Consider the following 71,632-nt stretch of genomic DNA (forward strand, 5'->3'; position numbering starts at 1 on the left):
GTGGTCAGATGTTCTGTTCCGCAAGCATGTGGGTTTGAGTGTGTCCACCTGAATGTGGGGAACCGTGATAGCGTGGGGTTTCTGCTGGTGTACCGCCCACCCCGCGACCCAGTAGTATCCCTGACTGAGCTAGCAGAGGTGGTCTCTGTACAGAAGTTGATTATAAATTGTATGACTTTAACTGTATTTGTGTTTAGATTGGCTGCACTAATGCTGGAGCGGCCTAACTGAGAGGAGTGCGTTGCCATGGAGACGATGTAGGCTAGAGAGAGAGAAGTGGGAGGAGCTTAGAGGGGAGAGTTTGAAAAACGACAGTTTATGTTCAGTTAGGGTTTAGCAGTGAGGAGTTAGAGTGAGGCGTTGAGAGAGAAGGAGAGGAAAAGGTGGCTGAGTGACTTGTGAAGCAAAGTTTTGAGGCTTTGGAAAGCCGGGTCTGGCTATTGAAAGTTTCTCTGGCTAGGGTAGCCGAAAGGGGGAAACATAGCCGGAATTCTTTAGTCCAAGGAGAGGCTAAAGAATATCTTATTTAGAATTTGTTCTAGGAAGGATCAAATAAGGGAAATATCCCTGTATTGATACTTTGTCTGAAGCAAGCGCTCTACATCAGGAAGATACTGTGTTACTTTAAAGAATGAACTGTTAAACTTACAAGCATTGTTCTAAGTTCTATAAGAAAAGTTACAACTTGCAACCACACGCTTTGTGCTCAATAAACTTGTTAACTTTTGTTTGAAGACTGCCTCACCTCCATCAATTCTGCATCCAGTGTGCCATTTCTCACAATATTATAACTTACCTCACGTGGTGGCAGAAACGCAGGGGAAAGTGACCAAATAGATATACATTCTTATCTCCAGTCACGTTACAATACATACCGTTTAATTACTACTAAGTTATTACTATCTTAATAAAGGAAGAGGTGCGATTGAACAGCCTCCCTTCTAACTTGATTGTAAATTTGGTTCCTTTTCAAATTGGGAACAACAATAATCATCCCTAGGCTCCCTTGCTCCTGCACAAATTGGTGGCAGACGACGGGATCCATTTAACAACTGATCAAGTGCCTTAAGACTACTTTGAGAATAAATTGTGAGGTAAAAGTTATTGAAATATGGCTACCAGATGACAGAAAAAGCTTGTTGAGGAAACAGAGTGAGACCAAGAAGGAAGTTCAGGCTCTGAAGCAGAAACGGAGCCAGTGCCTGTGTCAGAAATGGCTTTTAAGTACAAACTAGAGATGAAACGACTGGAGATAGAGGCAAGACAAAGAGAAAGAGAGTTTGAGGAAAGACAAAAAGAGAGAGAACAGGAGATAGAATTGAGGAGAATGGAAATTGAACTGCAAAAGCAAAAATTAGCATTGTCTCAAACATCCAGTAACATCCAAGAAGGGAGCTCTAGAGTAGATACCCCAGATATGATAAAGAGATTTCCTAAATTTACTAAGGATGACAATATAGAGAAATTTTTAATCTCATTTGAGCGAAGTTGTAAAGATTTTGGGGTTGCTAAGGAAAAATGGATGACATACCTAAGGCCTCAGATAAATGGAAAGCTCTTACAAATATATGGAGAAATGCCTGAGGAGTCCTATGGGGATTATGATTTATTTAAGAAACAGGTTCAACAGGAATTTCAATTAACTCCTGAATTTTACAGATTCAAGTTCAGGACTCTAAAAAGAGATAAGAACCAAAGTTTCACTCAAGTGGCCTCTAGATTGTCTCAACTGTTTGATAGTTGGCAAAGGACGTCTGAGGTGGAAAATTACCAACAGCTGAGAGAACTTTTAAAATTGGAACAATTCTTCCAATTGGTACCTTCCGATTTTCGCTGGCTGATACAGGATCGAAAACCATCCACTATAGTAGAGGCAGCGGTTATGGTAGATCAAATAATTACCCTAAAAGAAGGATTCAAAAGGGAAGATCTGCCAAGTGATAAAAGAACAAACAGGCAGCCATTTTACCAACATCAAACGCGCCACAGCAAGAAAAAGGTTCTGCAATAGAAAACCCCTCCTGGAGGAGGCAGAGTGTAACAAGTCAAACTGCTCCTGAGGGAAAAATGAGGTGTTTTCAGTGTGGAAAGTGGGATCATATAAGGTATCAATGTCCCCTTTTAAGAAAAGAGAAAACAACCCTCTTTGTTAATAAAGTAAAAGAAACAAAGAAGACAGAACCAAATAATGTGTCAAAGGAGAGTTCGGAAACAGAGCCTCAAGAGAAACAGTGTTTGTTCATTTTGTCAAACACCCCAATGGAGTATTACTTAGAATCAATTTCCATTGACAACAAAGACATGAGAAGATTACGGGACACAGGGTCCGAAGTGTGTATTATACGTCCAGATATAATACCTCAGAAATTTCAGCATCCTACCTCTGAAATAAAATTAAAAGGCTTGGGACCTGCAATACCAACAGCAGTAGTGTCTTTGCCAATAGAATATGGAGGTTGGAAGGGTATGTGGGATTTTGCAGTCAGTCCAGACATACCATACAGATGTTTAATTGGAAATGATCTGGCTAAAAAGATTGAAAACTGGAGAATGACGTGTGAGGAGGAAGAATATAACAACAAAAGCCCTGATCAAAAAGCCATGTGTTTCGCCATACAACAGGATGGGGATGAGAATCCAGAATCCAGCGCTACGGTTGCTGAGCTTATTAAGAAGAGGAGGAGGAGTTAGAGAAATTCAACAGGAACAAAGAGCAGATGAATTTCTAAAACCTTTGTTCGCTTTGGCTCAAAACCCCACAGTATCAGCAAAAGGACAGCCCTCCAAGTTTGTGTTAAAGAATGGTGTCTTATATAGAGAAACCAGAAACATGAAGTCAACAGAAGGATCAGTGACATATAATCAGATTGTAGTGCCTCAAAGTTTTAGAGAACAGCTGATGAGGGTGGCACACGAGAACCCTCATGGTGGACATCTGGGTGTGAAGAAAACCACGAAAGAGGAAGCTAAAGGAAAACAAACTCTGGGTGTGACAGTAGAAGCTGATGCGAGTTCAGAATATCCAGGGGTCTTCTGTGAAACAAAGATCCATACACCTGAAGGGCTAATTGAAGTTAAGATGACTTCTAGACATGATTCATCCACTATAAAAGTTCCAGATGATCATACAAAAGAAGTTCTAAAGAATGGAACATTCTTATGAAGATAAGAGTTTAAGTGAAACTTATCAAAGAGCTGGCATCAACAAAATGATAACTACAAGATTTAACCATATATCGGAAGAGAAATCTCCTTTATCCTTGAACAAAGAAGAAAGAGAGAATAAAAGTCAAGCTGATAGACTGACAAGAAAACTAATATACACAGACTATATTGGTGGTGATAAAAAGAAAAAGCTACAATTTCTAGCTATAGAGGTTCATCCAGACTACAGTGGAAAAATTGCAATGAAGAAGGACAGTATTCGTGTTCGTTCTTCCAAGGACAGTGAATTCTCTTCAGTGCCAAGAGAAGATGTTCGAGGAATTCCAGATTATTCAAGCCCTGAAACTCGATGGAAGCAGAACTGTTCCTGATAATTGGAAGATCAGATTAAAAGAAGAAACCCCAGCAGCAAAAAAAGAGAGCAGAAAAGACTTGCAGACGTCGTATCGAAAAGACATCAAGGGACAAAAGAGGAAACCTGAAAAGAAGAAATGAAGAAGTGGAAGAAAGAAGCTAAAAGATCATCATAAAGAGACATTGCTGTGGACAGTTGGTCCAGTACAACTGAGGTTGTGTTTGAACCATGGGACATTGGACACTAAGACATCTATGTCAATGATCAAATGTGGAAGTTTAACTATTGTGTGGGCTATTAACAAATTGGAACCATATATATAGGAAAAAGTTGTGGTATGGTATATAGATAAATGTCTTGTAAATTGACCAAACTAGGTAGAAGGTCAATTGTATATGTTAATGGGATAGAAACACATTTGGACAAGGATATTTGATGTTGGTATGGAGAATTCAATAGATAGAGGATGATTACAGATAGATCTAAGTTATATAGAGGTTATAAGAAAATACAAAAGTCAATTTGAAGATTTATTGGCACAATACCAGGATACTTTTAAAAATAGCAGTGGACTAGACATTTGGTCCAACAGAAGCCAAACTGAGTTTATACAAGTGACAAACCAAATAACACATTGAGTAATAAAAGTGTTAATGTATAAAGGTAATGTATGTGTAATATAATATATAGTGTAATATTTAAAAAAATGGGTATGCTGTTTTATTGCAGACTTATAAAATATATGATGTCATTACAGTGGTGAATTATGGGTTGCTTACCTGTAACCGTAGTTTCCTGAGTAGTCACCTGCGAAATAGCACTTATGGTATTCCTGCGCCCGGGCAGGCCCAGCTTTCGGAACCTTCTAGACTTAAAAAGAAACATTTTGCTCCCCAGTCCCGCCCCCCCTCCCCCCGAGTATATAAGGTCCGTGGGCGGGACCAACCGTCAATTCTCTTCCGCCGCACAGCAGCCAGAAGGAAAGCGGCATGACACTCGAGGGGAGGAAGGGAGGGAATGTGCTATTTCGCAGGTGACTACTCAGGAAACTACGGTTACAGGTAAGCAACCCATAATTTCCTGTCGTAGTCAACTGCGAAATCGCACTTATGGTAGACTAGCAAGCTACAATCAGGATGGAGGGAGTCATGCCACAGCAGAAAAAAGTACATTCCTGCCAAAGCACGCGTCCCTCCTTGATCTCACATCAAGCTTGTAATGGGATACAAAGGTGCTTGGGGAAGCCCATGTGGCTGCCCGACACACCTCTTCCAAGGGAACCCCTCTCAAAAAGGCCATGGATGTGGCCATTGCCCTTGTTGAGTGAGCATGCACCTGTTGCGGTAATTCCTTGCCCGCTAAACGATAGCAGGTGCGAATGGTAGACACAATCCAAGCGGAAAACCGCTGCGACATGACCGGTAAACCCTTAGTATCTTTCCTATACTTAAGGAACAACCTAGGAGATTTCCGAAATTCCTTGGTCCTTTGAATGTAAAAGGCCAGAGCCCTTCTGACATCTAACAAGTGTAAGTTCTTTTCCAGTGCTGTTTCCGGATTTTGAAAGAATGCCGGAAGGATGATTTCCTGTGAGTTATGAAAACGCGTAGATACCTTGGGCAAAAACGCCAGGTCTGTCCGTAGGACCACCTTGTCCTTATGAAACTTCAAGTAGGGCTCATCCACTCTAAGAGCACACAACTCACTCGATCTCCTGGCCGAAGTAATGGCCACTAGGAAGGCCACCTTCCAAGTGAGTGAGGCTAGGTCCGTTGACGCTAATGGCTCGAATGGAGCCTTCGTCAACGACGAAAGGACCAATTCCAGACTCCAAGAGGGAGTAATCGGAGCCGTGGGTGGCTTGATATTTGCTAAACCCTTTAGGAAAGCCTTGACAGACAGGTCAACAAAACAGGACGACAGTCCCACCTTTCTCCTAGCCCAAGAAATGGCTGCCAAATAACATTTTATCGAAGAATTAGACATGCCCGCTTCTGAAAGAGACAGTAAAAAGTCCAGAATCATTGAAATAGGCGCAGATTCTGGCTGCACTCCATTCGCTGTTGCAAATCTGCTAAAACGTGCCCACTTGTATGTATATGAACGTTTAGTCGATGGCCTGTGAGCCGCATCAATAATGGCTAACACAGGGTCTGAAAAGGGTACCTCGTGAGTTACTCTGGGGGATGAATCAGCCATGCTGTTAATCTCAGAGTTTGAACGTCCGGGTAGAGAACCCGTCCCTGCTGGGAGGTTAAGAGGTTCGGTTTGTCCCTGAATCTGTGAAAGACCCTGCCTGACAACTGCAGGAGTGGTGCGAACCACGGTTGACGTGGCCACCACGGGGTTACTAGGATGCAACGCGCGCTGTCCGCTTGAATTTTCGCTATCACCCTCAACAGAAGAGGGAAGGGTGGGAAGGCGTAGACAAGGGGACCCCCCCAATTCCTGAGGAATGCGTCCCCCAGACAGTCTTCCTGCAGGGACGGTTGAGTCCACGCACAGAACATTCTGCATTTCCTGTTCTCCTTGGATGCAAACAAGTCTATGTTCGGGTAACCCCACACCTGGAAGACTTTCCCTAATTCCTCCAGGTCCAGCGACCACTCGTGGTGACCCATCGGGCTCCTGCTCAGAGTGTCCGCTAGGGAATTTTGTTCCCCCGGGACGTGTGAGGCCCGTAGGAAGACTCCCCTCTGGATGCACCACTCCCAAATCTCGATCGTGAGTTGCAGGAGCTGTGGAGAATGTGTGCCGCCCTGCTTGTTTAGATAGTACATGACGGTCATGTTGTCCGTCAGAATTTGCACTACCGCGCCTCTTACCATGCCCTCGAAGGATTTTAGAGCCTTTTGTACTGCCATGAGCTCTAACACGTTTATGTGCAGTATGTTTTCGTCTGGAGACCACCTTCCCTGAGCAACAACTCCCTGTGCATGGGCACCCCAGCCCGAGAGGGAGGAGTCTGTTGTGATGGTTAATGTAGGAACCGGGGGTTGAAAGGGAAGCCCCATACAAACCCATTTGGGTTGTGTCCACCAACCCAGGGAGCTCCTGACATATTCCGGAGGGGACAACCTGGTATTCTGGTTGTCCTCGAGGGGGTTGAAAACTGAACCAAACCATGCTTGTAGAGGACGCATCCGGAGTCTCGAGAACGGAATTACTGCCGTGGTAGAGGCCATGTGGCCCAACAGGATTTGGACTTGCCTGGCTGATACTGTGGGGGACCCCAGAAATAACCTGATGAGTTCTCGTAGGTTGGAAGCCCGGTCGCCAGGTAGGTAAGCCCTCTGCGTATGAGAATCCAGCAGGGCTCCAATAAATTGGATTTGACGCGACGGCGTTAGGGACGACTTCTCCATGTTGACAATCAATCCTAAAGACTGTAAAAGATAGAGAATAACAGAGATATGGTGACGCAGTTGGCTGTGTGATTGGGAAACAATCAACCAATCGTCTATATAGGGGTACACTATAATGCCCTGAGTGCGTAGATGAGCTACTACCACTGCTATGCATTTGGTGAAAACCCTTGGGGCAGTACTCAATCCGAATGGGAGTACGTTGTAATGGAAGGCCCTCGTGCCCACCATGAACGTCAAAAACCTTCTGTGGTGCGGTGCTATTGAGAAATGGAAGTATGCGTCCCTGAGATCGATGGTGGCGAACCACACATCTTTCGTTAGCAGAGGCAAGATAGAAGCCAAAGTGACCATTCGAAATTTCTTTGAAATGATACATTTATTCAGATTTCTTAAGTCCATAATAGCCCGAAAACCTCCTCCGCGCTTTTCAACTACAAAATAATTTGAGAAAAAACAGTGCGGGAACATAGATGGCGCAACAGGCGAAATGGCCCCTTTCTGTAGGAGCGTGTCTATCTCTTGCAGGAGTGCTGGGGATGGTAGCGTACTCGTAATCCTGCCTGTACTCGGGGTCTCATTAAACTCAATGACGTAGCCTCGTCTAACAATAGCTAACACCCAACTGTCAGAAGTAATACATTCCCAGTTATTGTAGAACATAACCAACCTATCCCCAAAAGCTGGGGGAGGGTTAGAAAGAGAACTTGGGGTGTAAGCATCAACAACTGGGGCAATTGGACCCCCAATAGATTCAACATTAACGGAAGCGGAGGGGTCGGTCGTGGGGTTATCAGGGGTAGTTCCCATGCCATCAAAGGCGCTTCCTAGAGGCACCCTGTTTGGGCTTGTTTTGGTAGGGTTGGAATCGTGGTTTAGGGTTATAGGAGGACCTCCTATTTCCCTGGTATCTAGGTGATGACGATGAGTTCCTTCCCCTGAATGGTCCCGAGTAAGAGTTATTAAAATTCTTACGGAAATTGCCAGCAGGAGGTTGCCATCTCGTACTTTGTTGGTAGGGCTGCCAGGTATATCCGAATTTATTTGCGGCCTGGCGTACTTCCTGTTTTTCTTTTAATGTTCCATCCGTTTCCGGATTGAACAAGCCTTCCTCGTGCAGGGGAAGGTCTTCAGCTAAGGCCTTCCCCTCCTCCGACAGATTAGCTGCCCTGAGCCAGGCGTGCCTCCTGATAGAGGTGGCTGTAGCAAACAGGTGGCCCGCCGTCTCGGCCAGGTGCTTGGCGAAATCCTTTTGGATTTTCGCCAAAAGCACCGCTTCCGTGTGGATTGCTTTGGGGAAGCGTTGTTCCTCTTGGGGCAGTTTATCAAGATACGGGAGTATTTTATTCCAGAGGAAGCTCTGGTACCCGCTCATATAAGTCGCATAGTGCGACATTCTGGTCAGTAGACCGGCCGTGATATGAGCCTTCTTTCCCAGGTCATCAACTTTTTTGCCCTCCTTGTCCGGGGGAGCAGATAGGATTCCCTTTGGGCGTTTTGACTTAACCACTTCGGCTACCACCGTATTTGGTTTGGGTGGGTTCGTTACCCACTTTGCCTTGGCCAGATCGATTCTGTACATGTTATCCACCCTCTTGGGGACAGCTGGTACAGCAGCTGGTGATATATCCAGTATCTTAGCCAGTTTCAATAGGTAGGGGAGCATGGGTAAGGCTGTTGAAGTGACCACATTTTGCTCCTCACTAGGAAACATTGGGTCCTCGACATGCTCCGGGGCCTTAGGGGCCGGGATGTCGAGGGCCTTAATCATTCTGTCTACAAGACAGGCAAACTTGTTGAAGTCAGGTGGTAAGGGGCCCGGCTCGGATGCGCTGGGGGCCACCGATCGGTCAGGAGCATCTGAATCGGAGTTCGATTCCTCCGGTTCCGTGGCCCTCTGCTCCGCATGGGGGCCCGAGTGTTCGGGGTCCCCTATGGGTGCCATTGGTTGACAAGAGGCAGTTGGTATGGGCGTGGTAACACCATTAGCAATATCATTAGAACCAGAAGGGTCAACATACAATGATTGATTCATGCAAACAGGCCGCTCAGTCCCCACATTTTGTCCAACACATAGTTCTTGATTTGTCGTGAGGGCTCTTTTGGGGCATGAAACAGTTTCTTGTGCCCTGGCAGCTAGAGTCGGTGTTGGTGGTGGCATCAATGCTGGGGCAGCAAACACAGTCGTTGATGTGCCCAAGCCCCTTTGAGGAATGCCCGGAATGGCCTCCATGTGTGGCATGGGGGCAAAGGGAGGTGTATGTTGAAATAACATTTGTCCCGATGGAGCCAACTGCCAGAAGCCCGGATAAGGGTAAGGGCTCGGCGCAAACTGCGGCCGCTGGGATGATATGGAGCAGGACCTGCGGGCCCGATGTGCCCTCCTAGCTGATCTGGATGAGGGGGAGGGCAAAGATGATGAGGAAGACGAAGAAGATGAAGAGGATCGTCTGGATCTGCCCCTCGATCCCCGTCGGTACCGGCGGCTGGAAGCTCTGCTCCGCCTGGAGGGCGATCTGCTCCGTCTTGAGGGAGACCGAGACCTACGAGGTCTGCGGGGACGCTCCTCCCTCCTGGGCGAGGTCGGTGGAGGAGTCGGGTTTGGGAGGGGCAGGAGGCCCGTCCTCGGGCTCGCCGAGCTCAGGGGCCTAGCGGTATCGAGCAGCCTGCCCCATTCATCGGCATCGGGGGCCGTTCCTCGCTGCGCGTCCGCGGCTCCTCCTTCCCCAGGCGCCCTTCTTCCTGATTCAGGCGGAGTCAGTTCGGCGGGGGCGGGGCCCGCAGAGGCGTCCACTCCCGCCCCTCTCTCTGTAGCCCCGATCTCGGGCGCCGCTTGGATGGCTGGGGGCGGAGCAGGCAGGCTCGACGCCGACGGCGCCCCGAGAGCCTCAGCCGAGGCCGGGGAGGCTCGAAGTTGCGCGCCCTTCGTACCCGCTTCGCGGGGAGGCGCCAATCTTGCCGGCGGGAACAGAAGGCTGGCCGTAGGTTGCGCCTGTGTGGGGCGCTGTTGGGCCTCTACGGGGACTTTCCCGCCTTCTTGGAGGCGCTGCGGCCCTGGGGCTCGGCGCGGCTCTCCAGCGCCTTCTCTTTAGGCTTCTTGGCCTTCTTCTTCGCGGCCACTTCAGCAGGTAAGGATGCCTCCGTCCCTGTTGGTGGTCTCGGGGACGGAAGGGGCATCAAAGCCCTCTCGTAAAGGGCCGCCTTCAGCCTCGTTTCACGGTTCCTTCGCGTTTGTGGGGTGAAGGCCGCGCAGATAGCACAGGCTTGGGAGAGATGGGCTTCTCCCAAGCAAGCGAGACATAAATCATGCCCGTCAGTGTCTGGCAGGACGTTAGGGCATTTGCTGCACTTCTTAAAAGAAGTGGTCGCCATCTCAGCCGAAACGCGAGCCAGTTTAGCCAAAAGTCGTTGAACAGTCCGAGTTGGGGAGCCAGAGATTGTAAGCAATGTCAAAAAACCAGTCCGAGTCAAATATAGCCAAAAGATCAAGGTTCACTATGCTGATGCCTACTCTATCGGCGGAAAAAAGAGAATTGACGGTTGGTCCCGCCCACGGACCTTATATACTCGGGGGGAGGGGGGGCGGGACTGGGGAGCAAAATGTTTCTTTTTAAGTCTAGAAGGTTCCGAAAGCTGGGCCTGCACGGGCGCAGGAATACCATAAGTGCGATTTCGCAGTTGACTACAACAGGAAACTGTATATGTTTCATACCATAGGTATAAGATATAAACTAGGGCTGGGCGGTTTCATTTCGTTAATTCGTAATTCGTTAATAATTCGTTAATTTTTTCAATTACAAAACGATAACGAACCATTCTGGAGCAATTATTAAAAAAAAGAATTTTCAAAAACGTTTTGTAAATGCTTCGTATTTCGATATTGTATTCGTTTCGTTATTGTTTTGAGGTCGTTTCGTTATTATTTCCGCATGTCTGGGCCAGTTTTATGGTTTAATTAGTGAAAAAAAAATTATAATATCACACCAACAGTCAACAACAGAGGGAGAGGGAAGCTTCAGGAGGTTTTGGAGGTTTTTTAGCGTATTTCGCGGTCGCGTCCGCCATTAACGAATCGATTCGTTATTGTTTCGGAAATCGATTCGTTATTTTTTTTACCATTTACGCAATTTCGTAAATATCGAACTTTTTAAAAGGAAAATTTTGTAATTATTTTAAATATCAAAACAAAAAAAAACCCCAAATACAAATCTATTTTAGAAACAATTTTTTCCGTTGTTACCCAGGCCTAATATAAACCCATTATATTAAAGTGTGGTAGGTATATACGTTTTGCAATAGGCAATGAATATTTACGAATCTATATATATAAATCTGTTAGGTTGGTTCAACGGGACAGCAAAACTCCACAACCCCCCAACGAAACTGCACCAAAATTGCCATGCCCATAACACAACCCACAAGGTACAAACATATCTACTCAAAATGAAAAACAACACACTCACAAAACAGCAAAACAACAAAACTCAAAAAAAACCCCAACGAAACTTAACCAAAATTCCCATGCCCGTAACACAACCCACAAGGTACAAACATATCTACTCAAAATGAAAAACAACACAACACACTCACAAAACGGCAAAACAACAAAACTCAAAAAAACCCCAACGAAACTTAACCAAAATTCCCATGCCCATAACACAACCCACAAGGTACAAACATATCTACTCAAAATGAAAAACAACACAACACACTCACAAAATGGCAAAACAACAAAACTCCACAACCCCCCAACGAAACTGCACCAAAATTGCCATGCCCATAACACAACCCACAAGGTACAAACATATCTACTCAAAATGAAAAATGCCACAACAACACACTCACAAAACGGCAAAACAACAAAACTAAAAAAACCCCAACGAAACTTCACCAAAATTGCCATGCCCATAACACAACCCACAAGGTACAAACATATTTACTCAAAATGAAAAACAACACAACAACACACTCACAAAACGGCAAAACAACAAAATTCAAAAAAAAACCCAACGAAACTTAACCAAAATTCCCATGCCCATAACACAACCCACAAGGTACAAACATATTTACTCAAAATGAAAAACAACACAACAACACACTCACAAAATGGCAAAACAACAAAATTAAAAAAAAACCCAACAAAACTTAACCAAAATTCCCATTCCCATAACACAACCCACAAGGTACAAACATATCTACTCAAAATGAAAAACAATACAATAACACACTCACAAAGTGGCAAAACAAAAGTAAAAAAAACAATGAAACTTAACCAAAATTCCCATGCCCATAACACAACCCACAAGGTACAAACATATCTACTCAAAATGAAAAACAACACAACAACACACTCACAAAACGGCAAAACAACAAAACTCAAAAAAACCCCAACGAAACTTAACCACACACACACACACACAAAACCCACGCTCTATCACTCCCCCCGCCGCCGTGCACACACACACACAACCCCACGCTCCATCACTCCCCCCGCCGCCGCACACACACACGCAACCCCACGCTCCATCACTCCCCCCGCTGCCGCACACACACACAACACCCCACGCTCCATCACTCCCCCCGCTGCCGCACACACACACGCAACCCCACTCCCCTCGCTGCCGCACACACACGCAACCCCACGCTCCATCACTCCCCCCACCGCCACACACACACACACACAACCCCACACTCCATCACTCCCTCGCCCCAATCTTACCTCCTTTTACTTCACGCCACCTCCAAACCCCACCCCGCCCCTTCCCGCCCTGTCAAAATCCAGGAAAGACAGGAAGGAAGGAAAGAAGGAAGAAAGAGAAAGGGAGGTAAAGAAAAAGGGGGAAGGAAGGAAAGTTAGAGAAAGAAGGAAGAAGAAAAGGAAAGAAAAGGAAAGATAGAAGGAAAGAAAAGAGAGACAGCAGAAGAGAAAGAAAAAGGGGAAGGAAGGAAAGAGGTAGAGAAGGAAGAAATGAGAGACAGAGGGAGGGAAAGAAAAGGGGGGAAGGAAGGAAGGAGAGAAGGAAAGAAAAAAGGGAATGAATGAAGGAAAGAGGGAGTGAAGGAAGGGGGAAGATGTAGAGAAAGAGGGAGGGAAGGAAAGAAGGAAAGAGAGAAGGAAGAAAAGAGACCAGAAGAGAAAGAAAAAGGGGGAAGGAAGGAAAGAGATAGAGAAGGAAGAGGAGAAGGAAAGATGGGAGGGAAGGAGGGAAAAAAGGAGAGAAAGAGAGAAGGTTGGCCACAGCAACACGTGGCGGGTAAAGGTTGTTATTTCTATTATTATTATTATGCTATTATTCCTATTAGACCCTGGGGGAATGGGAGAGGTGTCAGGTCCCGGAGGCAATGCATTGCATTATTGTTATTGTTATGATGGTGGTGAAATAAAAGGAAATAAAAAGAGAAAGAAGGAAGCAAACAGGGAGGGAAGAAAGGCAAAGGAAGAAAGGGGGAGGGAATGAAGGAAAGAGAGAAGGATGGAACCAAGTAGTGAAAGAAGGAAAGAAAGAAAGAGGTAGAGAGGGAAGAAAGGAGAGAAAGGGGGAGGAAAAGGGGGAAGGAATAGGTAGGTACCCCTCTTTCATAATAGTCCAGATATCTACCTCAACTTTGATAAGTTTTACTATAGGCCACAGCAACGCGTGGCAGGGCACAGCTAGTATATATATAAATATAGAAATGTTTAGATAGATTGTTTATATGAAAAAATGTTAGAAATGTGAGACTTTGATACCACATCCATAGATGATACTAGATAACTGATCAATATAAGGTTTGTATGTATGAATTATAATGTATTTAACCATAATATGTTTGCATTTCAGAAATATTGTATATTTAGATATTGTTGGATAATTTGTGGAATTATTTTTGCCCATTCCGGGACTGAGAATGGTCCAAAAATAATTTTTTCTGGGGGGGAAGGTGTACAGAAGTTGATTATAAATTGTATGACTTTAACTGTATTTGTGTTTAGATTGGCTGCACTAATGCTGGAGCGGCCTAACTGAGAGGAGTGCGTTGCCATGGAGACAATGTAGGCTAGAGAGAGAGAAGTGGGAGGAGCTTAGAGGGAAGAGTTTGAAAAACGACAGTTTATGTTCAGTTAGGGTTTAGCAGTGAGGAGTAAGAGTGAGGAGTTGAGAGAGAAGGAGAGGAAAAGGTGGCTGAGTGACTTGTGAAGCAAAGTTTCGAGGCTTTGGAAAGCCGGGTCTGGCTATTGAAAGTTTCTCTGGCTAGGGTAGCCGAAAGGGGGAAACATAGCCGGAATTCTTTAGTCCAAGGAGAGGCTAAAGAATAGCTTATTTAGAATTTGTTCTAGGAAGGATCAAATAAGGGAAATATCCCTGTATTGATACTTTGTCTGAAGCAAGCGCTCTACATCAGGAAGATACTGTGTTACTTTAAAGAATGAACTGTTAAACTTACAAGCATTGTTCTAAGTTCTATAAGAAAAGTTACAATTTGCAACCACACGCTTTGTGCTCAATAAACTTAACTTTTGTTTGAAGACTGCCTCACCTCCATCAATTCTGCATCCAGTGTGCCATTTCCCACAATATTATAACTTACCTCACGTGGTGGCAGAAACGCAGGGGAAAGTGACCAAATAGATATACATTCTTATCTCCAGTCACGCTACAATACATACCGTTTAATTACTACTAAGTTATTACTATCTTAATAAAAGAAGAGGTGCGATTGAACAGCCTCCCTTCTAACTTGATGGTAAATTTGGTTCCTTTTCAAATTGGGAACAACAATCATCCCTAGGCTCCCCTGCTCCTGCGCAGTCTCCAATTTGGCCTTGGTTTCCCAGCGCCTGATTGTGCTGGGAGACTTCAACATTCATGCTGAGACCCCCCCCCCCCTTGACTGGTGCAGCTCAGGATTTCATGGCCACCATGATGATCATGGGGCTATCACAAATTATATCTGGCCCCACCCATCAGGCTGGACACACACCCAACCTAGTTTTTGTGGCGGACAGTGCAATGATCAGAGTGGAAGAACAAAACATCCTTCCTGTGTCATGGTCTGATCACTATCTGGTCAGTTTTAGACTCTTTGCGACCCTAAACCTCCGCAGGGGTGGAGGACAAATTAAGATGGTCCGCCCCAGGAGACTGATGGATCCAGAGGGATTCCTGAGGAATCTTGGGGTTTTCCCTGTCATGGAGCCTGGCGATCCTGTCAACGCCTTGGTCGATCTCTATAATAGGGAAATGACCAGAGCGATAGATACGATCACCCCCAAACGCCCCATTATGTTGTGTCATGACAAGCCGTCTCCTTGGTTCACCGGGGAGCTGGCTGTGATGAAGCATGCGAGGAGGGGGCTAGAGCGCACCTGGAGGAGATCTTGGGACGTGTCTGATCGAGCACGGGCTACAGCCTCTCTTAGGGCGTATACCGTGGCTATACGGGTAGCCAAGGAGTCCTATACAACTACCCGTATAGCGTCTGCAGCAAATAGATCATCGGAGTTGTTCCGGGTCGTTGGGGAGCTCCTTCAACCACCTGTGGCGGAGGAGGTTTTTGACGACCCAGAAACTTGGTGTCGCGATTTCGCACACTATTTTGCAGACAAAGTCGCTCAGATACGCCTTGAGCTTGACTCCAATTTCACCGCAGTGCCAGATGAGGTGATTGAGGCATCTGCTTGTCCAACTTTGTGGGATTCTTTTAGGCTTGTTCCTCCTGAGACTGTGGAGGAGGTCCTTGGGGCTGTGAGGGCAACCACTTCGGCTCTGGACCCTTGCCCGTCTTGGCTAATTAAATCGGCCAGGGAGGGGTTGGTTGACTGGTTTGGGTTGATTATCAATGCATCATTGGAGCAGGGGGTTTTTCCATCTCTCCTAAAACAAGCTGTGGTTCGTCCACTCCTTAAAAAGGTCTCCCTTGACTCCATGGTGCTGAACAATTTCAGACTGATCTCCAACCTACCTTTGTTGAGTAAGGTGCTGGAGCGGGTGGTTGCCTCCCAGCTCCAGGGATTTTTAGATGACATCAACTTCCTAGATCTGACACAGTCTGGTTTCAGGCCTGGTCACGGTACCGAGACAGCCTTGGTCGCCTTGGTGGATGACCTCCGTAGAAAGTTGGACAGGGGGGAGTGTGACTCTGTTGGTTCTCTTGGACATCTCAGCGGCTTTCGATACCATCGATCATGGTATCCTTCTGGGACGACTCTCTGGGATGGGTCTCAGGGGCACGGTCATGTCGTGGCTCCGATCCTTCTTGGAGGGTCGATCCCAGATGGTGAAGCTGGGAGACACCTGCTTGGATCCCTGGCTGTTGACCTGTGGGGTCCCGCAAGGCCCTATTCTGTCACCCATGCTTTTTAACATCTACATGAAACCGCTGGGAGAGGTCATCCGGAGTTTTGGTGCTAGGTGCCACCTCTATGCAGATGATACACAGCTCTACTACTCCTTTCCACCTAATTCCAAGGAGTCCTCTCGGGTGCTGGACGAGTGCCTGGCCGCTGTGTCTATCTGGATGAGGAGGAACAAGCTGAAGATCAATCCCGACAAGACAGAGGTCATTCTGATCGATCGTAAACCTGACCGGGGTATAGGTTGGCAACCTGTGCTGGACGGGGTTACACTCCCCCTGAAGTCACAGGTCCACAGTTTGGGAGTCCTCTTGGATTCAATGCTTACGCTTGAGGCTCAGGCATTGGCGGTGTCTGGGAGGGTGTTCGCACAACTGAGACTCGTCGCCAACTGTGACCGTACTTCGCAAAGGCGGATCTGGCCGGAGTGGTCCATGCCTTGATCACCTCCAGATTAGATTACTGAAATGTGCTCTACGTGGGGCAGCCCTTGAAGACGGCTCGGAAGCTCCAACTGGTCCAACGATCAGCAGCCAGGATGCTAACTGGGGCCCTTTACAGAGAGAGGTCAACCCTCCTGTTCAAGGAGCTCCACTGGCTGCCGTTTATATTCCGAGCCCAATTTAAGGTGCAGGTGCTTACCTACAAAGCCCTGAACGGTTTGGGACCAGCCTACCTGCGTGACCGCACCTCCATCTACGAACCCACACGTTCACTTCGGTCATCTGGAGAGGCCCTGCTCGTGATCCCACAGGCGTCGCAAGCGCACTTGGTGGGGACGCGGGACAGGGCCTTTTCCGTGGTGGCCCCCCAACTCTGGAACACCCTCCTCAAACACCTTAGACAGGCCCCTACATTGGCTGTCTTCAGAAAGAACGTGAAGACCTGGCTTTTCCGATGTGCCTTCCCAGACTAGGAAATCTCCATTACCAAGTCCCATAAGCACTTTATCAAAACCAATGATTGCTGCACATCGCACATCGCACTTGCCCTAGAAGCCCTATACACACCTCCTGTCACATCAGCACTTTTAATCTTTGTACCCATTTTCTGGCCCGGCCCAGTTTTATTGTGTTTTAATGTATTGTGCCTGTGGTTTACTTTGCTTTATTCTGTTTTTAATGGTTTGATTTGCTTAGATTGTATTGTTGTGTTGTGTGTTGAGGCCTCGGCCTGTGTAAGCCGCATCGAATCCTTCGGGAGATGCTAGCGTGGTACAAATAAAGTTTAATAATAATAATACTTTATAATGCAGTACCTGTCATGTGTTGCAATGGATGTACTACTAATATATATGTCCATCTGACTGACGATGTTAACTGGGGCTTATAGAATCATAGAATTATAGAGTTGGAAGAGACCTCATGGGCTATCCAGTCCAACCCCCTGCCAAGAAGCAGGAAAATCGCATTCAAATCACCCCCAACAGATGGCCATCCTGCCTCTGTTTAAAAACTTCCAGAGAAGAAGCCTTTACCACACTCTGGGGCAGAAAGTTCCACTGCTGAATGGCTCTCACAGTCAGGAAGTTCTTCCTCATGTTCAGATGGAATCTCCTTTCTTGTAGTTTGAAGCCATTGTTCCGTGTCCTAGTCTCCAGGGCAGCAAAAAACAAGCCTGCTCCCTCCTCCCTATGATTTCCTCTCACGAATTTATACATGGCTATCATGTCCCCTCTCAGCCTTCTTTTCTTCAGGCTAAACATGCCCAGCTCCTTAAGCCGCTCTTCATAGGGCTTGTTCTCCAGACCTTTGATCATTTTAGTCGCCCTCCTCTAGACACATTCCAGCTTGTCAATATCTCTCTTCAGTTGTGGTGCCCAGAATTGTACACAATATATTAGGTATGAGACACAATATTCCAGGTTATTATTTTTGGGTAGGCCTTCAATCAGAAGCATCCTGAAAAAAACAAATCATGCTAGGGCTTATTTCCTGGTTAGGTCTTATTTTGGGGGAAACAGGGTGTGCATATTTGCAAAATGTTAATATTCTTGGTTTGTTTGAGGACTGAACCTGTCTTGTTGTTCCTCCTAGGTGCATCACAAGGTCTTTTTACTGGAATGCAGTGGGTGTGCTTTTCATTTTTGACATGACCAACCAAAGGTCCTTTGAGAACATTTTTGAATGGTACAACGGAGTGACCAATGTGATGGACAAAGTCATCTTCCTCCTGGTGGGCCACAAGTGTGACCTTCAGTCGATGAACAGGATCACCGCGGAGGAAGCCCAGGGATTGGCCATTTCTCTGGGAACGCACTTCATTGAGACTTCCGCCAAAGATATCAATGCAAATTTAGCTTTTGAGACGATCGCCAACACCATCTACGAGGCTCTGAGAACCAAGGAGATTGATTTGCAGGAAAGATGGGACGGTGTGAAAGTCATTCATAAGAGGAAAGCTAGCAGTATACAGAGAAAGAAGCAACCATCCAAAGGAAAATGCCAGTGTTGATTCAAGTGGAACATTCAAGCATGGTTCCCAAGAGAAAAATGGACAAGACTCTTCTATTGCGGTTCTTCTATAGACAGAAGCTACAGAAGCCTTATCCAACTGCTCCACTCTAACAGCATCATTTCCTCACTCATCACCAGCCTACTAGAGGGTTACTTTTACAGTTAACTGGTTAGTGGCTTTGTGGAGAAGAAATCAAAGGCCTCATCTATCTTGTCATATCATGCAGTTTGAACTGGAATACTGTATATGGTCAGTTTTCTTTTTTGTGTCAGGAGCACGTCGCTTCTGGTGTGAGAGAATTGTCCTTCTGCAAGGACGTTGCCCAGATATTTGATGTTTTTACCATTCCTTTTTAAAATATATATTTTATTGGTTTTCTTAGAATACTTCAATAACTTCAATACTCTTATATTCTATCCTCAATTCATTACATCAATTATAAGTGTATATATATCTTGTATACTTTTTTTTCATCTCTGTGCCCGCCAGCCCCCCGCAGTCCCGTCCCCCCCCCCCCCCGCCCGTTCCGAGCCACTTCAATTTACATTCTCTTTCCAAAATACCACTTCTTCTTGTGGAGGCAATTTCCCATCTACTTCTTTTAAGCTATTTTCAATCAATTTCCCCCAAACTTCAACTATCATGGTTTGGAAGGATAGCGCTAGTTAAAATGAAAATTCTTCCAAACATAAATTTTATATTTAGAATGGTACCACTACAGATATCAGAGGAGGAATTAAACAAATGGTAACAATTAATTAATAAATATTGCAATGGCAATAACAAAAACAGGTTAAAAAAACAATTTTGGTGTAAGTCACAAAAGGTTGTAAGTTTAGCACTCCCCAACATTAAAAAATACTATGAAGCAAACAGGATGTGACTAGTCATGGAAGGGATGATAAATAAGGAGGATTTGGAATGGTTGGAGGAAGATTAGGAAGAAGTAGAGGAAAACATTTGGAATATATATTTTTAAGGATATAAAAAGAAAAGAAATTAAGAGAATAAAAAACCCAATGTTGAGAAATGTGCCAGGAATTTGGAATAGACACAAGGAAATATTATTATCAGAAAGTTTAACACTTAACACTAATAATAATGGGCAGAAAATTCCCCCAAAAATTAAAAAACATATTAGATAAAAAATTAGGAGAGAAGAATATAGATAAAATGGGAGATTGGATAAAAGCAAACATGAGGAAAAACTATATAGAGAATTTAGAGGTATTAAACTCTCATGGTTCCATTGCTTACAGTTAGAGCAATGGTTCAAGAATTGGATAAAAAATAATGGGGAAGGAGACAAACTTATGCAAGTTGAACACATGATACAAAAAGAAAGAGCTATGGGAGGATACCACAAGCTGAAAGGAATAATCAGCAAATTGTATAAGATAATAATTGATATTAAGGGGGGGGGGGGGAGGACGCAGCATTAAGAGAAATATGGCAGGAAGACCTAGGGATTAGAATAAAAGAAGCGGATTGGGTACAATTATGGGATCAAAGATATTTAAAGAATTTATCAATTCGTGTTAAAAAGAAAATTATAAATTGGTTTGGAAATGGTACTTAACACTAGTAAAAATTGCAAATATTAATAGGAATGCCACAAAAAATTGTTGAAGAAGTTGCCATGAGGTGGGTGTATATATTCATATGTGGTGACAATGTAAATATGTAAATGATTTTTAAGGGAAGGTATTTGGAGAGATGGAAGCTATAATGGATATGAAGATAGGGAAAAGTGCAAGCATTGCACTATTGTCACTATATAATGTTAAGAAAATTTTTAAAAAAGAGAAAGATGCAATAGATAACACGTTAACTGCAGCAAGATTACTGATAGCAAAGAATTGGAAAGGTAAAATAAATCTATCGATTGAAGAATGGTATAAAGAACTATGGAAAATAGCAGTAAACAATAAATTGACATGTAGCTTAAGAGTCAGGAAAGGGATACGGAAGGAAAATGACTTGGATGTTTTTACCATTCCTGTGGGAGGCTTCTCTCCTATCCCCGCATGGGAAGCTGGAGCTGACAGAGGGAGCTCAATCTTGCTGTCCTCAGATTCCAACCTTTCAGTCTTTAGTCCTGCTGACATGGGGGTTTAACCCAGTGTCACCGGGGGGGGGGGGGGGGGTGTCCATATGGTCAGTGTAGATTCATATAATCCAGACTGATTTGATGGTGTGTTAGAACCATGCACATATACTCAATGGCATGAAAAGGCTTGGAGCAGGCCTGGCCCAAAATATATGTACTTTTGGGAAGAGGGGAACGTAAAACAATTGTGTTGTTTTTAAACATACTCTGTATCAGGCATGGGCAAACTTCGGCCCTCCTGGTATTTTGGACTTCAACTCCCACAATTCCTGGTCTTAGACCCCTTCCTTTCCCCCCTAAGCTGTTTAAACAGCTGAGGCAGAAAAGGAAGGGGCCTGAGGCCAGGAATTGTGGGAGTTGAAGTCCAAAACACCTGGGGGGTCAAAGTTTGCCCAACCCTGCTCTACATACTCATGTATAATCTATACATTTTAGTCAAGGAATAGAACCCAAACCTAAGGCTGACTTATCCACGGGTCAATGTAAGTGTTGTAGCTTAACTCATACCCAGAAAGGCAGAAGCTTAGTCAATTCCAGGAGAGCCTAAAATCAGCACTGACTATGCCGTATATATGGTCATCTGAAACATTTTGGCATATTTTCTGAATTTTTTTCTTACAGAATGGTCTTTGAAGTTTTAAATTTCTCCTTATCTGTGTAATTAAATAAAATAGTAGTATTAAGTAAAGCGTGCTGGAACGTCAAACTTGTTGAAGGCTTTCAGGGCAGGAATCACTGGATTCCTGTGATGCTTCTGGAACATGGTTCTCTGGCCATGTTCCAGAAGCATTTTCTCCTGATATTTCATCCACATCTTTGGCAGACATCCTCAGAGGTTGTGAAATCTTCAGGAGAGAATGCTTCCAGAACGTGGCCGGAAGCCCGGAAGACACAGCAACCCGTACCATATTTGCTTGAGTCTAAGGCTCACCTTTGTGTGTGTGTGTGGGATTGGGGGGGGGGGGGATATTGCATTTCCAAAATTGATGTGCGCATTAGATTTGATGGTGTGTTACAACCATGCACATATACTCAATGACATGAAAAGGCTTGAAGCAGGTCTGGGCCAACTTTGGCCTTCTCTCCAAGTGTTTTGGATTTCAACTCCCACAACTCCTAACAACCTGGAGGAACCTTGAAAACTCTGGAGGCTGGACGGAAACTTCTTAATCAGCTGAGTCCCTTTTGGGGGAGATAAAGTAGGTTATAAATGGAAATCATAATTAATAATAGGAGGGCCTTGTGAATGACTGTTGGAAATTGTGTGAGGCTGGTGAGTTGAGAAATGGAAACAATGGTGAGTTGGGAGTTGGGAAATGAAAGCCATTTCTAATTCTGTTCCCAAAATATTCTGTCCTTTGGACAATCACAACATAAATCACTTTGAAGACAGAAAATAAAGTATGTGTTTCAAGATATATTGTGTTCTTTTGGAGAAATACAGAGGAGAGGGAGAACCAAATGACTCTGGGCAGCTCTCCTTCCAAGCTCAGATACTGCTGCACTCTTAAAGGATAGGCTTCTCTGCAAAGCACGGAGAAACAAAATGGAGGATGTCACAGACACTTGTCAGCTTGAAAGGCAGATTCCTACTCCCCAGCAAAACCATTTTCATTTTAGCCATTTTGGCTTTCCTGTTACTCTCAGGCATTATTTTTTGGTTGTTTTGCGGATCAGTGCCATCCTCTGGAAGAGAGAGAGAGAGAGAGAGAGAGTCAGGAACATGGTCTTTCAGGGAGCAAGCTTTTTCAAGAGAGAAAAACAATATTAATAAGGCCATGATCTGTGCTGAAACAAGGTGCAAGCAGAGTTTAATCCTCTTTCCTATACAGCCCGAAAAAAATATTACTGTTTTTCATAGTCACCATGTAATCCCCCCCCCTTTTTTTTCTGGGCAGCAAAATTGTTATTTTCCTCACATAATAGTCGCAGGGCACTTTGGGGCTGATTTCCCCTTCCTTTCTTCTCCGAAGGCAAGGCAGTTTAAAAACTGTGAAATGGAGGTCTCTGGGACTTGGATATTCCCCACCTCCTTTCTCCAAAGAGATTTTGTACATTGCCTTCCTAAGCAAGGCAATTTGAAAAAGCAAATAAACAGAAACTGAGCTATTGGTTTGAGGCTGGATCATCCCTCCTCCTCCTCCAGTCTCAGAGGCAAGGCAGTTAATTCTTTTAAAAAAAACAGACCAGAGACTCAAAGGCAGATTTTTTAAAATTGCGTAATAGTCGCACTCCCATCCTTTTAATAAAAAGGGAATAAAATGTGTACTTATCATGAAATGAAATACAGTGTGTTACTGACGCAAAACTGCTATGTGCCCTAGGATCTAGGTACAAGTGTTTGTTTCCTTCCAGAACTGGTAGCAACTCTAGGGAAGGGGAATCCATATATGGAGTGGGAAATGGTATGGGGGAAGGGTCTTAGCTTGTTAGCTGAGCATCTGCCCGACCTTTCCTTCAAGGAACACAAAGCAATACACATGACTCCCCTGTATTATCACAAGCCTAGCAAAATGATAAGAGGACTGGCACAAGATTACATGGTAAGTTCTATGTGTGGATCTCATGGTTTAGTTCAATATTCAAACTATGACATTTCACTATTTTTAATTAATTACTGCAATAGTCATTGAAAGTCATTTGAAGAATTTGGATCCCCTGTCTTGGCCTCCAAGACTCACACATGAGTTCTATTTCCTTTCGTTTGGCACAGACAAGTACGTTGTCTCCAGGTCAGTCATACTGTGCGAGTCAGTGACCACGAAGCAGAATCACTTGCTTACCTGTAACTACGGTTCTTTCGATGGCCCTCTCTAAACTTCACACAACCCACCTACCTTCCCACTATGGCTGCCTTTGCTCCATCTATGTTGTCAATTCCTCCTGGGTGTTGCAGTGTATGGTATCTGAGGGAAAGTGCTGGAGTGCCAAAGGGCCACGTTCTAGAGCAGGGCTTCTTAAAATTTTTCACTCGGGATCCCTTTTGGCCCAAGAAATTTTTACATGACCCCATGTATACAGGTATATAAAAGAGGCATAAAAACCCAACATTTACTGATAACAAATCAATTTGCCAGGCTTGCTAAACAAGCTGATTTCCCTTTTTACCAAGTACAGCTTTGTGTCTTCTCCAGAGTCCACTATAAACACTGTGCAACAGATTTGTGCAAATGTCTAAAACGGGTTCAGAAAATTTTTCAGTGCTGCCAGTTGTTTGGGCACCCAACATTGAGCTAAGGAGACCCAATTTGGGGTTGGACCCATAGTTTACGAGAGAATGCTGGAATGGGGCAGAGAGTGAGAGTTCCACTGCTGAATATCTCTCTCTCACAGTCAGGAAGTTCTTCCTCATGTTCCGGTGGAATCTCCTTTCCCTATCCTGAAACTAGTGCACAAACTCTTAGCTCTCTGTTCGGCCTAGGGATTGCTTTTATGATGTTGTGTTGTGATATTGTCATATGTTTTATTTTATATCTGATATTTTGACTTTTTTATAAAATTTTACTCACTGCACTGTGTTTTTTCAGGCTTGTCCTTTTTTTATTGTTTTTTTTCCCATACAGATAACAAAACAATACAATATGAACCTTAGCCATCTAAAAGATAATATCAAAAACTGATTACAATTTTTAGGGATAGGATACAGGTTCCAATTGTGCTTCCCTTTACCGTATATCTTGATTAATTACACCTTTAAACCTCCCCACCCACCCTTACCACCCTCTTCCCACCTCCCTCCCACCCCCATGTGGGTTTACTTAAATCAGCTCATTGATTTAATTGTCTGGAAGGCCTGATTTAAAGTTCTGTATCTATCTTTTCCTTCCTTTTTGTCGATTCAACAAGACCATTTCCTAAACCAATCTTGTCGACTGAATATTCAAATATTTATTTTTCTTTTCATAGATGAAACCATTAATTAAATATTTAGAGAGATAAGACCACCAGGTTTTCAGGTCCCACCTTGTTTTATCTTTCCAACCTCTGGCAATTGTGGCATGTATAGCAGCTATCATAAATTTCAATATAACTGACCATTTGTTGTTTCCCTCCTTTACCTCTATGGTGAGGGACAGAAATTGAGCTTTATTCCAATGTAGTTTTGCTCTATTATTTCCTCTATTACTACTCTAACAGTATTGTAATATTTTTGGATTTCAGAGCAGTCCCACTACATGTGTGAAAAAGTACCAGCCTTCCTGCATTTATGCCAGCAATTGTTAGAAGTGTTTTTCATAATATGAGCCAATTGAGAGGGGGTCCTATACCATTTTGAAATTATTTTCTTTTGTGTTTCTTTGATTCTTAGATGTTTAATTTTTTTAGTTTTATCAATCCAGGAGTTTATTAAGTTTTTATTAAAGTTTATATCCCATTTCCAGGTCTCTACTAAAGTATGTTTTGTATTACAGTATAAGGCTATAATGCCATTTTCTTTTTCTATTTTCCAGCCTATTGTTCTATCCAATGAGGCATCTGATTTTTTTTCTTTTTTATTTCTTGTGCTCTTTGCGACAAGCCTAACCAAGCTATCCAATACTTTGAGCCACATTTGTCCTTTATCTTATCCCATTTTTCAATATTTCAATTGGATTCCAAGAAGTCTTCTACCTTCTTTACTCCACTCTCTCTCAGGGACTTAATTGGATTCCTAAATATTTTATCTATATTTTCCAGGGTTTCTAGCAAAAAGGGATCTGTTGTATTTATTTGTAATTTATTTTGCCATTTCTTCCAAACATGGTTGAGAGGAAGGGGCCATCTGTTAATTTTTTAAGCTCTTTTAAATCAATTTTTTCTCCCATAAATGAGCCCTTTTTCCAATTGTTTAATTCTTTCTCTAATTTCACCCATCCCCCCCCCCCCCCTTCCAGTTACAATTCTATTAATTTAGCCATATGGCATGCCTCATAATACAACTACAGGGATCCCAGGCTTGTCCTTTTGTAAGCCGTCCTAGTCCCTTCAGGGAGATGGAGGCGGGGTATAAAAATAACTTTGTTATTATTATTGCTCCTCAAAATGCTTCACTTATCTCTAGAAGCTTCAAACAGAGAAATCTATATGTTTAAATGTGCCTCAAAGAACTAGAACTACATCAATTGAAATATCTTAATCAAAATAACATTATAGAAAGCCTTCAATTTTATCAACTAGGTGCCTGAACTAATCAAATTGAAAGTGAACCCTGCTCTTTTAAGTGACCTCCTCTATTGTTCCATTGCTAGCACTATCTGAAAGCTTTGGCCTCTAGCTTCAGATTGCACCGCCATCCTTAGGCAGGACTGCCACACTGTAGGAAGAAATCCTTACCTGTTTGTGAGCTTCTGTAGTGCAAGCTTTTTTATAAGGCCTAATTTCTTCAGAGCCAAAACCTGGGATCCACATGTTCCATTGTCGCTCTACAGCAAAGAACAGGAAGTGAAAGACAGTCCGGTGGAGGAGATGACAGACAAGGAATTAAGTAAGGATAAACAAAGGGCCATTTCTAGACTGAGTTATGTAAAAATAAGCCAGGCGCCACTTTATGTGAAGTTTATGAGAAACTGAAAGAGATAATGTTTTGGAAGAAGTATATATTTAATGACTGGTTTGTCGAAGGCTTTCATGGCTGGAATCACTGGGCTGTTGTAGATTTTCTTGGGCCTCACTACCTTTGAGGATGCTTGCCATAGATGCAGGCGAAATATCAGGAGAGAATGCCTCTAGAACATGGCCATATAGCCCAAAAAAACCTACGGCAACCCAATGACTGATTTTCTTCTTTTTTTTCTTTTTTTGCATTTTTCAAATGTATTGGAATTCAGAGTCATAGAACAATAGAGTTGTAAGCGACCACACAGGCCATCCCCTTGCTGTGCAGAAAAAGCACAATCAAAGCACCCCCAACAGATGGCCATCCAACCTGTTTAAAAGCCTCCAAGGAAGAGTTTCTTTCATACTCTGAGGCAGAGAATTCCACTGCTGAACAGTTCATATGATCAAGAAGATGTTCAGGTGAAATCTCCTTTCCTGTCATTTGAAGCCATGGCTCCACTGAGTCCTAGTTTCCAGGGCAGCAGAAAGCAAGCCCTGCTCCCATTTTGTTATGTCAACCTTGCAAATCTCTAAATATGGCTCTCATGTCTCCTTTCAACTTTCTCTTCTGCTGGCTAAACAGACCCAGCTCTTTAAGCTGCTCCACAATGTCTTTCTGTGCAGGACTGGATGGATGGGAATTGTAGGCCGAAAGATCTGAAAGACCAAACTTATAAACCCCACCCAATATAAAGCAGTCTGTAGCAGCCTTTATGATGTGGCCACAATTGATGCACTAATGCTCACCAAGATGGAGCTGGACATCTTTCATTTCCAAAGTGTTGGACTTGCGATGCAGCGCAAGCTGACAGGCAGCCGTCACCACACTTTCAATGAAGTCATCAGCAATCTGCAGCAGCATCTGTCAAGAACAGCAAATTATTGATGTCTTTCAGGTTCACCAATATCAATCGATGGAATGATGTCAGAAGCTTCTTATTCTTCCTAAAATAACCAGCAAAACCAAGAGGGATGTGCACTGCCTGCAATAATCCCATTTTCCTTCCCACAATAATCCTCAGATATTAGCTTTGCAAATTAATCCTGTATTTATTTTCCAGTGGCCAATCACTAACTTCAAGATATATAATGAAAGTAATCATGAGCAATAAGTCAGATGTATTTTGCATTTTAGAGGCCATTTGATGACCTTGAAACACCGACAGATCAAGCTGAAGAAAATTAAGTGATTTTCCACTAAGAAAATGATGTATTAATATGTCAGCTCACAGCGGCTGCTCCCAATGAAAACGCAGGATCATGCTCTGGTATCAAAGAGAAACTTTACTGCTGGAAACATAGACATGCAAAAAGCCGAGATTGCTTGGCGCCAGTTGGTCATTCCTTTTATACATTCCCCCTTATTTAAAAATGTCTTTCCCGCCAAGCACAAAGCCCCGTGTAATTTCCCCGCCAAACCGCTGGCCATTTTCTTTCAGGGTCAGCAGCTGCAAGTGTCTTATCAGTGTCCTACGTCAGAGCCCTGGTTCCCGGTGCCAAAACCAAGGCCCTGGAAACTGGGACCTGACATGATTTCCTCCTCCTCTCCCTGGAAAGGAAAACATCAATCACATCTGTAGTCCTTCTTTGTCCAAAGTCCCTTGATACCTTTTCAGCAGGCTACAGTGGAAAACTGGGTGTACCTTGCCCAAATCCTTGGGCAACCGCAATCTATATGTGACTTCATTGACCCGGTTGGAAACCCTGAAAGGCCCTATATAGCGTGGGGACTTCTTCGAAGGAAAATCTAATTTGAGGTTTTTCGTACTTAGCCAAACTAAGTCTCCCTCCTTCAAATCCTCCCCCTCTCTACGTTTGTGGTCTGCAAACAGCTTATATTTCTTTTGGACCTCCTGTAACACCTTCACCACCCCTTTCCAAGCTGCCCTTATCTTGCCTGGCCATTCTCCATCACTGGAGCCCCCTCCTCCTTCCACTCTGGCAGCCATGGCAAGGGAGCTACTTCCTGGCCGTATATTTTTTTAAAAGGAGACAGTCCTGTAGCTGAGTGTGTAGCCTCGTTGAAAGCCATCTCAGCGAATGGCAACCGCTCCAACCAATCACTTTGTTGATAATTTGAATATGTCCTCAAGAAATGCCCTAACGTTTGTTGTGTACACTCGACCCCTCCATTTGTCATTGGGTGGAAAGTGGAACTCAAATTCCTCTCTGCTCCTAACAACTGCATGAATCTTCCCCAAAACCTGGCAATGAATTGAACTCCCCAATCACTGATCACTTGGTCCGGGCACCCATGTAAACGATACACATGCTTTATATACAGTTCAGCTAGCTTTTCTGCTGAGGGGAGTTTGGGCAGGGCAATAAAATGTGCTTGCTTTGAAAACAGATCTAGGAATGTCCAAATGTAGCAGTGGACTCTGCTGGGGGCAGTTCGCCTACAAAATCCAACACAATGCAACCCCAGGGCCTTGTGGGCTCTACCACTTTTTGCAAGAGCCCCATCGGTTTTCCTGTGGCTACCTTGTTCATGGCGCAAAGATCACATTGGGCAATGTATGACTTTGCCTCCCTTCTCACTCCTGGCCACCAACATTGCCTTCCCAACAATTTCATTGTCTTTGTGATTCCCAAATCCTCGCACCTTTATTGTCATGACATCGTACCATCATCTCTCTCCGCAGCCCCCCCAGTTTCCTATTTACAAATGCCAATCCCTCCTTTTCCTTACTCCCTTCTAGCCAGCCATCCCTTCCGTATGCTTGTTTCAGGTCTTCCTCCCACCCTTCTCTTCCGGCCGCTATTCCCGCGAACTTTTGACTCCGTTCTGCCTGTGCTTGGATTTGTACTGTTAGTGCCTACTGCTGCTCTGAGAAAAGGCTCCCACTTTGCTCTTGGAGGCCCCCCCCCCCCCGGCGTTGGGGCATCTGGGACAATGCATCTGCCAGCACATTATCTTTCCCTTTAAAAAAACCTGAGCTTGAAGTTGAAACGACTGAAGAATTGCGACCATCTGATCTGCTTCGCCGACAACTTGCGGGCGACCTGATGTATTGCAGGTTTTCATGATCAGTCCACACTTCAAAAGGTTTCTAATGCTTTCAGTATAGCCAACGCTTCCTTTTCCCAAATTGGCCAGTTCTTTTTTCTCACTAAATTTCCTTGATAGGAAACTGCACGGCCTCAGGTTCCACTCTAAGTCCTGTTGTAGCAGAACCGCCCCATATGCATAGTCTGAAGCATCGCAGTGCACCACAAATTGTTCATGTCTGGGTGGGCTAGCACAGGTTCCTCTGTGAACCTCTTCTTCAGATTTTCAAAGGTCTCTTGGCATTCTATTGTTAAAGCTAGCTTTGCTCCCGGGTACTTTACCTTGGCTGTCTCCCCCCTCTCCTTGGTCTTCAATAGCTCTGTGTGGGGCAGTGTGAGTTGGGCAAAGTCTTTTATGAACATCCTGTAAAAGTTCACAAATCCCAGAAAGGATTGCAGCTGCCTGTGCGTCCTTGGAGGTTCCCATCCCCTCACGTCTTCCACCTTTGCGGGGTCCATTGCAATGCCCTTCTGCAAAATACTGTACCCCCAAAAATTTATTTGTTCCTTGTTGAATTCACATTTGGAAATTTTGTGTACAGCTCTGCCTCTCTCAGTCTCTGGAGGACCTCCCTCACTAACTCCACATGCTCAGTTTTATTTTTACTAAAAATGAGAATGTCATCAAGAAACATGTAAACTCCTCTGTAGAGCAGTGGATGTAGTACCTCGTTGATCAGCTGCATGAATGCACCCCCCCCCCCCCGCTTAATACTAATGGAAGGACTCAGAAATTGAACAGTCCTAGGGGACATGAGAATGCTTTCTTCCACCTATCCTCAGGTTTTATTCTAATTTTATGATAGGCTTCAATCAACTCCAGTTATGTGAATATCCTCCCTTCCGACAGCTGAGGGAGTAGGTCTTTCATTAGCAGTAAGGGGTACTTGTTTGCGGTACTAATTGCATTCAGCCCTCCATAGTCCACACACTGCTTTAGAGACCCATCCTTCTTGCATCTGAATAGCACTGGGGCTCCCAAAGGGCAATCCGATGGCTCTATAAAGCCCCGGGCTAAGTTTTTGTCTATATACCTCCTCAACTCCTCCTTCTCCTGTGCTGACATGGGTACAGCTTGGCTTTAGGGAGTTCTGTGTTTTTTATTAACTCGATGTCTACTTCTACTCTTCTTTTGGAGGGAAATTTGTCTGTCTCCTTCTCATCGAACACATCAACAAAGTCGTGATACTCCGGGGGGAGACTTCGAGCTAACTCTGCCAATTTGCCTTGGTCCTCCTCCCCTCTATTGCCCCACTCCTTTGTGGGCTCTTGGTACTTCTCTCTTTGTGGTTCCTGGAAATGCATGCTCCTTTCCCTCCAATCAACTCAGGGGTTCATTTGTCTAAACCATGGCATCCCTAGGATGACATTATATGTCAGGCATGGGGAACCTTCGGCCCTCCAGGTGTGGTGGACTTCAACTCCCACAATTCCTTGAGGCTCGGCATTCGCCCCAAAGGCTTACCTTGGCCCAAGGAATTGTGGGAGTTGAAGTCCACCACACCTGGAGGGCCGAAGGTTCCTGACCCCTGTTATATGTGGTCATTTGTGATAGACTGCTGCTGCTGCTACCACAGGGTCCTGAATCCTTCCATCCAGCTTGGCTGTTCCCTGGACTACTTGTGAGTAGGAGAAGCCCCAGGCCTTTTCCAACTGAGTGTGACTCAGCAATCCTCCAAGGAGGGAGTGACTATAAAGCTGTGTTGCACTTGCCTTGGCCTAGTCTCAGACTGCTGCTGCTGCTACCACAGGGGTCCTGAATCCTTCCATCCAGCTTGGCTGTTCCCTGGACTACTTGTGAGTAGGAGAAGCCCCAGGCCCTTTCCAACTGGGTGTGACTCAGCAATCCTCCAAGGAGGGAGTGACTATAAAGCTGTGTTGCACTTGCCTTGGCCTAGTCTCAGACTGCTGCTGCTGCTACCACAGGGGTCATGAATCCTTCCATCCAGCTTGGCTGTTCCCTGGACTACTTGTGAGTAGGACTTCTGGTAAGATGGCGGAGATCTAACAGCTGGGTTGCAGAGCGGTCCGGTTAGATTATCTAATCTGACCTCAATCCCCCTCATCCAAACTCCTCCAACCTCCAACCGCCACCACCAACTCCCAGGGATTCAAAAGAACCCTTTGGGGGAGCTCTTTGGTGAGCTTCCATCTGGGTTAAGAGGAGCCAAAGGAAGAGGGAGGACAGGGAGGTAGAACACCGAGGCCTTTCCATATACGGCCTAACAAGAGCGTTCCCCCCCCAGTTGGACTGCGGCTGCCAGACCACCCAACCCCTCGATCGAGCTTCGACCCGGGAGGTGAGTGGCCCCCGACCACCCCCACGCCGTCGGGAGAAGCAGGGCCTCTGCCGCTGCCGCGGACGCCATTGCACAAGAGGGCCTACAGAGGAGCCTACCGAGACGCCGTCCTGGCCGCGCCGCTCGGCGTTTGCTGCGCTCCGCCCTGCTCCGTTTTGCCACCGACGCACCGTTCCTCCGCTGCTCCGGGTGTTTGCCATCTTGGCGGTCCGGCTGCCCAGCAGTTTTACGGCCGCGGGGGTCGGCTCTCGTCCCCTCGTTGCGCCTGGACCACCAGAGAGAGGTGGATCGCGTCTGGTGTCATCACGACCGCCGCTGTTGCTGGGGGGCCTGGCGCGCTGCTGCTCCTCGGCCTCCACAACCTGGGCCTTGCCAGGCGAGCTGCTGCGCTCGCCGAGAGTGCTGCTTTAGCTGGGCCCTGCCGCCTGGGCCTTTGCCATCTGGGCCTTCATCGGGCGGGCCGCTGAAGACCTTTTCTGTGTTGACCTTTTTCTGTGTTGACCGATTTTGTGCTGCCCGTTTGTGCAATTAAGCGGTGTGTAGACCAACTTGTGCTGACCAACCGCCGTGTGGACCATCTCCAGAAAGACTGAGAGTTCCATTCGCTATTTTACATCAGCCGTCCATAGACTACATCTTGAATCACAACAATCTCACAAACTGATATTGCTTGTCAACTCCCTAACGTTGTGTTTACATATTGCTCAATGTTTACATATTGCTTAATGTAGCACTTTATCGTTCCTTGCCTAATTTGCTGCTAATTGGTACTAAGAACTCAGTATAGCACTTTAAGGCGCCTACCTCTTCTGCTGCTAAATTGAACTGGCACTACCCACCCTCTCCCTATCCCTCCATGCCGCACTTTAGATAGCACTTAGAGCCAGATTCGGGTACCTTGTTGCACTTTAAGATCTTGCACTTTAGGAATCACCCCAGTGGCATGTAGCTGTGACGCTATTGTGTTTGCACTTTAAGACTCTTGCACTTTACGAACTACCAACTGTCGCAGCTGTGACGCTTACTGCACTTTGTTACTATCAGTCTTACTGAAGTGTACTACTACTATCACCCATGTGGTTCCCTATTCCCCTATTTATATTGTCCTTGATATTAGTGACTTGTGGAAAGGGCAAGGGACGAAGCGAGCTGGAGGCCGTGGGTAACAATGAGGTGGGGAGGGGGGAGAAAGGGAATGAAGGAAGTTGGAAAGAAAAAACTCCAACAATCCAAACAACCATTAATGAAACAGAAATTAAGACCTTGGATTTAGACTGCGGCATGGAGGAGGGGAGGTGTTCCACTAGCCGAGGGGCCCCCATAGAGGTCGTGGTGGGGAGGGGGAGATGCGGGAAAAGGAGACCACAAATTCGGCCTAATTCGGATCGCTTATCTACATTAATAATTCCAAACCGATCTCCTATGGTAAATTGGTGTAACCAGGATGGCGGGCCCTCCGGATTGAAGGTGGTGCTGTTGAACGCCAGATCTGTCAACGGTAAAACGACCTTTATCCAGGATTTAATCCTGGATGAGCGGGCAGATCTGGCGTGCATCACGGAGACCTGGTTGGATGAAGCTGGAGGCGTGAATCTAACCCAGCTTTGTCCCCCAGGCTTCTCCGTGCAGCACCAACCAAGATCCGGAGGGCGGGGAGGCGGGGTCGCAGTGGTCTATAGAGATTCCATTCATCTGACCAGGAGTCCCATCCCGCAGTCAACAAATTTTGAATGCGTCCACCTGAGGGTGGGTGACCGGGACAGAATAGGGATTCTGTTAGTGTACCGTCCACCTCGCTGCACTACAGCCTCCCTACCTGAGCTAGCGAGGGTAGTCTCGAGCCTGGCGTTGGAGTCTCAACGGCTTCTTGTGCTGGGAGACTTCAATATCCATGCCGAGGCGACCCTCACAGGAGCGGCTCAGAACTTCATGTCTGCCATGGCAACCATGGGGCTGTCCCAACAAATATCTGGCCCCACCCACTGTGCTGGACATACATTGGACTTGGTTTTCTGCCAGGGATGGGAGCAAGGTGGCGGTATGGAGGAGTTGACCATCTCTCCGTTGCCATGGACCGACCACTTCCTGGTCAGATTTATTATTTATTTATTATTTATTTATTTATACGCTTGTATACCGTTAATATCTCAGCCTAAGTCGGCGACTCATTGCGGTTTACAACATTTAAAAAACAGTATTCAATTTAAAAGCATAAAACAACATATACAGTACAAATTATTGGGCCACCAATAAAAATCCTACGCATCTCGTAACTGAAATCGCAATCCAAGATTCTTCATCCATGATTACCAATCCTTAGTCATCAAAATTCGTTGCAACGGATTAACCGAATGCTTGTTTAAACATCCAGGTCTTCAATCTCTTCCGAAACATCATCAGCGAAGAAGCTGATCATACCTCTATGGGGAGGGTGTTCCAAAGCCGAGGGGCCACCACAGAAAAGGCCCTGTCTCTCGTTCCCGCCAGCCGCACTTGTGAAGCCGGCGGGATAGAGAGCAGGGACTCCCCAGATGATCTTAGGGTCCTGGTGGGCTGATAGGCTGAGATACGTTCGGATAGATAAGTTGGGCCTGAACCGTTTAGGGCTTTAAAGGCCAACGCCAGCACTTTGAATTGAGCCCGGTAGCAGATCGGCAGCCAGTGGAGCTGGTGCAGCAGAGGAGTTGTATGCTCCCTGCGCCCCGCTCCAGTTAGTATCATGGCTGCCGCCCGTTGGCCTAATTGGAGCTTCCGGGCTGTCTTCAAAGGCAACCCCACGTAGAGAGCGTTGCAGTAGTCAAGACGGGATGTAACCAGAGCGTGGACTACCGTGGCCAAGTCAGACTTCCCAAGGTACGGTCGCAGTTGGCGCACAAGTTTTAACTGCGAATGCTCCCCTGGTCACCGCCGAAACCTGGGGTTCCAGGCTCAGCGATGAGTCCAGGATCACACCCAAACTGCGAACCTGCGTCTTCAGGGGGAGTGCGACCCCGTCCAACACAGGCTGTAACCCTATACCCTGTTCGGCCTTGCGACTAACCAGGAGTACCTCTGTCTTGTCTGGATTCAATTTCAATTTGTTCGCCCCCATCCAGACTGTCACAGCGGACAAGCACTGGTTCAGGACCTCGACAGCCTCCTTAGTAGCAGGTGGGAAGGGGTGACAGAGTTGGACATCATCTGCGTACAGATGACATCGCATTCCGAAACTCCGGATGATCTCGCCCAGCGGCTTCATGTAGATGTTAAACAACATGGGAGACAGTATTGAACCCTGATTTAGGCTCACTGAGCCCCCCAACCTCTGCAAAGGTGGAGGACCCATTCAGTTGGTCCGCCCCAGGAGGCTTATGGATCCGAATGGATTCCTGACGGCTCTTGGGGATTTTCCCGCCACCTCGGTAGGTGACCCTGTCGAGGCCTTGGTCGCTCTCTGGAATGGAGAGATGGCCAGGGCAATTGACACGATCGCTCCGGAACGTCCCCTCTCAAGTAGCCGAGCTAAACCAGCTCCTTGGTTTACTGAGGAGCTGGCAGTGATGAAGCGAAGGAAGAGGGAACCAGAGAGCGTGTGGCGTTTGGATCCGAGCGAGTCAAATCGAACACGGTTTGTGCCGCGCATATGCCGCGGCAATAAAAGCCGCAAAGAAAACTTTCTTTGCGGCCACTATTGCATTTGCAAGGAACCGTCCGACGGAGTTGTTCCGGATTGTCAGAGGTCTTTTAACTCCCGCCATCTCAGGCGGGAGCCCTGACAATTCGGCCACACGCTGCGAAGCATTTGCTCGGTTCTTTGCAGACAAAGTCGCTTTGATCCGTTCTGGTCTGGACACCATGTTAAATGCAGTCTCTGAGGATGTGACACGAGCACCTGCTTGTCCTATTTTGATGGATTCTTTTCAATTTGTGAAGCCCGAGGATGTGGACAAGATACTTGGAGGAATGAGGCCCACTACGTCCATCCTAGACCCCTGCCCATCCTGGCTTCTGAAGGAGGCCAGAGGGGGATTGGCTGAGTGGGTAACGGTGGTGGTTAACGCCTCCCTTCGGGAAGGCGAAATTCCAGCGAGCTTAAAACAAGCTATTATAAAACCACTGTTGAAAAAACCATCACTGGACCCCACTAAATTTGACAACTTTCGGCCTGTTTCCAATCTCCCCTTTTTGGGCAAAGTCATGGAAAGCATGGTGGCCTCACAACTCCAGGTATTCTTGAGAGACACGGATTATCTGGATTCGGCACAGTCTGGTTTCAGACCGGGACATGGTACTGAGACGGTCTTGGTCGCCTTAGTGGATGATCTGCGCCGGGAGCTAGACAGGGGGAGTGTGTCCCTGTTGGTGCTCCTGGACCTCTCAGTGGCCTTCGATACCGTCGACCATGGTATCCTTCTGGGGCGTCTTGCGGAAATGGGCCCCGGGGGCACTGTTCTGCAGTGGCTCCGGTCATTTCTGGAGGGCCGCACCCAGAAGGTGTTACTGGGGGACACCTGTTCAACGCCACAGCCTTTGACTTGTGGGGTTCCACAGGGCTCTATACTGTCCCCCATGCTGTTTAATATCTACATGAAGCCGCTGGGTGAGATCATCCGGAGTTTCGGGGTGCGGTGTCATCTGTACGCAGATGATGTCCAACTCTGTCACTCCTTCCCACCTGCTACTAAGGAGGCTGTCGAGGTCCTGAACCGGTGCCTGGCCGCTGTAATGATCTGGATGAGGGCGAACAAATTGAAATTAAATCCAGACAAGACAGAGGTACTCCTGGTCAGTCGCAAGGCCGAACAGGGTATAGGGTTACAGCCTGTGCTGGATGGAGTCGCACTCCCCTTGAAGGCGCAGGTTCGCAGCTTGGGTGTGATCCTGGATTCATCGTTGAGCCTGGACCCCCAGGTTTCAGCGGTGACCAGGGGAGCATCGCACAGCTCAGGCTCGTGCGCCAGCTGTGCCCGTACCTTGGGAAGTCTGACTTGGCCACGGTAGTCCACGCTCTGGTCACATCCCGCCTTGACTACTGCAATGCTCTCTACGTGGGGCTGCCCTTGAAGACGGCCCGGAAGCTCCAGCTAGTCCAGCGCGCGGCAGCCATGTTACTAACAGGAGCAGGACGCAGGGAGCACACAACGCCCTTGTTGTCCCAGCTCCACTGGCTGCCGATCTGCTACCGGGCCCAATTCAAGGTGCTGGTGTTGGCCTACAAAGCCCTAAACGGTTCCGGCCCAAAATACCTATCTGACCGCATCTCGGCCTATGAGCCCACGAGGACCTTGAGATCGTCTGGGGAGGCCCTTCTCTTAATCCCGCCTGCCTCACAGGCATGCCTGGCGGGGACGAGGGATAGGGCCTTCTCGGTGGTGGCCCCCCGGCTGTGGAACACCCTCCCTGTAGACATCAGACAGGCGCCCTCCCTTATGACATTCCGCAAGAGCCTAAAGACGTGGTTGTTTGAGAAGGCGTTTGACTAAGTGCTACAACAAATTGGCAATGATGAGTGGAACGGAATATGGATAACGAGATTGGATTGTGATTCTATGATGAGACGTCGCGAATGATTTAGTGTAATGGTATTATTAATAGTGATGTTATTGTTGTTTATGATATTGCTTTAATTGTAAATTGTCTTTTTATATGTTGTACACCGCCGTGAGTCGCCCTAGGGCTGAGAACAGCGGTCAACAAATGCAGTAAATAAATAATATTACAAACATCACTCCTCCACAACTTGCATTTCACATTCTCAATCCCATACCTCACTAGGGATCTTGATGCCACTGACCCATCCAGCTGGGAAAAAGCTATTGGGGATTCTAGGGTCACTTTATCACTCTCCAGTTCCTTGGCTAGCTCCGGTGTGATATTTCCAGAGCACCCGCAATCTACAAATGTTCTACAACTAACCCACTTATCTCTCCCCCCCCCCCCCCTCCAGCTTAATAGGAAACACAGGTGTGAAGTCTCGGCCTAGTTTTTACTCCCCTCTGTTTGCTCCCTGGAGTTGGACTGTTCCATTCTGCTAAGTTTTAGAGTAGAAGCTTAGGCTCCCCCTATAGGCCGAGCCATTTGGTTCAGCCCATTCTGGCTCATAGCTTGGTGGAAGGACCTTTTATTCTTTTCTTTTTGACCTAGTTTGTAGTAGTTAGCCAGAAAGTGTCTGGTCTGGCTTAGCAGTCTGAACAGGCTATCCTTAGCACATATTTGCCTCATTGAATAGCTATATTTGCCATATAGATTAGAATATATTTGCTATGTAGATTACATAGTACATATACATGCCCCAGAGTTCATAGATAGTACATGCCATAGTTTATAGTTATACATGCCTTAGAGTCTATAGATTATAGTATATGTTATAAAGAATAGTTGTATTTACCTCATAGAATATAGTTGTTGTTACCTCAGAGTTATACCTTATACCTGTTCCTTATTTTCTAACTCTGTATCAAAATCAAACTGCACCTTTGTATAACTTGTTTTGATTCACCTTGATTATTTAGTAAACTTAATTGGTGAATTTTAGTCTTGTCTCTAGAGTTTTATTTTGGGGGAATTAAAGTACATATAGGGCATACCGATGGTCACTGGGAAAATAGCCAGACACATATAGTTTTCCCTTAATCTTCCCGGTTGTGCCATCATAACAAGCATTCCCTGGTCGTGACTCACCAACCCCCCTAAAGAGCCCCTGACTGGTTCTTCTTCTTCCGCCCGCTTCCCTGCAGCGGACTTTGCTTTGGGCTGAGGGGTTCCTCCCTCTTTTCTCTGCCAGCATTCCGCCACTTTATGGCTTGGGCGCCCACAAACAAAGCATCCCCTCCTCTTCTCTTTGGCATCTCCCTTCGGCTCTCCTCCTCTCCCAGCTGGTCCTTTCTCTGGCCTCCTGCTTTCCTCCTTTTGGCAGGAGTGCTGCGGCACTGTCCTCCGATGCTGTCGTACTTAGGCTAGCATTGTTTCTATGCGTCCTGCTAGCTGGATCCATCCCTGCAGTGTCTCTGGGTTGTTGCAATGCAGTGCCGAGAGGATTTCTCTTCTCAATCCCTCCTTGAAAAACTCCAATTTGATCACCTCAGACCATTCAGGGACCCTTTCCACCAGGCACTGGAATTCTTCTGCATACTCCAACACCAACCTCTGGCCTTGGCAGATGGTTTTCAGTTTATCCCTGACCCTGACTCGTTCGAGTGGGTCTCGAAAGAGTGCTTCCTGGGCAGCTTGGAAACACCTCACCGACCCCAGACATGGGTCATGCCTCACGTTTAGCTGGATGTACCAGCTTGCTGCTCCCCTCCTCAGGACCGCTCCGATGGCCAGGGCCTGGACGGCTTCCGTTCTAAAAGTAGGTGCATTGTCCTCCATATAGCCCTTCACCGTGGTCAGGAAGAAGTCCAATTCCTCGGCCTCCCCTCTGAATTCGATCCTCAATTTTTCCCTTCTCGACTGATGGGACTGGCGGCAGCGCCTCTCGGTGTCCCATGTTCGGTGGCCCTCCCTGGAGTCTTGGGTGCTTGGGTCAATCCTCGTTGCCCCATGCCACGCCTGGCTCCAGCCAGGGGCACTAGGGGTGTTGTCTGGAGGGTGAGCGCAGCTCCCTGCAGTTTCTCCCCCTCTTCGTCGCTGTCCTCTCCCCGCATCCAGCTTGCCTGGGTTTTGACGGGCTCCTGGCTCCCTTCTTGCTCCTTTCCACTTTGCTGCTGGGAAGTCTGCCGGCTCCTGGCTGCTTCTCTCACTCGTGCTCCACGGCAACCCCGCTTGGGGCTGCTCACTCTCTTCCACTTCCACCAAAGGGGCTAATCGTTCCATCACTCTCGACATCATTGCCAAGGTGGTTTCCATTGCCAGTACCTTTCCTTCAAAGAACTCCAGCCTTTGGGGTGATGGGAAGCTGAGCTCGCTGCATCCCTCGATACTATCCCTTTGTCTTGGAGGGCACCTCTGAGTCACACCGTTCGGCTGGGCATACGCCATGGAAGAAGCCAGGGCTACAGCATGGTCAAGTTCTGCTCCTGCTCCCTAGAGGGGGATTTCCCTCCCTCCGCTTCGAAGACATCTTCCTTTTCCTCTTGCAGGTCTTCCTCCTGCATAATTATACCTAACTGTAGCCGCGGGATAGTGCTGGGAATCTCGGCTTAGATGTCAGCTCACAGCGATTGCTCCCAATGAAAACGCAGGGCCACGCTCTAGTATCAAAGAGAAACTTTACTGCTGGAAATACAGACATGCAAAAAGCCGAGATTGCTTGGCGCCAGTTGGTCACTCCTTTTATACACTCCCCCTTATTGGAAAATATATTTCCCGCCAAGCACAAAGCTCCACGTAATTTCCCCGCCAAACCACTGGCCGTTTCCTTTCAGGGTCAGCAGCTGCAAATGTCTTATCAGTGTCCTACTTCAGAGCTGTGGTTCCCGGCAGCAAAACCAAGGTCCTGGAAACTGGGACCTGGCACTAATATACTGTATTTACTCAAATCTAACACCTTTTTTGGCTAAATCACCTTGTCAAAATGACGACAAGCATTCAGTTAACGTAATATGGCACTTTAAGTGTTGAACGAAAGCAATAGGGGAAGTATCTGGAGCTCCTCTTTGAGGGACTTCATCTGTAATATACATAGCTCAACACTATGTCATCCTGGGATTTGTAGTTTGGTGATGGAACCACACTATTTGGCTCAGAAGACTCAAAGCCTTGTAAAACTTCAGCTCCATGGCACTTAATCACGGCAGTTAAAGTTGATTCATTTACAGCACAGATGCACCTCAAGGTTTTCTTTTCCATTGCTGAAAGCTTTGGTGTTTCAACACAATTGTTTTTAAAGAAGAAATTTTAAGCGACTGTAATGGCCATATTACAAAGGACGCATCTTTTGCCACCACACATGACTTCGCTAATACTTTTATTTGTATTGTCAAAGGCTTTCATGGCCAGAAACACTGGGTTGTTGTTTTTTCAGGCTATATGGCCATGTTCTAGAGGCCTTTTCTCCTGATGTTTTGCCTGCATTTATGCAGAGCATCCTCAGAGGTAGTGAGGTCTATTGGAACTAGGAAAATGGGTTTGTATATCTGTGGAATGACCAGGTTGGGGCAAAGAACTCTTGTCTGTTGGAGCTAGGTGTAAATGTTTCAACTGACCACCTTGATTAGCATTTGATGGCCTGGCAGTGCCTGGGACAATCTTTTGTTGAGAGGTGATTAGATGTGCCTGATTGTTTCCTCTCTGTTGTTTCGCTTTTGTAACTTTAGGTTTTTTAAATACTGGTAGCTAGATTTTGTTCATTTTCATGGTTTCCTCCTTTCTGTTGAAATTGCCCACCTATTTGAGGATTTCAATGGCTTCTCTGTGTAGTCTGACATGGTGGTTGTTAGAGTGGTCCAGCATTTCCATGTTCTCAAATAATATGCTGGTCATTCCACAGATATATAAACCCATTTTCCTAGTTCCAATAGACCTCACTACCTCTGAGGATGCTTGCCATAGATGCAGGCAAAACATCAGGAGAAAATGCCTACAGAACATGGACATATAACTTGAAAAAACCTACAGCAACCCACTTTTATTTGTTTCAAGATTTTGGAAATTGAGGTGTGCATTAGATTTACTGGTGCATTAGACTCGAGTAAATATGGTAACCACAAATTAGTAGCACTGACAAAGGAAAATCATGGTGGTCTAATATTACTTGAGGAGTTGAGAGGTCCAACATCCTCAAGATTACGTACTTGTGGAACACCAATTTCCCAAATACCTACCTCCTCTACATCTTCATCTAACTGCTCATTTGGATCCACCTCTCTGACAAGATCCTGCAGCTTCTTCTTTGATAAAATCTGGGAGCAGCAGAAGTGTGTTGGAAAAAAGAATACATATATTAGCACAAATGTAGCAGTCATACTATTCTACATTCCCTTTTCTCCATAAAATCTAGATCTATAAGTTATGGAGCCCCTGGTGGCACAGTGGGTTAAACCACTGAGCTGCTGAACTTGCTAACAGAAAGGTTGCAGGTTTGAATCCAGGGAGCGGTGTGAGCTCCTGCTGTTAGCCCCAGCTTCTGCCAATCTAGCAGTTCGAAAACATGTGAATGCAAGGAGATAAATAGGTACCACTCTGGCATGAAGGTAATGGTGCTCCATGCAGTCATGCCAGCCACATGAACTTGGAGGTGTCTATGGACAACGGCGGCTCTTCAGCTTAGAAATGGAAACGAGCACCAACCCCCAGAATTGGACATGACTGGACTTAATGTCAGGGGAAACCTTTACCGACATTTTGTAAGTAACACATGCTTCCAACAAATTGCATGCTATATTACCCAGCAGTTCTGTTACAAATTTAAATTCTACAGACTTTCATACACATTAAAAAGAAGAAATACACCAGCTTCAACTGTAATTGAAGTAAAAAAAACCCCCGTAATATTTATAGTTTGTTTTCATTTCAGCACTGAATGTTTGCCGTATTTATATTGTGCTTCGCCCTGGGTCCTCTTCTGGGTGAAAAGGGTGTATAAATGTTTTCAATAATAAAATAAATAAATATATTTGAAATTTCTTGTGTTAGTATATTCTTTTCTGCAAAGCAGCAGTACATATAAATAAAAAGGCAGCAATGTAACATCACTGTACAATGAAACAATTGGCAAAGTCCCACTAAACAGCATTTACATCTATTTTTATGATGATGCTGCCAGTCCTGGAAGAATGCTACTTTGAGGCAGCTTTAAGCAAGCTAACTGATGTCCTCACAGTGACAATTCAGAAAGGATCAATTTCACTGTAATTAAAATTAATCAAATGTCTCTAATAAGTAAGAAAAGCTTTTTGTTTGCAATAATAATAAGCTCTCTTCTGAAACAACGATATGGCTATGATGAGTTTTACAGAGCAAAATACCGGGGAAAAGTTTCCTTGCAAGTCTCAGGCTCACTCAAAAACCACCCATCAATACTGTTTTTCAAGCTTCATGGGCTTTTCAAGGATACTGCACAATCACCTGGTTGCTTTCAGGGCTGAGGTGTCCCCCACTACTAGGGGTTCCTGGCATCTTGGCCACTGTGGTGTTGTTTGCCATGGAACTATGGGGAGGCGTACTGGCTGGTTCTGGTTTGATAGAGAAGTTGGACAAATTGATCAGGGTAGACGGTCCACACTGGTTCATAATCTGCTGAGCTTTAGCCTTCAGGTCATAGCTTGTCAAGATCTTGCTTCTTTTTGGGATTATGTGGGCCTAAACCAATCAGCTGGAGGAAGAAACAAAGTCTTAAGTTAAGCATAGCAGGGAACACGTTCATGTTTAAAATACAAGGTTGAAAATTGCTCTCCTCTAAACTTCAAGGAACTCTCCTATCCTCCAAGAATTCTCCAAGATGGTTGATGAGGACTCTGAGATTACATTTATTTATTTATTTACCTTATTTATACTCACCTTTCTCTACCCAAGAGGGACTCAAGGCAGCTTATAAGTGGCACCTACACAGTGCCTCAAAACATACAATATTAATTGAAAAATAAATGGGATTAAAATTACTAACATATTAAACATAATTAAAATACATTCAATGTTAATAACATGCTGTCCTGGGATCAGAGTCCAAGGCCATTCCATCATCAACTGCACATATTCCATATTAAAATTACTGCACTGCACTATTTTTCAAAAGTCTGCTCCCAGAGCCAGGTTTTTACTCTCCTTCTGAAAGCTAGGAGGTAGTGGGCTGATCTAATATTGCTAGGGAGTGAGTTCCACAACCGAAGGGGCCACCACTGAGAAGGCCCTGTCTCTCGTCACTCCAGCCATGCTTACGAGGAAGGTGGGACCAAGAGCAGGGCCTCCCCAAATGATCTTAGTCTGTGAGCTGGCATAACAAGGGGGTTGTGTGTTCACTGAATGCTGCTTTATTTAGACAGAAGTATAAAATAAAAGGTAACACTGTCAGATGAATCCATAAATGATTGGAAAACCATGACCATGCTCAAAGAGTAGCCATCAATAGATGCACTCAAAATTGGAGGGAAGACCTAAGTCAGTGGTTCTCAGCCTGTCCCCCCCCCCCCCCCCCATCTGTGTTTTGGCCTACAACTCCCAGAAATCCCAGCCAGTTTACCAGCTGTTAGGATTTCTGGGAGTTGAAGGCAAAAGTATCTGAAGACCTACAGGTTGAGAACCACTGTCCTAAGTGAAATGCCACAGGATTCTTTTGGGATAATTGTGGGTCATAAACTGAAAATAACCCAGCAATGGGATTCTGCACAAAGGAGGACAAGACACTTTGAGGGATACCAATAAACATAATAATAATCTTCTTAATTTAATCATGTGGGAAATGTGTGTGATATGCTGTATTATGTTTATTTTAGTCTTGTGTTATTTTTAGCCATTTTATATAGTCTTGTAAGTTCACATGGAGGTTGTTTTATTTATTGACTCTGCTTTGATCTATGGCAGTGTTTCTCAACCTTTGTAATGTCGCGACCCCTTAATACAGTTCCTCATGTTGTGGTGCTCTATGAGCTGTGCCGAGATAAGAAATGTGACGTGCTGTGTGTCCAAGAAACACACAGGGATGAAAGACAGAAATGACCCAAAGTTCCAGGAATGGTCTTAATAGTGGAAAGACCACATGCGCAGTATGGAAGCGCCGTCTTTGTCAAACCTGGCCTCCAAGTCAGCAGTGCCCACAACACTGAAGAAAACAATATCGAGGTTATAACAGTAGAGCTCAAGAACATCACCATCACCTCTGTGTACAAGCCCCCAAATGAAGAGTTCTGCTTCTCCTCCCCCGAGAACTTTTACAGGCACCAAAGGGCGGTAGTAATTGGTGACTTCAACAGCCATAGCCACGTATGGGGCTATGCCCAAGAGGACAGAAATGGAGAGGCTGTCCTCTCCTGGTCTGAATTGCACAAACTATCTCTCATCCATGATAGCAAGCTCCCACCATCCTACAACAGCGGGAGATGGCACCGAGGTTATAACCCAGACCTCTTATTTGTGAGCGACAGCATCGTACAGCAATGCACCAAATCAGTGGGACCACCAATCCCAAACACACAGCACCGACCAATAATATGCCAACTGTTCCCAACAATAAGGCCTCAAGAAGTTCGATTTAAACAAAGATACAACTTCAGAAAGGCAGATTGGACTAAATTCTCAGACATGTTAGATGACATGATCTCATCAGTCGCGCCAATCCCTGAGGAATACGAGCATTTTATTGAAATAGTGAAAACCTGCTCACGGGCCTCCATACCGAGAGGCTGCAGAACCAACTACCTTCAGGGCATTACTCCTGAAACAGCTGTCTTGTTGGAAAACTATTACAGGCTCCACAACGAAGACCCATTTAGTGAGCAAACCCTTCAGGCAGCGCAGAGCATTGTGTCCTCCATCTCTGAAGCCAAGAAAGAACAGTGGATCAAACTGATCACAGAGGTCGACATGGGCAGGAGCAGCCAGAAGGCGTGGAGGCTGCTAAGACGGTTGAGCAATGACCCCTCACAAACTAATACCCATGCCAACATAATGGCAGATCAGATAGCACACCAACTCTTGAAGAATGGGAAACCCAACTTTGCCACCAAAGTAGGAAAGAAACCAATAGCCAGACAACAAGAGATTGAGAATAACAACCTTCATGAACCCTTTACATCCACTGAATTGGACATGGCATTCAACAAATGTAAGAATGGCAAAGCAGCTGGCTTGGATGATCTACGGATGGAACAAATCAAGAACTTTGGTCCCAAAGTAAGGCACTGGCTGCTGGAGCTGATGAACAACTGCACTGCATCCTGTCAGATCCCCAAAATCTGGAGGAAAGCAAGAGTCATCGCCATCTTGAAGCCAGGCAAAGACCGTAATGACCCAAAAAGCTACAGACCAATCTCCCTGTTGTGCCACCTCTACAAAGTTCTGGAGAGACTTATTTTGCATAGAATTATGGAAAAACTAGACCCATGTCTGATCCCACAGCAAGCTGGCTTCAGGAAAGGCAAAAGCTGCACATCGCAAGTGTTGAACCTCACTCAGCACATAGAAGATGGTTTTGAGAGGCAGCAGATCACAGGAGCTGTCTTCATAGACCTGTCAGCAGCCTATGATACTGTGAACCACCGCCTCCTCCTGAGGAAAATGTATAATATCACAAAGGACTACCACCTGACCCGCCTCATAGGAAACCTGCTACAAAACAGGAGCTTCTTTGTTGAGTTCCAGGGTCAGAGAAGCAGATGGCGGAAACAGAAGAACGGCCTGCCTCAGGGGAGCGTGCTTGCCCCATCCACGTTCAACATCTACACAAATGACCAGCCACTGCCAGAAGGGACAGAGTTTCATCTATGCTGATGATCGTGCCATTACTGCTCAAGCAGGGAGCTTTGAGATGGTTGAACAGAAGCTCTCTGAAGCTCTAGGTGCTCTTACTGCCTATTACAGGGAAAACCAACTGATCCCCAACCCATCTAAAACACAGACATGTGCCTTTCATCTCAAGAACAGAGAAGCATCCCGAGCTCTGAAGATCACCTGGGAAGGAATCCCACTGGAGCATTGCAGCGCACCCAAATACCTGGGAGTCACTCTGGACCGTGCTCTTACCTACAAGAAGCACTGCCTGAACACCAAGCAAAAAGTGGGTGCTAGAAACAATATCATACGAAAGCTGACTGGCACAACCTGGGGATCACAACCAGATACAGTGAAGACATCTGCCCTTGCGCTGTGCTACTCTGCTGCTGAGTATGCATGCCCAGTGTGGAACACATCTCACCACACTAAAGCAGTGGATGTGGCTCTTAATGAGACATGCCGCATTATCACAGGGTGCCTGCGCCCTACACCACTGGAAAAATTACACTGTCTAGCCGGTATTGCACCACCTGACATCCGCCGGGAAGTAGCAGCCAATAGTGAAAGGACCAAGGCAGAGACATCTCCAGCCCATCCCCTGTTTGGGTATCAGCCAGCACGTCAACGACTTAAATCTAGAAATAGTTTTCTAAGATCTACAGAGACACTCACTGGAACACCTCAGCAAGCGAGAGTCCAAAAGTGGCAGGCCCAAACCCAGTACCTCAACCAATGGCTGATACCCAATGAGAGACTCCTCCCTGGGCACACAGAGGACTGGGCGATCTGGAAGGCACTGAACAGACCGCGCTCTGGCACCACAAGATGCAGAGCCAACCTTCAGAAATGGGGCTACAAAGTGGAATCCTCGACATGCGAGTGTGGAGAGGAGCAAACCACTGACCACCTGCTGCAATGCACCCTGAGCCCTGCCACATGCACAACGGAGGACCTTCTTGTAGCAACACCAGAGGCACTCCAAGTGGCCAGATACTGGTCAAATGACATTTAATCAACTCTCATACTCACAAATTTTGTAATCTGCTTGTTTGCTTTGCTCTGTTAGAAATGTAATATAATTGGACTGGTTGTTCTGACACGACAAATAAATAATGTTGTGGTGACCCCAAATATAAAGTTATTTTCGTTGCTATTTCATAACTGTAATTTTGCTACTATTATGAATCAGAATCTAAACATTTGATAGGCAGGATATGTTTTCATTCACCAGACCAAGTCTGCCATAAATACTCAATAGGCTCAAATCTGAATAATGGGGGGGGGGGGGGGCATTTTGGTTTTGTCATTTGGCAATTGTAATTGCTAGGATTTATAGTTCACCTACAATCAAAGAGAATTCTGAACTCCACAAACAGAACTCCCATGTCCAACAGAAAATACCAGAAGGGTTTGGTGGACATTGAACTTGAGTTCAATGGATGTAGTTCACCTACATCCAGAGAACACTGTGGACTCAAAAAATGATAGATCTGGACCAAACTTGGCACGAATACTCTATATGCCCAAATGTGAACAGTGGTGTTGGAAATAGGCCTTGACATTTGGGAGGTGTAGTTGCTGGGATTTATAGTTCACCTACTATCAAAGAGCCTTCTGAACTCCACCAAAACCAAAATTAGCACACGTAGCTCCCACGACCAACAGAAAACATTGGGAGGGTTTTGTGGGCATTGACCTTTAGGAGTTGTTGGACTCAAACAATGATAGATCTGGACTAAACTGCTCTCAGCTGTGATTATTCCTGTCTGCTTCATTGCCCCAGTGACTGATTGCCCAGATGCCCTCTTGCCAGTTTGTGAATCTCCATGGTGGTGTGCGGAGGCTGATTCTTTCGGAGGCTTATCGACATCTACCATCGCTGCTGGGATCCCTATAGGCACTCTACACCTACCTCCGTATTCAGAACTGTCCTCCATAATAATAATAATAATAATAATACTTTATTTGCACCCCGCTACCATCTCTCCAAGGGACTCGGAGCGGCTTACATGAGGCCAAGCCCACAGTACATTAATAAATTAAAACAATAACAAAACAATCAAAGCAATACAATTAATATAAATCACATAACAAAAAAAATAAACAATAAATCAACAGTAACACACAAGCATTTAAAACCAATGGCTGGGACAAATGTAATAGATTAAAATTAAAAATAATGCTGGACATGGACAAGGTAGGATATAACTGGGTAGGATTTTTAAGGAGAGATGAAGGAACACAGAAATGCGGTAATGCAGGTAGGTGGGTCCCGGACCGTTCAGGGCTTTGTAGGTAAGAACCTGCACCTTGAATTGGGACCGGAAAATGAACAGCAGCCAGTGGAACTCCTTAAACAGGAGGGTTGACCGTTGCAGCTCCCTCAACACCCTCCACCTTTGATGACAAGTAGGAAGACTGTTCTATGGACCTGGGCTACTTTGGGAGGGTGCTTTCACCTTGCACTTATTTTTATATACTACCAATCTAATAACTTATACAAATAACTTGTAAGCCACTCTGGGGTGAGAAGGGCGGCATATAAATGTCATAAATAAATAAACTTGGCACGCACACTAAATATGCCCAAATGTGAACACTGGTGGAGTTTGGGGAAAATAGACCTTGCCATTTGGGAGTTGTCATTGCTGGGATTTATAGTTCACATACAATCACAGAGCATTCTGAACCCCAGCAACGATAGAATTGTGCCAAACTTCCGACCACAGAACCCCCATGACCAAAATAAAATACTGTATTTTCTGGTGTTCTTTGGCGACTCCTCTGACACCCCCTCGCAACCCCCCTCCCAGGGGTCTCGACCCTCAGGTTCAGAAACGCTGCTCTCTGGTTTGTCTGTTTTGGCACTGAATGTTTGTCATGTTGCCACGTTATTGGCAACCACCCTGATTCCCCTCGGGGTAAATAGTAATCCTTCGGGTTCGCCAAGGAAGGCTTTCCACTCACCACTCACCCGGCCATGACTCCGCTTTCGTCCTCCGGCACTTTCTATCCTCAGCCTTTTCTTCGCGGGCAAACACTTCCGGGGTTGCAACGGCGCCGCCCGGAAACGCGCGCACGCAGGGCTAGCCAATGAGGGCACTTCTTTCACGCATGCGTACTTCCCCTCCCTGATCTCGCTCCTTTCGCAGCGCCCGCTCTGAAACCTTTCTTGTGCGCGTGACGTCAGGGCCAGTCTAGCGCCCTTCTCTCGCCCCAGCATGCCATGCGGTATTTGGTGTAGTTTTCGAGAAAAGCGTTTGTAATTCTCCCTCTGCCCTAGCCCCGGGGAGTCAGGCGAAAGGGTATGCGTTGCAATAATACAAAAGCACTTATCACATGCAATGGTGGTTGCCCGTCTGTAGTAGCTCGCGTTTAAAAAGGGCTTCTGCCGTGAGTGGGACGTGGAGAGGAGGGCTGTGGCCAAGTTTTTCTTCGTACGGAATCGGTATCAAGAGATTTCGGAAGCATAATTTTGGGAAACGGGGTAGCTGGTAATCGCTTGTTCGGGCTCCGCTGAATAGAAGTCAAAGGCAGAAAGTGGTAGTTGTAGTTTCATGGATTGGGTTAGATCACTGTTTCTCAATTTGGGGGTCGGGACCCCTGGAGGGGGCATCAGGGGGGTCACCAAAGACCGTCAGAAAACATAGTATTTTCTGGGTTGTTGTAGGTTTTTCCGGGCTATATGGCCATGTTCTAGAGGAATTTTCCCCTGACGTTTCGCCTGCATCTATGGCAAGCAACCTCAGAGGTAGTGAGGTCTGTTGAAATTAGGACAATGGGTTTATATATCTGTGGAATGACCAGGGTGGGACAAAGGACTTTTGTCTGCTGGAGCTAGGCGTGAATGTTTCAACTGACCACCTTAATTAGCATTTAATGGCTTGGAAGTGCCTGGGGGGAATCTTTTGTTGATAGTGATTTGATGTGCCCGATTGTTTACTCTCTGTTGTTTTGCTGTTGTAATTTTTGAGTTTTTTAATACTGGTAGCCAGATTTTGTTCATTTTCATGGTTTCTTCCTTTCCGTTGAAATTGTCCACATGCTTGTGGATTTCAATGGCTTCTCTGTGTAGTCTGACATGGTGGTTGTGAGAGTGGTCCAGCATTTCTGTGTTCTCAAATAATTTGTATCCAGGTTGGTTCATCAGGTGCTCAGAGAAATCAGCCATAGCAGAGCACCTGATGAACCAACCTGGACACAACATAATATTTTTTCCTTCTCTAACCTTTCCTGTCTTCTCATTATGTGGCCAAAGTACTTAATCTTTGCTTCTAATATCCTTTCCTCCAATGAGCAGCCAGGCTTTATTTCCTGAAGTATGGACTGTCCAAGGCACTCTCAGAACTTTCCTCCAACGCTGCAGTTGAAAAGCTTCTATCTTCCTTCTCACAGCCTTCCCTAAGGTCCAGCTCTCAAATCCGTAGATGACTATGGGAAATACCATGGCTTTGACTAGGCGGATCTCCATTGCCAGTGTGATGTCTCTACTCTTCACTATTTTATCGAGATTGGTCATTGCTTTCCCCCCAAGAAATAAGTGTCTTCTGATTTCTTGGTTGTAGTCGGCGTCTGCAGTAATCTTTGCACCTAGAAATACAAAGCCTGGCACTGCCTCCACCTTTTGTCCCTCTGTTTGCCAGTTATCAATCAGTCTGGTTGGCCATAATCTTGGTTTTTTTAAATGTTTAGCTGCAACCCAGCGTTTGCCCTTTCTTCATTCACCTTGATTAGAAGGCTCCTCAGCTCCTCCTCGCTTTCGGCTATCAAAGTGGTATCATCGGCATATCTAAGGTTATTAATGTTTCTTCCAGCAATTTTTACCCCAGCCTTGTATTCGTCAAGCCCCACACATTGCATGATGTGTTCCGCGTCCAAGTTGACCTTGGTTAGAAGGCTCCTCAGCTAGTCCTCATTTTCAGCTGTCAAAGTGGTATAGCAGAGTCCTGCTTATCCAGCCTTTGCTCATCCAGCGTTCTGTATTATCCAACACAGTCTGCCTCCCGCCTGAATCCATTGGGATGTTTTGGTGCCAAATATGTAAATACACTAATTACTACATAACGTTACCATGTATTGAACTGCTTTTTTGTTCATTTGGATTATGGCAACAAGAATGATTGACAACTGGAAAATAGAGGGAGAAAATGTGGAGGCCGTGACAGACTTTGTATTTCTAGGTTCAAAAATTACTGCAGATGCAGACTGTGGCCAGGAAATCAGAAGACGCTTACTTCTTGGGAGGAGAGCAATGTCCAGTCTCGATAAAATAGTAAAGAGTAGAGACATCACACTGGCAACAAAGATCCGCCTAGTCAAAGCCATGGTATTCCCTGTAGTCACCTACGGATGTGAGAGCTGGACCTTAGGGAAGGCCGAGCGAAGGAAGATAGATGCTTTTGAGCTGTGGTGTTGGAGGAAAGTTCTGAGAGTTCCTTGGACTGCGAGAAGATCCAACCAGTCCATCCTCCAGGAAATAAAGCCCGACTGCTCACTGGAGAGAAGAATACTAGAGACAAAGTTGAAGTACTTTGGCCACATCATGAGCCTAGAGAAAGCCTAGAGAAGACAATTATGCTGGGGAAAGTGGGAGGCAAAGGGAAGAGGGGCCGACCAAGGGCAAGATGGATGAATGGCATCCTTGAAGTGATTGGACTGACCTTGAAGGAGCTGGGGGTGGTGATGGCCGACAGGGAGCTCTGGCGTGGGCTGGTCCATGAGGTCACGAAGAGTCGGAGACGACTGAATGAATGAACAACAATGATGTTTTGGTGCTTAATCTGTAAAATCATAACATAATTTGACATATCATAGGCTTTTCCTTAATCCCTCCTTATTATCCAAATTTTTTGCTTATCCAACATTCTGCCCAGGGCCGTAGCCAGAAAAAAAATTCGGGGAGGATTGAAAATTGGGGGGGAGGATTGAAAATTTTGGGGGGTGCTTTGAAAATTTCGGTGGGGGGGAGGGTAAGGGTCACACTGAAGCAAAGAGCACAGCAGGGGGCAGAGCAGCCTTCAAGTAGCCTGCAGCTGCGCCCCTGTCAACCACCTCCACCAAGTCTGGCCTCCTTAATGAGAGCATTCAACACCCCCCCCCCAACTTGATTGCTTCACTACATTGGCTATTGCTGCAAGTAATGACAGTGTGAATAAATTGTCAATATTTGCTTGAGATAGTGTTTGCGGTTCTGGATGGACTCTTAATTTTTTGCATGTCATAGACTTCGCATGGGAATTTGGTTAACCAGTTAAAATTTATGAGTAAACTAGTTTTTTTTTTTAATCTGAAAAATTTCAGGTAGGGGGTTGATCCCCTAACCCCCCCCCCCCCCTCGCTACAGGCCTGATTCTGCCAGCCTGTTTATGTTGGATAAGTGAGATTCTACTGTATCATCTGCATATCTAAGGTCATTAATGTTTCGTCCAGCCATTTTAACTCAAGCCTTGGATTCGTCAAGCCCCGCACATCACATACTGTGTTCTGCATACAAGTGGAATTGGTTGGCTGAGAGTATGCAGCCCTGCTGTACTCCTTTCCCAATCTTGAACCAGTTGGTTGTTCTGTGGTCTGTTCTTACTGTTGCTACTTGGTTGTTATATAGATTCCTCAGGAGACAGACATCTTGAAGATTTCCAGATCATTCTTAATATGTTTTACTTACTTCTTCAGGCAACTGTTTACACTGCTGAACTACTCTTACTGTTTACACTGCTGAACTACACTGCTCTTACTGGCAGGAATTTCCTCCTAACGTTCAATTAAAATCTACCCTCCTGTAACTTGAAACCATTAGACTTGGTTCTATCTCTTCTCTGCGGCAGAAACAAATCCGCCTCTTCCTTTCTGCAATGGTCCTTGAGCCATTTCAAGGATACAGTTTATGCCATTCCTCCATCTTCCCCTCACCAAGCTGAACATTTAAATAAGCCAATCCTTTCAACTTTCCTCATATGTGTTGTTCTTAACATCCTTTTTTCCCTCTCTGAATCCACTCAAAATTGTCTGTATCCTTCTTACAAGAAGTCACCCAGAACAAGTCTCCAGGTAAGGCCTGAGCTTATCAGAATTCAAGAGCATAGTGGGACCATTACTTCCCTTGACTTGGAAAGTGTGGTTCTATTAATCCAGGCTAAAATACCATTCCGCGCAATCATTGGCAATCACTCATGTCCAAGTAAGATGGCCTTCCAAGTGCAAGGTTTTTATGGTGTGCCTGTAAGTGGCTGTAGAGACCTGTTATTGATCCTCATGGTCTTTCTTCCACAGAGAGGATATCGGTTTCCAGACAGAAGGTGGTCCCAACAAGGGTTGGCTTGAGCCGCCTCCTTCTTGAGACATTCCCCTTTGAATTTCACAGCACTGTTGCCCATAGCTGACCTCTCGTGAGAATGCTCACGGGCCAAGGATTCCCAATTATCTCTAAATGTCTATGCTACAGTTTGTAAGATCAGATTTGAGCCCATCTTTCAATCTCTTTTCCTGCCCACCAGCATTCTGTTTTCTGTTCTTCAGTTGGGAGTAGAGTCGCTGCTTTTGGGAGATGATGTTCTTTGGGCATTCAGACAATGCAGTCCAGTGGAGCTGATGGTGGAGGATCATGGCCCCAATGCTGGTGGCCTTGCCTTCTTTCATATGCTGATGTTTGTCAGCCTGTTTTCTTCCCAAGAGATTTGCAGGGTTTTCTGGAGGCAACGCTGATGGAATCGTTCCAGGAGTTGACTGTGACATCTGTAGATGGTCCACCTTTCCCAGGCATATTACAGGGTTGGGAGGACAATAGTTTTATAAACAGGCCTCCCTATGAATGTCCCGGTCCTCAAACATTCTCTGCTTCATTTGGAAGAATGCTGCACTTGCATAACTCAGGTGGTGTTGTATTTCAGTGTCAATGTTGACATTTCTGCAGCATCACATTGCTAGCTCATATCTTTCATCAGTTTGCAGATCAAAATATTATTGCGAACCTTACCAAATGCTTTGCTGAAATCCAGATACATGATATCCACAGCATTCCCATCTACTGAACTAGTAATCTGATCAAAAACAAAACAAAACAAAACATGAGTTTGGCAGGACTTCTTGACAACCCCATGCTGATTCGGATTTATAATTGCATTGTTGTCAAGAAACTTGCAGGTAGACTCCTGCATCATCTGTTGTAATATATTTCCCTGGTTTTGCAGTCAGGCTGACTGGCCTGTGGATTTTGAGTTCTTCTTCTTTTTCCTTTGTTATGGCCTGATTTGTTTGGAGTCCAGCAATCAGAATCCCACTCCTGCTTTCTTTTGTATGTGGTTATAGGAGAAGGCACCAAAATATCGTCACATGAGATTTTTTTTTTCTGTGTTAGGAGCGACTCATGTTTTGTTTTGTTTTGCAAGTCATTTCTGGTGTCAGAGAATTGGCCGTCTGCAGAGACGTTGCCCAGGGGATGCCCGGATGTATTACCATCCTTTGGGAGGCTTCTCTTATGTTCCGCATGGGGGGCTGGAGCTGACAGAGGGAGCTCAACCCATTCTCCCTAGATTTGAACTGCTGACCTGTCGGTGAGCAGTCCTGCCAGCACAAGTGTTTAACCCATTGCTCCACCGGGATGGTGCCATTGCACCACCCTGAGATGAAGTGAAGAAAAATGGAGATGGCATGAAGGATATCTATTGCATGGCATTTTAAGGCTGCCAGTCAAGGTGTGGTTGTTTTGTGGATCCTCTGTTTAGTGCAGGAATTCCATCGCTAGAACACCCAAGATAGAAATGGCTGTTGTTTGAAGAATCATGCTGTGTTTTGTAATGAATTTCGTCGCTCAACTGTTTCGTCCCACTGAGAGGTTTTATCCTAACCTTCCCTCCTTTAAACCCCAGATCTTGTCATAGGCTGGAGCTACACTCAAAAAATGTCCCTGCCCCAACTTACAAGCAAATTGAAGAACCTATCTTGTTCCTAACTTGGGGACTGCCTACACATACATTTGATTTTTCACCTGTCCAGAAGGCAAATGCAGTATTTTTTGGGGGGAACAGGTAACCAAAGGCATGGGTAATGAGTGAGGGTGTATTTCCATTCACCAAACTTAGTGTCAGACAGCAAATGTGGTGTTTTTTGGGGGAGCAGGTAACCGAAGGCGTGGGGAATCAGTGAGGATGTATTTCCCTTCGCCAAACCTGGCATCAGACAGCAAATGCGGTGGTTTTTTTGAGGGAACAAGTAACCAAAGGCGTGGGGAATGAGTGAAGGTGTATTTCCCTTCGCCATACTTGGTGTCAGACAGGAAATGCAGTGTTTTTTGGGGGGAGCAGGTAACCAAAGGCATGGGGAATGACTGAGAGTGTATTTCCCTTTGCCAAACTTGGCGTCAGAAAGCAAATGCAGTGTTTTTTGGGGGGAGCAGGTAACCAAGGGCATGGGGAATCAGTGAGGGTGTTTTTTCCCTTCACCAAACTTCGCATCGGACAGCAAATGCAGTGTTTTGGGGAGAGCAGGTAAGCAAAGGCGTGGGGAATGATTGAGGGTGCATTTTCTTTAGGCAAATTTGGCGTCAGACAGTAAATGCGGTGTTTTATGGGAGGGAGCAGGTAACAATAGGCATATGGAATGAGTGAGAGTGTATTTTCCTTTGTCAGACTTTGCGTCAGACAGAAAATGCAGTGTTTTTTTTTGGGGGGGGGTGCAGGTTACCAAAGGTGTGGGGAGTCAGTGAGGGTGTTTTTTCTCTTTCGCCAAAGTTGGCGTCGGACAGCAAATGCTCTGTTTTTGGGGGGCAACAGGTAACCAAAGGCGTGGGGAATGAGTGAGGGTGTATTTCCCTTCGCCAAAGTTGGTGTCAGACAGCAAATGAAGTGTTTTTTGGGGGGAGCAGGTGACAAAAGGCGTGGGGAATCAGTGAGGGTGTATTTCCCTTCGCCAAACTTGGCGTCAGACAGCAAATGCATTGTTTTTTGGGGGGTGCAGGTAACCAAAGGCATGGGGAATGACTGAGAGTGTATTTCCCTTTGCCAAACGTGGTGTCAGACAGCAAATGCAGTGTTTTTTGGGGGGAGCAGGTAACCAAGGGCATGGGGAATCAGTGAGGGTGTTTTTTCCCTTCAACAAACCTGGTGTCGGACAGCAAATGGGATGATTTTTGGGGGGAGCAGGTAACCAAAGGCGTGGGGAACAGTGAGGGTGTATTTCACTTGGCCAAACTTGGCGTCAGACAGCAAATGGGTGTGTTTTGGAGGGAGCAGGTAAGCAAAGGCGTGGGGAGTGATTGAGGGTGCATTTCCCTTCGCCATACTTGGCGTCAGATAGCAAATGTGGTATTTTTTGGGGAGAACAGGTAACCAAAGGCATGGGTAATGAGTGAGGGTGTGTTTCCATTCACCAAACTTAGTGTCAGACAGCAAATGTGGTGTTTTTTGGGGGAGCAGGTAACCGAAGGCGTGGGGAATCAGTGAGGATGTATTTCCCTTCGCCAAACCTGGCATCAGACAGCAAATGCGGTGGTTTTTTTGAGGGAACAAGTAACCAAAAGCGTGGGGAATGAGTGAAGGTGTATTTCCCTTCGCCAAACTTGGTGTCAGACAGGAAATGCAGTGTTTTTTGGGGGGAGCAGGTAAGCAAAGGCATGGGGAATGACTGAGAGTGTATTTCCCTTTGCCAAACTTGGCGTCAGACAGCAAATGCAGTGTTTTTTGGGGGGAGCAGGTAACCAAGGGCATGGGGAATCAGTGAGGGTGTTTTTTCCCTTCAACAAACCTGGTGTCGGACAGCAAATGGGGTGATTTTTGGGGGGAGCAGGTAACCAAAGGTGTGGGGAACAGTGAGGGTGTATTTCACTTGGCCAAACTTGGCGTCAGACAGCAAATGCTGTGTGTTTTGGAGAGAGCAGGTAAGCAAAGGCGTGGGGAGTGATTGAGGGTGCATTTCCCTTCGCCATACTTGGCGTCAGATAGCAAATGTTGTATTTTTTGGGGAGAACAGGTAACCAAAGGCATGGGTAATGAGTGAGGGTGTATTTCCATTCACCAAACTTAGTGTCAGACAGCAAATGTGGTGTTTTTTGGGGGAGCAGGTAACCGAAGGCGTGGGGAATCAGTGAGGATGTATTTCCCTTCGCCAAACCTGGCATCAGACAGCAAATGCGGTGGTTTTTTTGAGGGAACAAGTAACCAAAAGCGTGGGGAATGAGTGAAAGTGTATTTCCCTTCGCCAAACTTGGTGTCAGACAGGAAATGCAGTGTTTTTTGGGGGGAGCAGGTAAGCAAAGGCATGGGGAATGACTGAGAGTGTATTTCCCTTTGCCAAACTTGGCGTCAGACAGCAAATGCAGTGTTTTTTGGGGGGAGCAGGTAACCAAGGGCATGGGGAATCAGTGAGGGTGTTTTTTCCCTTCAACAAACCTGGTGTCGGACAGCAAATGGGGTGATTTTTGGGGGGAGCAGGTAACCAAAGGTGTGGGGAACAGTGAGGGTGTATTTCACTTGGCCAAACTTGGCGTCAGACAGCAAATGCGGTGTGTTTTGGAGAGAGCAGGTAAGCAAAGGCGTGGGGAGTGATTGAGGGTGCATTTCCCTTCGCCATACTTGGCGTCAGATGGCAAATGTGGTATTTTTTGGGGAGAACAGGTAACCAAAGGCGTTGGTAATGAGTGAGGGTGTATTTCCGTTCACCATACTTAGTGTCAGACAGCAAATGTGGTGCTTTTTGGGGGGAGCAGGTAACCGAAGGCGTGGGGAATCAGTGAGGGTGTATTTCCCTTGGCCAAACATGACGTCAGACAGTAAATGCGGTGTTTTTGGGGGGGAGCAAGTAACCATAGTCGTAGGGAATGAGTGAGGGTGTATTTCCCTTAGCCAAACTTGGCATCAGACAGCAAATGCGGTGTTTTTGTGGGGAGCAATAACCAAAGGCAGGGGGAATGTGTGAGGCTGTATTTCCGTTCACCATACTTAGTGTCAGACAGCAAATGTGGTTTTCTGGGGGGGGGGGGAGCAGGTAACCGAAGGCGTGGGGAATCAGGGTGTATTTCCCTTCGCCAAACCTGGCATCAGACAGCAAATGCGGTGTTTTTTTTGAGGGAACAGGTAACCAAAGGTGTGGGGAATGAGTGAGGGTGTATTTCTTCGCCAAAGTTGGCGTCAGACAGCAAATGAAGTGTTTTTTGGGGGGAGCAGGTAACAAAAGGCGTGGGGAATCAGTGAGGGTGTATTTCCCTTCGCCAAACTTGGTGTCAGACAGCAAATGCATTGTTTTTTGGGGGGTGCAGGTAACCAAAGGCGTTTGGAATGAGTGAGGGTGTATTGCCCTTCGCCAAACTTGATATCAGACAGCAAATGAAGTGTTTTTGGGGGGAGCAGGTAACCAAGGGCATGGGGAATCAGTGAGGGTGTATTTCCCTTCACCAAACCTGGTGTCAGACAGCAAATGCGGTGTTTTTTGGGGGGAGCAGGTAACGAAAGGCGTGGGGAACAGTGAGGGTGTATTTCCCTTGGCCAAACTTGGCGTCAGACAGCAAATGCATTGTTTTTTGGGGGGTGCAGGTAACCAAATGCTTTTGGAATGAGTGAGGGTGTATTGCCCTTCGCCAAACTTGACATCAGACAGCAAATGCAGTGTTTTTGGGGGGAGCAAGTAACAAAAGGCGTGGGGAATCAGCGAGGGTGTATTTCCCTTCACCAAACCTGGCATCAGACAGCAAATGCGGTGTTTTTTTGAGGGAACAGGTAACCAAAGGCATGGGGAATGAGTGAAGGTGTAATTCCCTTTGCCAAAGTTGGCGTCAGACAGCAAATGCAGTGTTTTTTGGGGGGAACAGGTAACCAAAGGCGTGGGGAATGAGTGATGGTGTATTTCCCTTCGCCAAACTTTGCGTCAGACAGCAAATGCATTGTTTTTTGGGGGGAGCAGGTAACCATAGGCGTAGAGAATGAGTGAGGGTGTATTGCCCTTCGCCAAACTTGGCGTCAGACAGCAAATGCGGTGTTTTTGGGGGGGAGCAGGTAAGAAAAGGCGTGGGGAATCAGTGAGGTTGTATTTCCCTTCGCCAAACCTGGCGTCAGACAGCAAATGTGGTGTTTTTTGGGGGGAGCAGGTAACCGAAGGCGTGGGGAATCAGTGAGGGTGTATTTCCCTTCACCAAACCTGGCGTCAGACAGCAAATGCGGTGTTTTTGGGGGGGAGCAGGTAACCAAAGGTGTGGGGAACAGTGAGGGTGTATTTCCCTTGTCCAAACTTGGCGTCGGACAGCAAATGCGGAGTTCTTTGGAAGAGCAAGTAATTAAAGGCATGGTGAATGAGTGAGGGTGTATTTCCCTTCACCAAACTTGGCATCGGACAGCAAATGTGGTGTGTTTTGGGGAGAGCAGGTAAGCAAAGGCGTGGGGAATGATTGAGGGTGCATTTTCTTTAGGCAAACTTGGCGTCAGACAGTAAATGCGGTGTTTTATGGGAGGGAGCAGGTAACAATAGGCGTATGGAATGAGTGAGAGTGTATTTCCCTTTGTCAAACTTTGCGTCAGACAGAAAATGCAGTGTTTCTTTTTTTTGGGGGGTGCAGGTAACCAAAGGTGTGGGGAGTCAGTGAGGGTGTTTTTTCTCTTTCGCCAAAGTTGGCGTCAGACAGCAAATGCTCTGTTTTTTGAGGGAAACAGGTAACCAAAGGCCTGGGGAATGAGTGAGGGTGTATTTACCTTAGCCAAACGTGACGTCAGACAGCAAATGCGGTGTTTTTTGGGGGGGAGCAAGTAACCATAGTCGTAGGGAATGAGTGAGGGTGTATTTCCCTTAGCCAAACTTGGCATCAGACAGCAAATGCGGTGTTTTTGTGGGGAGCAATAACGAAAGGCAGGGGGAATGAGTGAGGGTGTATTTCCGTTCGCCATACTTAGTGTCAGACAGCAAATGTGGTTTTTGGGGGGGGGGGGGGAGCAGGTAACCGAAGGCGTGGGGAATCAGGGTGTATTTCCCTTCGCCAAACCTGGCATCAGACAGCAAATGCGGTGTTTTTTTTTGAGGGAACAGGTAACCAAAGGCGTGGGGAATGAGTGAGGGTGTATTTCCCTTCGCCAAAGTTGGTGTCAGACAGCAAATGAAGTGTTTTTGGGGGGAGCAGGTAACAAAAGGCGTGGGGAATCAGTGAGGGTGTATTTCCCTTCGCCAAACTTGGCTTCAGACAGCAAATGCATTGTTTTTTGGGGGGTGCAGGTAACCAAAGGCGTTTGGAATGAGCGAGGGTGTATTGCCCTTCGCCAAACTTGACATCAGACAGCAAATGCAGTGTTTTTGGGGGGAGCAGGTAACCAAGGGCATGGGGAATCAGTGAGGGTGTATTTCCCTTCACCAAACGTGGTGTCAGACAGCAAATGCGGTGTTTTTTTGGGGGGAGCAGGTAACGAAAGGCGTGGGGAACAGTGAGGGTGTATTTCCCTTGGCCAAACTTGGCGTCAGACAGCAAATGCGGTGTGTTTTGGAGGGAGCAGGTAACCAAAGGCGTGGGGAATGAGTGAAGGTGTATTTCCCTTCGCCAAAGTTGGCGTCCGACAGCAAATGGAGTGTTTTTTGGGGGGAGCAGGTAACCATAGGCGTAGAGAATGAGTGAGGGTGTATTGCCCTTCGCCAAACTTGGCGTCAGACAGCAAATGCGGTGTTTTTGGGGGGGAGCAGGTAAGAAAAGGCGTGGGGAATCAGTGAGGTTGTATTTCCCTTCGCCAAACCTGGCGTCAGACAGCAAATGTGGTGTTTTTTGGGGGGAGCAGGTAACCGAAGGCGTGGGGAATCAGTGAGGGTGTATTTCCCTTCACCAAACCTGGCGTCAGACAGCAAATGCGGTGTTTTTGGGGGGGAGCAGGTAACCAAAGGTGTGGGGAACAGTGAGGGTGTATTTCCCTTGTCCAAACTTGGCGTCGGACAGCAAATGCGGAGTTCTTTGGAAGAGCAAGTAATTAAAGGCATGGTGAATGAGTGAGGGTGTATTTCCCTTCACCAAACTTGGCATCGGACAGCAAATGTGGTGTGTTTTGGGGAGAGCAGGTAAGCAAAGGCGTGGGGAATGATTGAGGGTGCATTTTCTTTAGGCAAACTTGGCGTCAGACAGTAAATGCGGTGTTTTATGGGAGGGAGCAGGTAACAATAGGCGTATGGAATGAGTGAGAGTGTATTTCCCTTTGTCAAACTTTGCGTCAGACAGAAAATGCAGTGTTTCTTTTTTTTGGGGGGTGCAGGTAACCAAAGGTGTGGGGAGTCAGTGAGGGTGTTTTTTCTCTTTCGCCAAAGTTGGCGTCAGACAGCAAATGCTCTGTTTTTTGAGGGAAACAGGTAACCAAAGGCCTGGGGAATGAGTGAGGGTGTATTTACCTTAGCCAAACGTGACGTCAGACAGCAAATGCGGTGTTTTTTGGGGGGGAGCAAGTAACCATAGTCGTAGGGAATGAGTGAGGGTGTATTTCCCTTAGCCAAACTTGGCATCAGACAGCAAATGCGGTGTTTTTGTGGGGAGCAATAACCAAAGGCAGGGGGAATGAGTGAGGGTGTATTTCCGTTCGCCATACTTAGTGTCAGACAGCAAATGTGGTTTTTGGGGGGGGGGGGAGCAGGTAACCGAAGGCGTGGGGAATCAGGGTGTATTTCCCTTCGCCAAACCTGGCATCAGACAGCAAATGCGGTGTTTTTTTTTGAGGGAACAGGTAACCAAAGGCGTGGGGAATGAGTGAGGGTGTATTTCCCTTCGCCAAAGTTGGTGTCAGACAGCAAATGAAGTGTTTTTGGGGGGAGCAGGTAACAAAAGGCGTGGGGAATCAGTGAGGGTGTATTTCCCTTCGCCAAACTTGGCTTCAGACAGCAAATGCATTGTTTTTTGGGGGGTGCAGGTAACCAAAGGCGTTTGGAATGAGCGAGGGTGTATTGCCCTTCGCCAAACTTGACATCAGACAGCAAATGCAGTGTTTTTGGGGGGAGCAGGTAACCAAGGGCATGGGGAATCAGTGAGGGTGTATTTCCCTTCACCAAACGTGGTGTCAGACAGCAAATGCGGTGTTTTTTTGGGGGGAGCAGGTAACGAAAGGCGTGGGGAACAGTGAGGGTGTATTTCCCTTGGCCAAACTTGGCGTCAGACAGCAAATGCGGTGTGTTTTGGAGGGAGCAGGTAAGCAAAGGCGTGGGGAATGAGTGAGGGTGTATTTCCCTTCGCCAAAGTTGGTGTCAGACAGCAAATGAAGTGTTTTTTGGGGGGAGCAGGTAACAAAAGGCGTGGGGAATCAGTGAGGGTGTATTTCCCTTCGCCAAACTTGGCGTCAGACAGCAAATGCATTGTTTTTTGGGGGGTGCAGGTAACCAAAGGCGTTTGGAATGAGTGAGGGTGTATTGCCCTTCGCCAAACTTGACATCAGACAGCAAATGCAGTGTTTTTGGGGGGAGCAGGTAACCAAGGGCATGGGGAATCAGTGAGGGTGTATTTCCCTTCACCAAACGTGGTGTCAGACAGCAAATGCGGTGTTTTTTTGGGGGGAGCAGGTAACGAAAGGCGTGGGGAACAGTGAGGGTGTATTTCCCTTGGCCAAACTTGGCGTCAGACAGCAAATGCGGTGTGTTTTGGAGGGAGCAGGTAAGCAAAGGCTTGGGGAGTGAGTGAGGGTGTATTTCCCTTCGCCAAACTTGGCGTCAGACAGCAAATTTATTGTTTTTTGTGGGTGCAGGTAACCAAAGGCGTGGGGAATCAGCGAGGGTGCCTTTCCTTCGCCAAACTTGGCGTCAGACAGGAATTGTGGTGTTTTTTGGGGGGGAGTAGGTAACCAAAAGCCTAAGGAATGAGTGAGGGTATATTTCCCTTCGCCATACTTGGCGTCAGATAGCAAATGTGGTATTTTTGGGGGGGAACACGTAACCAAAGGCGTGAGTAATGAGTGAGGGTATATTTCCATTCACCAAACTTAGTGTCAGACAGCAAATGTGGTGTTTTTTGGGGGGAGCAGGTAACCCAAGACGTGGGGAATCAGTGAGGGTGTATTTCCCGTCGCCAAACCTGGCATCAGACAGCAAATGCAGTGTTTTTTTGAGGGAAAAGGTAACCAAAGGCGTGGGGAATGAGTGAAGGTGTAATTCCCTTCGCCAAAGTTGGCGTCAGACAGCAAATGCAGTGTTTTTTGGGGGGAGCAGGTAACCAAGGGCGTGGGGAATCAGTGAGGGTGTATTTCCCTTCACCAAACCTGGCGTCAGACAGCAAATGCGGTGTTTTTTGGGGGGGAGCAGGTAACCAAAGGCGTGGGGAACAGTGAGGGTGTATTTCCCTTGGCCAAACTTGGCGTCTGACAGCAAATGCGGACTTCTTTGGAAGAGCAAGTAATTAAAGGCATGGTGAATGAGTGAGGGTGTATTTCACTTCACCAAACTTCGCATCGGACAGCAAATGCAGTGTGTTTTGGGGAGAGCAGGTAAGCAAAGGCGTGGGGAATGATTGAGGGTGCATTTTCTTTAGGCAAATTTGGCGTCAAACAGTAAATGCGGTGTTTTATGGGAGGGAGCAGGTAACAATAGGCGTATGGAATGAGTGAGAGTGTATTTTCCTTTGTCAAACTTTGCGTCAGACAGAAAATGCAGTGTTTTTTTGGGGGGGGGGGTGCAGGTAACCAAAGGTGTGGGGAGTCAGTGAGGGTGTTTTTTCTCTTTCGCCAAAGTTGGCGTCGGACAGCAAATGCTCTGTTTTTTGGGGGGAACAGGTAACCAAAGGCGTGGGGAATGAGTGAGGGTGTATTTACCTTAGCCAAACGTGACGTCAGACAGCAAATGCGGTGTTTTTTGGGGGGAGCAAGTAACCATAGTCGTAGGGAATGAGTGAGGGTGTATTTCCCTTAGCCAAACTTGGCATCAGACATCAAATGCGGTGTTTTTGGGGGGAGCAAGTAACCAAAGGCAGGGGGAATGAGTGAGGGTGTATTTCCCTTAGCCAAACATGGCATCAGACAGCAAATGTGGTGTTTTTTGGGGGGAACAGGTAACCAAAGGCGTGGGGAATGAGTGATGGTGTATTTCCCTTCGCCAAACTTCGCGTTAGACAGCAAATGCAATGTTTTTTGGGGGGAGCAGGTAACCATAGGCGTAGGGAATGAGTGAGGGTGTATTTCCCTTGTCCAAACTTGGCGTCGGACAGCAAATGCGGAGTTCTTTGGAAGAGCAAATAATTAAAGGCATGGTGAATGAGTGAGGGTGTATTTCCCTTCACCAAACTTGGCATCGGACAGCAAATGTGGTGTGTTTTGGGGAGAGCAGGTAAGCAAAGGCGTGGGGAATGATTGAGGGTGCATTTTCTTTAGGCAAACTTGGCGTCAGACAGTAAATGCGGTGTTTTATGGGAGGGAGCAGGTAACAATAGGCGTATGGAATGAGTAAGAGTGTATTTCCCTTTGTCAAACTTTGCGTCAGACAGAAAATGCAGTGTTTTTTTTTGGGGGGGGGGGTGCAGGTAACCAAAGGTGTGGGGAGTCAGTGAGGGTGTTTTTTCTCTTTCGCCAAAGTTGGCGTCAGACAGCAAATGCTCTCTTTTTTGGGGGGAACAGGTAACCAAAGGCCTGGGGAATGAGTGAGGGTGTATTTACCTTAGCCAAACGTGACGTCAGACAGCAAATGCGGTGTTTTTTGGGGGGAGCAAGTAACCATAGTCGTAGGGAATGAGTGAGGGTGTATTTCCCTTAGCCAAACTTGGCATCAGACAGCAAATGCGGTGTTTTTGTGGGGAGCAATAACCAAAGGCAGGGGGAATGAGTGAGGGTGTATTTCTGTTCACCATACTTAGTGTCAGACAGCAAATGTGGTTTTTTGGGGGGGGGGGAGCAGGTAACCAAAGGCGTGGGGAATCAGGGTGTATTTCCCTTCGCCAAACCTGGCATCAGACAGCAAATGCGGTGTTTTTTTTGAGGGAACAGGTAACCAAAGGCGTGGGGAATGAGTGAGGGTGTATTTCCCTTCGCCAAAGTTGGTGTCAGACAGCAAATGAAGTGTTTTTTGGGGGGAGCAGGTAACAAAAGGCGTGGGGAATCAGTGAGGGTGTATTTCCCTTCGCCAAACTTGGCGTCAGACAGCAAATGCATTGTTTTTTGGGGGGTGCAGGTAACCAAAGGCGTTTGGAATGAGTGAGGGTGTATTGCCCTTCGCCAAACTTGACATCAGACAGCAAATGCAGTGTTTTTTGGGGGAGCATGTAACCAAGGGCATGGGGAATCAGTGAGGGTGTATTTCCCTTCACCAAACGTGGTGTCAGACAGCAAATGCGGTGTTTTTTTGGGGGGAGCAGGTAACGAAAGGCGTGGGGAACAGTGAGGGTGTATTTCCCTTGGCCAAACTTGGCGTCAGACAGCAAATGCGGTGTGTTTTGGAGGGAGCAGGTAAGCAAAGGCGTGGGGAGTGAGTGAGGGTGTATTTCCCTTCGCCAAACTTGGCGTCAGACAGCAAATTTATTGATTTTTGTGGGTGCAGGTAACCAAAGGCGTGGGGAATCAGCGAGGGTGCCTTTCCTTCGCCAAACTTGGCGTCAGACAGGAATTGCGGTGTTTTTTGGGGGGGAGTAGGTAACCAAAAGCCTAAGAAATGAGTGAGGGTATATTTCCCTTCGCCATACTTGGCGTCAGATAGCAAATGTGGTATTTTTGGGGGGGAACACGTAACCAAAGGCGTGGGTAATGAGTGAGGGTATATTTCCATTCACCAAACTTAGTGTCAGACAGCAAATGTGGTGTTTTTTGGGGGGAGCAGGTAACCCAAGACGTGGGGAATCAGTGAGGGTGTATTTCCCGTCGCCAAACCTGGCATCAGACAGCAAATGCGGTGTTTTTTTGAGGGAAAAGGTAACCAAAGGCGTGGGGAATCAGTGAGGGTGTATTTCCCTTCACCAAACCTGGCGTCAGACAGCAAATGCGGTGTTTTTTGGGGGGGAGCAGGTAACCAAAGGCGTGGGGAACAGTGAGGGTGTATTTCCCTTGGCCAAACTTGGCGTCTGACAGCAAATGAGGACTTCTTTGGAAGAGCAAGTAATTAAAGGCATGGTGAATGAGTGAGGGTGTATTTCACTTCACCAAACTTCGCATCGGACAGCAAATGCAGTGTGTTTTGGGGAGAGCAGGTAAGCAAAGGCGTGGGGAATGATTGAGGGTGCATTTTCTTTAGGCAAATTTGGCGTCAAACAGTAAATGCGGTGTTTTATGGGAGGGAGCAGGTAACAATAGGCGTATGGAATGAGTGAGAGTGTATTTTCCTTTGTCAAACATTGCGTCAGACAGAAAATGCAGTGTTTTTTTGGGGGGGGGGTGCAGGTAACCAAAGGTGTGGGGAGTCAGTGAGGGTGTTTTTTCTCTTTCGCCAAAGTTGGCGTCGGACAGCAAATGCTCTGTTTTTTGGGGGGAACAGGTAACCAAAGGCGTGGGGAATGAGTGAGGGTGTATTTACCTTAGCCAAACATGACGTCAGACAGCAAATGCGGTGTTTTTTGGGGGGAGCAAGTAACCATAGTCGTAGGGAATGAGTGAGGGTGTATTTCCCTTAGCCAAACTTGGCATCAGACAGCAAATGCGGTGTTTTTGGGGGGAGCAAGTAACCAAAGGCAGGGGGAATGAGTGAGGGTGTATTTCCCTTAGCCAAACATGGCATCAGACAGCAAATGTGGTGTTTTTGGGGGGGAACAGGTAACCAAAGGCGTGGGGAATGAGTGATGGTGTATTTCCCTTCGCCAAACTTCGCGTTAGACAGCAAATGCAATGTTTTTTGGGGGGAGCAGGTAGCCATAGGCGTAGGGAATGAGTGAGGGTATATTTCCCTTTGCCAAACTTGGCGTCAGACAGCAAAGGCATTGTTTTTTGGGGGATGCAGGTAAGAAAAGGCGTGGGGAATGAGTGAGGGTGTATTTCCCTTCGCCAAACTTGGCGTTAGACAGCAAATGCATTGTTTTTTTGGGGGGAGCAGGTAACCATAGGCGTAGGGAATGAGTGAGGGTGTATTTCCCTTTGCCAAACTTGGGGTAAGACAGCAAAGGCATTGTTTTTTGGGGGGAACAGGTAACCAAAGGCGTTTGGAATGAGTGAGGGTGTATTGCCCTTCGCCAAACTTTGCCTCAGACAGCAAATGCGCTTTTTGGGGCGGGGGGGGGGGAGAGAGGTAAGAAAAGGCGTGGGGAATCAGTGAGGGTGTATTTCCCTTCGCCAAACCTGGCGTCAGACAGCAAATGTGGGTTTTTTGGGGGGGAGCAGGTAACCGAAGGCGTGGGGAATGAGTGAGGGTGTATTTCCCTTCGCCAAACCTGGCATCAGACAGCAAATGCGGTGTTTTTTTGAGGGAACAGGTAACCAAAGGCGTGGGGAATGAGTGAAGGTGTATTTCCCTTTGCCAAAGTTGGCGTCAGACAGCAAATGCAGTGTTTTTTGGGGGGAGCAGGTAACCAAGGGCGTGGGGAATCAGTGAGGGTATATTTCCCTTCACCAAACCATGCGTCAGACAGCAAATGCGGTGTTTTTTGGGGGGAGCAGGTAACCAAAGGTGTGGGGAACAGTGAGGGTGTATATCCCTTGGCCAAACTTGGCGTCGGACAGCAAATGCGGAGTTTCTTTGGAAGAGCAAGTAATTAAAGGCATGGTGAATGAGTGAGGGTGTATTTCCCTTCGCCAAACTTTGCATCGGACAGCAAATGCAGTGTGTTTTGGGGAGAGCAGATAAGCAAACGTGTGGGGAATGATTGAGGGTGCATTTTCTTTAGGCAAATTTGGCGTCAGACAGTAAATGCGGTGTTTTATGGGAGGGAGCAGGTAACAATAGGCGTATGGAATGAGTGAGAGTGTATTTCCCTTTGTCAAACTTTGCGTCAGACAGAAAATGCAGTGTTTTTTTTGGGGGGGGGGGGTGCAGGTAACCAAAGGTGTGGGGAATCAGTGAGGGTGTTTTTTCTCTTTCACGAAAGTTGGCGTCAGACAGCAAATGCTCTGTTTTTTGGGGGGAACAGGTAACCAAAGGCGTGGGGAATGAGTGAGGGTGTATTTACCTTAGCCAAACGTGACGTCAGACACCAAATGCAGTGTTTTTTGGGGGGAGCAAGTAACCATAGTCGTAGGGAATGAGTGAGGGTGTATTTCCAATAGCCAAACTTGGCATCAGACAGCAAATGCGGTGTTTTTGGGGGAGCAAGTAACCAAAGGCAGGGGGAATGAGTGAGGGTGTATTTCCCTTCGCCAAACTTGGCGTCAGACAGCAAATTTATTGTTTTTTGTGGGTGCAGGTAACCAAAGGCGTGGGGAATCAGCGAGGGTGCCTTTCCTTCGCCAAACTTGGCGTCACACAGCAATTGTGGTGTTTTTTGGGGGGGAGTAGGTAACCAAAAGCATAAGAAATGAGTGAGGGTATATTTCCCTTCGCCATACTTGGCGTCAGATAGCAAATGTGGTATTTTTGGGGGGGAACACGTAACCAAAGGCGTGGGTAATGAGTGAGGGTATATTTCCATTCACCAAACTTAGTGTCAGACAGCAAATGTGGTGTTTTTTGGGGGGAGCAGGTAACCCAAGACGTGGGGAATCAGTGAGGGTGTATTTCCCTTCGCCAAACCTGGCATCAGACAGCAAATGCGGTGTTTTTTTGAGGGAAAAGGTAACCAAAGGCGTGGGGAATGAGTGAAGGTGTAATTCCCTTCGCCAAAGTTGGCGTCAGACAGCAAATGCAGTGTTTTTTGGGGGGAGCAGGTAACCAAGGGCGTGGGGAATCAGTGAGGGTGTATTTCCCTTCACCAAACCTGGCGTCAGACAGCAAATGCGGTGTTTTTTGGGGGGAGCAGGTAACCAAAGGCGTGGGGAACAGTGAGGGTGTATTTCCCTTGGCCAAACTTGGCGTCTGACAGCAAATGCGGACTTCTTTGGAAGAGCAAGTAATTAAAGGCATGGTGAATGAGTGAGGGTGTATTTCACTTCACCAAACTTCGCATCGGACAGCAAATGCAGTGTGTTTTGGGGAGAGCAGGTAAGCAAAGGCGTGGGGAATGATTGAGGGTGCATTTTCTTTAGGCAAACTTGGCGTCAGACAGTAAATGCGGTGTTTTATGGGAGGGAGCAGGTAACAATAGGCGTATGGAATGAGTGAGAGTGTATTTCCTAGGCCTGTTTGATCAAGAAAAAATTTGTTTCTAAAATCGATTTGTAATTGGGGTGTTTTTTTGTTTCGATATTTAAAATATTTACAAAACTTTCCAAAAACAAGTTTCGATATTTACGAAATTTCGTTAATATAAACGAATTTCGTTATTTAGGCCCAATAACGAATCGATTCGTTAAGATGGCGCCCGCGGGTTTTTAGCGCATGCGCGAACATTAACGAAATTCGTTAATACGTCAATCCGCTATTACGAATTGATTAACGAATTTTACATTAACGAAATTTCGTTATTCGTTAATAACGAATCGATTCGTTAAGATGGCGCTTCCGCGCTTTAGGGCATGTGCGAAGGCATTAACGAAATTTCGTTATTCGCATATTCGTTAATAACGAATCGATTCGTTAACAAAAACATTTACTTACAACACATTTTACAGCTTCATTATACATTTAGATGGAACTCATTTTGGGTTTTTTTCATATACATTAGAAAATGAAAAGATATTGCATGAGCAGAATAGAAGAGAGTCAATTTTTTTTTGCATTTATGATTTTTTTTCCTTCCTTATCTTCACCCCTTCCCCCATATATTTTTAATTAGAACGGTTGGTAATTAAAAGAAATGTAATAATTAAAAAAACATATTAATAAAGTAATGTAACATAATAAATAAAATAATAAAATAATATAACTGCTACAATAAAATAACTAAACATAAACAATAATAACAATAATAAAATTATCAAATAGAATATAAATCAATAAAAAGTTAAACCAAAAATTAAAATACAGTCAGTTGCTAAACAAGAAGCAAGGTAAGAAATTGAAATTAAATTACTTAAGACTGTAATAAAATATAATACATAAAGAAATGTATTATCATATTTTTTTAACATAACAATACGAAATATAAATTATTTATTTATAATATATAGTTATAAATTATAATGTCAAAAATTACAAATTAATTTTTAAAAATGCAGAAAGTAAATTAAATCAAAAGAAGAAAATATCATAAATTGCACTTTGAAACAACTATGAATATTAAATTAAGGGAAATTATCTGGCTGGGCGGTTTTGTTCGACAATTTTGTAAATTGTTTTTTTTTATAACAGTACAATATCGACATTTCTTTCAAACCCGGAAGTGTTTCTTCTAAATCGAAGTTCTAAATCGAAGTTCTTTCCACTCAAAAGAATTTATAGTTCTAGTTTTTGCTAATAGGCAAAGAAGAATTGGAAAGAGAGTTTTAGGGCCGTAGTTGTTATTTCTTAAAGGAAAGGAAGTAAAATAATTTGGAAAAAGGCAATGCAATAATTAGGAGTTTTGCCTTTGCAATCACCCATTTTTATCTAGTTGCAAAGGAAATGCGTATGGGGCAATTTCTCTTAAAATAACTTTTTTTTTTGTTCAGCATTTTTGGTCAAACATTCCAAATAACTCCTTCAAAACAAGTCTGCCTAGGTGTTGCCTAGTTAATACATTTACTTACTCCAGTTTTTTCTCTCTCCTGGAACCACAAAGATTTTTTTTTCCATGGAGAGGGAACAGAAAGAATTCTTAATCTTTTACCAGCAGGAAATTCATTGCCTTTGAACCCAGTTTTTTAATTTCTATGCATTTTATTTGCAAAATAAGGGTTCCTTGACCATGCATCTTTTTAACTCCAGTTCTTGGGCAATTTTTCTTAAAATAACAGTTTTTTTGTTAAGCTTTTTTGGCCAAAAACTCCCAATAACTCCTTCAAAACAAGTATATATCTTTCACAGTATATTGGCCGTCCCCTTCCCGGCCTTCTCCCTCCCATGCCCTCCCAGGGGCACATTGCTCAGCCCCCCCCCCCCCGGGAGTGTCATGGTGTGCACATTTCTTACACAGCATATTGGCCGTCCCTCAGTGAGACAGACTGTAAGTCCTCCCGGGGTGGGCTCTTGACCCTGCCCCCCCCCCGGGATTGACTGCCTTTTTGTTTGCTGAGAGAAGGCCGATACCCTTCCCGGCCTTCTCCCTCCCATGCCACTGAGACAGACTGTAAGTCCTCCCGGGGTGGGCTCTTGACCCTGCCCCCCCCCGGGATTGACTGCCTTTTTGCCTTCCAGGCTGTTGCAATCATGCAGTATGGTGGAACGGGAAGGTTTTCGCTGATTTGTTCAGTTCACCTCATGGCACCATGGTACAATACGAATTGCAAAACTTTCTCTCGAACAGTCATTGCAGCTTTGTTCGAGTGATGAGTACTTGCGAGAGATGATGAGAGACTGGATACGGCATACTCATTCCGGTGGTACTAACTCGGGATTCATGGTCACAGACGCAGGAAGGAACATGATCCGGGCGGTCGAAAGTGCCGGCTTCTCAAACGTAACATGCATGGCGCATTTGCTGCATAACTTTGTAAAAGATGGCTTCAAGGGGACCGATGAGAACAGCGCCACCGCCGTCACTCAACTCATTGACCGCTGCCAAAGAATCGCGGCCTT

The 71,632-nt window shown here is 46.0% G+C and overlaps 1 protein-coding gene and 1 non-coding gene across 3 annotated transcripts; one reads left to right on the forward strand and one right to left on the reverse strand.

Moving 5' to 3' along the window:
• Window positions 1-22,183: 22,183 nt before the first annotated feature.
• Window positions 22,184-49,129, reverse strand: LOC137095404 (transcription initiation factor TFIID subunit 12-like). Of its 2 annotated transcripts, none has more exons than XM_067462034.1 (6): window positions 49,035-49,129; window positions 42,701-42,947; window positions 41,458-41,535; window positions 27,111-27,225; window positions 26,100-26,188; window positions 22,184-22,472 (listed from the first exon to the last, which is right to left on the reverse strand). In XM_067462034.1, exons 2-6 carry the CDS (start codon window positions 42,863-42,865, stop codon window positions 22,437-22,439), a joined length of 483 nt encoding a protein of 160 aa, XP_067318135.1. In that variant the 5' UTR covers window positions 42,866-42,947; window positions 49,035-49,129; the 3' UTR covers window positions 22,184-22,436. The 2 variants fall into 2 exon arrangements, with proteins under 2 accessions (XP_067318135.1, XP_067318136.1); XM_067462035.1 differs by having other exon boundaries at window positions 49,028-49,117.
• Window positions 49,130-49,437: 308 nt separating this feature from the next.
• LOC137095750 (U11 spliceosomal RNA) lies at window positions 49,438-49,578 on the forward strand. Its single transcript, XR_010908903.1, has one exon. It is a non-coding gene; the product is annotated as a U11 spliceosomal RNA (small nuclear RNA).
• Window positions 49,579-71,632: the final 22,054 nt, after the last annotated feature.

Source organism: Anolis sagrei, chromosome Y (genome assembly GCF_037176765.1).
Source record: "Anolis sagrei isolate rAnoSag1 chromosome Y, rAnoSag1.mat, whole genome shotgun sequence".
Classification (NCBI taxonomy): Eukaryota; Metazoa; Chordata; class Lepidosauria; order Squamata; family Dactyloidae; genus Anolis; species Anolis sagrei.

Excerpts from the sequence above, each read along its gene's own strand:
- LOC137095404 (XM_067462034.1), bottom strand. The coding sequence starts at position 42,865 with ATGAACCAGTGTGGACCGTCTACCCTGATCAATTTGTCCAACTTCTCT. Across the intron at positions 41,536-42,700 it reads TCAGCCCTGAAAGCAACCAG|ATTTTATCAAAGAAGAAGCT; the intron begins GTGATTGTGCAG and ends TGCTGCTCCCAG. Across the intron at positions 26,189-27,110 it reads AGATGTCCAGCTCCATCTTG|AGCGACAATGGAACATGTGG; the intron begins GTGAGCATTAGT and ends TCTTTGCTGTAG.